Below are 69,433 nucleotides of genomic sequence, written 5' to 3' on the forward strand. Positions count from 1 at the left end.
GCCTCGAAGGCGCAGCGTTACAGTGAGTATCTCTGCCAGTACCCTGAGGATGCAGCAGCCATAGCCCCCCTCAGGGGTGTTTAGCTACCCCCTATTTATCATTCGGGGCCCATGGTAGATTATGCAGTGACAAGGAGTGCCAAAGTAGGTGGTAGCTTTCTAGAAAGCAGAGTAGTGTGTGATCTGGGTGCATTGGCAAGTAAGGGATTTACTGTTTTTGTTTTCCCCTTGGATCAAGTAGAACAAATGTAATGAGCCAGTTCTTAACTTCTTCCCAGTGGAGCAACAGTTGATGTGCTTACCCACGTTGTGCAAGACAGCTGAAGCCTTTCAGGAATAGTTGGACAAGGGAAATGCTTGTAATATTATTTTTTTCCAGTATTAGAATACAGGGTTAACGAGGTGCAGCAGAGCTTTTCTTTATTTTCTTTTTCCCTTCTGAGATTTTTCCTTTTGAGGGGAGATGGGACGACTTAGTCCTTCCGATGCTAACCGCACCTAGAGGAGAGAAAGCGCGAGCGCTACAAATTTGAAGCCTTTCGGTCTTTATTGACATGATCTTGGAAGGAAGACAGGTTCTCCCTGTGGTGCTTCATTAGAATAAGCATTTCCTATGCTTATCGGTACAGCAAGTAGCACTGTTTGACAGCAGTGAAGAGTCAAAACGTTGCCTTGGAGCCCTACACGCTTGTTTCCCCGCTTCCCAATCAGTCTGTACTTTGCACGCTGTGCATTCAAAAATGTTCCTTTCCGCTGACTTGAAAGAAGCTAAAATCCACTTTGTCATAGACACCTTTCCCGGCACGGTTCCGGGTGCGGATTTGAGACAGCTGAGTCCAGTCTGAGTTGCTGACAACCTCGTCCTGCTGGGCTTTGCTGGCGCCTGCTGGGTCCAGGGGTCAGTGGGTTCAGGGAGCTGACCTCTTTTGGGTTAATTTTCTCCTAGTTCAGCACCTTGAGGTGCTTCAGGTGAGAAATTGGACAGGAACCAGTGCTGATAAAGAGGAAGGTGTGAAAGGGCTGAGAGGAGGAGAAGAGGTGAGACCCCAGCACGGCAGGAATTACGGCGACCGAAACTGCTGTGAGGCTGCACAGTGTTTCGGAGCATCCGTGTGCTCCTTGCTGACGTGGATGCCCAAGTTCAAATTTATGTGGGAATCTTCAGATTTCAGGTAAATAAATGCTCCGTCTGGTGTTAGCCAGGGTACAGAGTATGGGTGGGAGCTTGGTGGAGCTTTGAGAAGGGCTGGAGTGAATTTGGTGGGGAAATGAGCCAAGGGCAATGGTAACGAGGTCCTGTTGCTTGGCCACCTCTGATTCCTGGTGCCTAGAAGTGGTATCAGCAGGTTTTGGTGTGTAAGCAGAGATGGGAAGCTCCCCACTGTTTATGCCAGCTGGAGCCCCTGGGACAGCTTTATTGCTTTTAGGTTGGGTAACACCAGATCTATGCAAAGTTAAACCTTTTGACCATCGAACAGAGGGGGAGCTGAGCACATGGGTTTCACAAGGCAAACGATGTCTGTGGTGGCTCCCATTGCCTCCTCCTGCAGTGAAAATGCCAAACTGCCGTTTAGCAGCACTCAGAGAATCCCATGGGATTGTAGTTACTAGCCTTTGCATCTCTTAACGCTTGTTAAGTTGGATATGGTGTCTTTACTAAATATGTGGTTTCATGTTCGGGTTTGTTGTCAGCTGCAGGTGGGTGGAAACACGATGTGAGGTCACTCTGAAACTCTTGGTAAGATAGCTTTTAGTTAAAACGTGTTTGTTTTCTCTTGTTTTGCGTAAGACTCTTCTATTAGATCAAGAAGTAAAACCTGTCTGGTGAACTTAGTGTTAAAAAGCAGTTCTTTAAGGTGTTTAGAAGAGGTAGATATTACACGAAGAACAGTTAAAAAGAAAGGATTGGGCTCCTGTAGGTGTCTGAGAGGCTGAGTATGAGGACCTGGTGTATCATCTCACTGTCCAACCTGGTCTGGGAGCTGCTGCGGATCGCTGGTTGTTCCCATGAAGTGTGAATGTTGGGACTGGGGAACGCTTTCTGCGAAAGCCTCTCAACTAGGAGAGTCTGGTGCTGTTATAGGTGTCGGGGGGGGTGGTGTTTGGGGATGGAGGGGGGGCTGGCTAGGCTGGGAAATGGCTGAGTTGCACGTCTGGTGAAATATGCTTTTAGAGATGAGTATCATGTGACGACCTGAACTTGAGCTGAGTGGTGGGGGAATGGATGTGCAGCCCTGTTCTTGCAAGAAAACAAGAACCCACATGGAGATCTCTATTATAAGGCCTCAGCACTGGCTTTTTTTTTTTTTTTTTTTAAGGATTACCCATCCCTTGTAATGACTGGTTTTGGTATTAACTGTCCTGAGTTTCTGTCTGAAATACTTGCCGTTGCTTTCTTCTGCATCCTGAGTGTGCTGATGCCGTTTGGCCAAGAACCAGCGCGATGGCCCTGCAGAGCACCCTAAAGCTAGCCCTGCGTGGCGGTGGGGTGGTCAAGTGTGTTTTTTACCAACGTGATTAGCGCTCAAAACCGGCCCTGAGGCCACGGCCTCCTTCCTAGAAAGCAAATCTGAAAGGATGGGCCCACCCTCTGAACTCCTTTGTTTATCAGTTACTGTTGCTACTGTTTAAAACACACTTGCTCTTGCGGTAAAGGTTTGGCGATGAAAACAGCAAAAGCTGTAGCCTGTTGCTGCACAGATGAAGAGGTTTTGACCCCCCCCCCCCGTCCACGCTAGCTGAGTTAATGCGTTGGTTTTCCTAAAGTGCAGCAGCGTTCGAAACCGATGGTAAGCCGGGGAGTTTCGTGGGACCCGTTCCTGCTGTCCGTTGCTGGGAGGAGGTGATGCTTACTGCTGCCAAAATCTGAGTCCTTCTCACATCTTATGCATCGAGGCATATGTTTGGGGGTGGTTGCAGAAAGGGAGAACAACATGATTAGGTTTTTAACTTCCTCTTCTGTTTTGTTTCTCTGTGCATCTGTATTTCAGTTTTTGGGCTGTACCCAAGTCTGTGCAAAACTAACAAATCGGCTGAAGCACCTACTGATAAGGATCAGCCTTGGTAAAGAAACACACTGGGGTAGTTAAAAGGCAGTAAGTATCTCTGTGCTAGCTTGGATGCTGATTTTTTTCTTTTTTTTTTTTTTTAATTCACAAGCACAGCTTTTTATTACTTACACAGAGGGAATTTGTCAGTAGCTTGCTGGCATTAATAGTCTATTTCAGCTCTTTTCTATAGCCCAGCAGCTAGAGGAGGGGAAAAAGCATGCTTTGTATGGAGCTGTGTTTGGATTTCTGCTGCAGTGCCCATCTGAACTTGCCTGTGTCTATTTTGTCAGCTTTTGCTTCCCTCTAGTAGGTGCTGGTTCCTTCTTAAACGCATGACAACCCACCCACCATACGATGCCTGTGCTTGGATCGGGGTTGTGGCTGCCCCTGATGTGAACCAGTTTGCTTGGTGGTTTTGCTTCTCGAGCTCTTTACTGCAAACAAGATGATCTTTCGGTTTCAACTTTCTTGTCTGGCTTTTTATCGTTTACTTCTCAAGTGATCTGCAAAGGAGTAGGACTAGGACAAAACGTCCGGTGTTCCTCACCAGGAATACAGGGAGAGAGTTTTAGCTGTTGAAAAAGTGGCTGGCATTCTTGAAATGGTATGGTTGCATTTATTTGGGTGTGGATATAATCATGTTTCTGTGATACAGTTCCTGCTGAGTCTGAAATGCTAGTGTCAGGGAAGCCAGAAGGGGAAGCCAGACAAAAGCTTGGATAAAAGTCAGAATTTCAGTGCCTCTCACTGATGGTTCATGGGAAAGTAATGATTTTGTGTTTAACTTCTGATTTTCCTGAAGCGCTAGGCATATGCTTTTTTTTCTCTGAATTACTGTTTGTGAATATATAGTTTACAGCCCACAGAACATCAGAAATGGACGATTTTTTTGGTGCCTAGGTTTCACTCTTGCAGGTAGATCCTTGTTATAGGCTCCAGGCAGTCTAATAAAAATGATGTTTAACTACAAAGCTTTGACTTCTGCCGCTGTTAACCACGGCAGCCTAACTCCTTGTCCTTCTGAGTTCATGGAGTAGAGGCCATACTCTCATCCTCCTGCTCTGCCAGTGCAATAGCTCCGTCTTCTCCATCCAACATGTTTCTTTGCCTTATGTAGAGCTCAGCAGAGATTTCTTCACGGGACGTGTTTGTATAATATTTTATATATTATTTTAGGCTCCTGCTTACCAAATGTAGGCAAATGACTAACCTCTCATTCACCATCACTAGAGGAATCGTGAAATTGCTGTAGCAGACATCAACTCAGCTGGATCTAAACCAGTTTCTGTTTTCCCTGCCTGGAAAGTCATCCTTCGTCATTTCTCTGGGCGAGTGTGGCTACCAAGTTAGGGCAGGCTTTCCAGGCCAGGAGCATTTAGTGGCAGGAGTGAGTTGTAAACCACACGGGTCGAGCACTGATTAACTGAGCCGTGTGTAGGTAGGCGCTCTTCTGCGTGGGAGTTTTTCCTCTGGCCCGTGTTGTGCAAGGGGGTGATGTGAGAGGCTCCATCTCTGCGAGAGCTGGGCTGCCGGCGAGCCCAAACCTGCAGCGAGTGCCTCTGCCAGGCTGCACCGTGGAAATGCCCCTGCAGGAACAGGGCAGCGGCAGGAGCGCTGGGCAAAGCCGCTGAAAAGGAGAGAACAACCTGTGCACTAAATCACAAATGCCCTGGGGACAGAGCTCTATAGTTAGCAGCTTCAAATGGGGTTCCTTTATTACGGCATCATTGTGCACAGTCCTCTAGAGAGGAAGGAAACGATCTTTAAAACAATCTGCTGGCAACTCAGGCTCGAATACTTGAGTTTTTCCAGGGCTCTTTTGCTGTGTCACTCTTTCCTTTTATGTTCCAGCTCGAAGGTTGTTGTTCTTTCACCATCAAAGTCCGTTAAAGCGCTGGTAACAGCGTCTGCTCCAAGGACAAGGCGTAGAAGGCACAACCTAGCGCGAAGGAGAGATACCGCAGAACAGTTTTGTTTTGGTGGAATCTGCTGCCTTATCTGTGTGTGATGCAAAGAAGGGGCAGTTTTCACACGGCTTGGAGGCTGCGTGGTGGCATGTTTTTTTTTGTCCTTTATGAAATCCGCCGCGTTATTTTGATTAGAGCGCGAACGTAACTCCTGGCAGCGCCCAGTCTTGCCGCGAGCAGTGATTTCCCGCCGAAGCTTGACGCGGTGCTAACAAGCAGGGAGATCTCGTGCGTCCTGTCTGCACGGAGCTTGGAGGACGGCGTGTTCCGCGGGAGGTGCCGAGGTAGTGCTGCAGTCGTATATAAGGTGAAGAAGTGTTGTATGTGCAGGCAGGCCGCTGTGGGGGTGTTCATTTGTGTTTTAATGGAGTTCAGAAACTCCAGCTGCAATAATGGCATGATGCTGTTAAGTTCTTTTATGTGTTTATATATATATCTTTTGTATATGTGAGTGTATATATATTTGTTTTCTGTCTCTTTGAGGAAGAGCCCTTGTCCTCATCACCTGTGCTTCAGCTGTGCTGTACTCAAACGTGATCTTCTTACGTACCTCTTGCTTGTTCAGTTTCTAGGTGGCAGAGACACGGTGAAGCTCTGTGTGGGGCAAGGAAAGCTGATGGGGGAGCCCTGTGCGTAACCCAGGATGGACTGGCTGTGACGGCGTGCCTTAGCTGGAGAGGTAGTTACGATGAAGAGTTCCTGCAGAGCTGGCCTCCACAGGGAACCGCTGAATTCCACATCCTCCACCTTCCACCAAGTCAAACGGTATGAACGGAGCAGCTGGTCTGCCTATGGTTAAGCATTTAGCACCGATTCAACCTTCTCCTTCCTTTGCTGTCATCTTGCGTGTCACTCACATGTTTGGTCTTAAGTGCTTACTTTTGGATAGTGTTTAAGTGAAATGTTGTCATGGCTTAAGGGCAGAGATGTTCTTTGACATTTTTATTTGATAGTGACAACTGCAGATTCGCTGCAGCTGCTACTGTACTTGGAGAAATCGTTTGGGTTTTTAGCAACAGCTGTAAATTAATTTGGGAACGGGGCTTTGAAGTAAAACTTGGAGAACGGCTTGTCGTAGTAGGCTTTAAAACATGCAGTCAGCTTAAAGCAAGTGGAAATGCTGGCAATCGTTGCTGCGGTTTGTCTTAGTAATTAGATTAGTTTAAGCTCAGATTTTGTATTGCTCACTCTCCTGTGTCTCTTATTAAGAAGAAATGCACGACTGATTTCAAACACTTGTGCTTATGTGACAATTAAGTGAACGCCTCTCACTGTGTCTTGTTATAGGAACGCCGTGCAGAACAACTTGTCCTTATGCAAATGCACGAACATGCCAGTTTGTTTGAGTTCCAGCTACTTGAAAATATATGGTGGTTGGTTGGGTTTTTTTTTTCTTTCTCTGAAACCAAGACTCTTAAACTTCCTCAATCTGGAGGAAAAGAGCCAGCTTTCTGGTTTCCCAAAGCTGTGTGGGTTTAAAGCAAACTTTTAACCTTTTGCTTTTTGTGGTTGTGTACAGAGCATATACTTGCTGTGTTAGTCTCCTGGTAATTTAGTGCTGGAAAGACATCCTGGGTCACCCAGCTCCATGCTTTCCCAAGCAGTATCTCATAATCCCTTTTGTAAATTTAGAATTCTTGCCTAAGAATAATTACATCTTTTTCTTCTTTCCTCCTGCAGATTAAGCCATTACTGAGGATGACAGATCTAGCTGTGCAATTAGGAACCTTCTCTTGATTCCCAGGCTGAACATTCATGCCAGCTTATATACTCAGTTGAGCTTGTGTTCCTTTCTTTTTTGGCGTAAAGACCACTTCTTATTTTCAGCCGTTTCCCTCTTTTGCTGTCTTTGGTAAAATACAGGAGTGTGCCCTCACCTGTAGTTCTGCTCTGCTACATGACCTTCTTGAATAACAACTGTCAATGATCTCAGTGTGGGTGAATCTCCTCCGAGTCATGTCAAAAAGCGTGTGCTGCCCTCCGGAGCAGGTCTGGCAGGAGGGCTTTTCACTGCTGCCTTCGGTGTATCGCAGAATCACCTCCACTTAACCTCTGTTTCATCGTTGTGTCTGTGGTGGCCAATGCAGCTTTCTCAGTTACCTCCAAAACTTCCTGGTATTCATCCAGAACTTCTTGGTATTCAGCTTGCTGGTGTGTCACCATCTGTATTTCAAAACTCTCCTCAGTTTCTGTTACTCGGTGCTTTGTGCCTCTGCTGTTTGGGAAATGCCTTCATTTCTGCGGGTGCACTCGGTAGTGTTCGTGCTGAGGTCATTCCTGACAAAATCAAATGATTCCAAGGCTGATTCTTGAGGCATGTCTTTGGTTTCCAGGCTGGTATTTTTGTATCCAGCATCACCTGGGGCTGTCTGCAGCTGTGCCAGCACCTTTGTCTGTTTTCTCATTCCCCTGCCAGTCTGTCTGAACCGGTCAATCTCACTGTGCCTTCTGAAGTCCTTGTGAATAAGACGTGTCGTACACTTGTCCAAAGAGGTCACTGTCCTCGGCACCTTCAAGTTAGTCTGGCACTTTGAACTATTCCCTCTTCCCCCTTTTTCTCTGTGTCGCCTTAATCCTCTTTGCTTGCCAAGCACCTTTATGTTGAAGTCAGACTACCAGGTCTGGAGAGGCTGTGATTTCTCTCCTTTCTCTTTCTCCCCCGCAGTGCCACCTCCAACGTGCCACATGTTTTATTAACTCGTATTGTTGCTTCTCAAGAGGTCTGTAAATCTTGCTGCTTGGCCTGCAGTTTGGGTCTGTTTTGGATTCTGAAACTGAGACGAGCCACTCCTCGCGGTTTTCCTGAAGCTTTTTAATCCTCCCCCTGCCAAAGTTCTTGTTCAGCTGAACCCCTGGGCTTTTGCCCTTGTGATCACCCTTATCACCCTTCTTTAAAAATGATGCAAAGTCAAATTTAGTATTTTGTGCTGCACCTAGAGTACTCCTAATCTCTGCCCTGACCTTGCTTGCAGCCCTGTTTCTCTCCCTGTCCTTTCTCACAAGCTGAAGAACCTTTTACTGTTTCTTTGTTTTTAAATATCTTTGCAGTGACTTAACGCTGCACCAGTTCTCACGTTTATTCCTAGACTTTTTGATCTCTAAGGTACAAGTTTCCAAGTAAATGTGACCTGGTGACTTGAAACCTGTGTCTGCTTCTTGTATCCTTCCCGAAGAAAGAACGTGTTCGGTTGGAGTTTCTTCTGTTCTTGTTCGGGATGTGTTCTTAGTCATGAAAACACCTTTTGACTCCTGGAGGCTGCCTGCTGGCTTGCGCTGTCTGCAGTGAAATCCTCCGCACCGCAGTGCAGCTGGCTTCAGGAACCAGTTCCTTTCGGTCTTGGGAGTTTGAAGAGAACAACCTGATGACTTGCCTTCAGATCTACTTTTGCTTATTCTTTCTTTTGAACTCGGAGTCTCTTAACAATAGTGCGATCCAAGGTTAATTTCTACAACCTTTCATGTGTTCTCATTGTGTATGCACAAAACCGGAGACTAAAGAGCGTCGCTTTCTGTTGGTTCGTTAACTGTTGGAACACATTTGTCGCGCCGTGATATTTAAGAAAGGTCTTGGTCCTCTTGCAGTTAATAAATTAGAAAAGAAAGGTTAAATCAAGAAAGATGAAACATTTCCAGAAGTAAACCTGTCACTGATCTGTGCTGCTCTGGGCAGCTTTCAGCAGAAGCCATATAAAACCACCACCTTTTTTTCTTTTTTTTTTTTTCTTGCTGTCTTTTTGTGCTTTCTTCTCTTCTTAGCCTGTTCCACCACAGGCGTGTGTGCTATCCCGTCGTCTTTGAGCTACCTGTTTCTGGAGCGCCTTATGACCTCGAATACCAAATCTTTCGGTTTATTTTCTTCGGCTTTATCATCCCTGTGTCATCTGTGTATGGTTGGGAAGCAGGGAACGTGGGTTTGAGCTTCCTCGGGCTCAACAGAGAATTGCTTCTACGTCACTTGCTTCACGGTAAGTGCTTTTATACAAAAGACTGGCAAAGCAGCGGCATTTCTTCCTGCGGAAAACTTAGAAAGTAGCCGAGTGCTTTGTGCTGAAGGGCATATATGTGAGTGCATTTACTTTAAAACACGTTCAAAACTGGTGAGTGAGGGGGAGCCCTCAAACTGGAGTAGTTTGCGTGTCGGGCTCGGGTGTGCAATCTGTCACCTGAAACCTCTGCTTGGTGAAGAAGGTGGATTTTGTGCGTGTGACGGATTTTATAGCCGCTCCTGGGTGCAGCTATTTTTGGGTGTCGTCTCCCTCAGGGTTGGGTGATTCCAACCCCTGGCGTGGGTGAACAAGCAGTGGGGGATCCAAGGTGAAGTTAGCCACCTGCTCTGCACTTAGCTCCTCAGCTCTTGTGGGCCAGCTCTGCCCCACGTGCTCGGCTTGCTCCCGCTCCCCCCCCCCCAGGCTGGCCGCTCGAGCCGAGAGCGCAGCTTCAGCAGGCAGATACCCTCCGGTTACCCTCAAAGCCTGCGATAATCCTCGCTCTCCGAGTGATTCAAGGGACAATTTCCCAGGCGTTGGGAGGCGGGTCAGGAGCAGTTGCTTTCGTACGAAGTTACTGCTGCAAGGGAGTGGGGTTTCTAGAAATCGGATGCCTCCGCAGCTGCTGTAGTCGAACCCACCCCTGGTGTGGAGCATCGTGCTTCCCAACCCGCCTTTCTCCGAGCTTGGACACTTGCCACGCGCCAGAACAAGCTCCAGTGAGAAGCAGAGCCTCTTCCATCCCGGCTGCTCGGCTGGGACTTTCCCGCCCCGGCAGAATCCGTGGAATGCCTTTGAAGCAGCTCTCCGTCTGCTTCGCCTTGCCCCAGTGCAGTGCAAAGGGGATGGAAATGGTGCTGGAGATCGAGCCCAAAGGACCCACCAAGTCCTTCCAGAAATAACAAGTGTGGTTGACCATAGTTTAACTTGCGCTCAGTACTCAGTCCTTCGTAATTGTCAGTGTCCTTTAGAGACGAGCTGAGCTCTACAGACAGAGAAATGGGATGCCAGGGAAGAGAAATGCCTTGCCAGAGGTTATGCTTGGTGTGGGTTTTTATTGTTGTTGGTTTTTTTTCATTTTTTCTTTTTTTTTTTTTTTTTTGCAGCTTCTGCCTTGTGTTAGTATGTCCTGAGGGTTTTTTCAGAGTTGTAGTTGGCACTGCTCGTGCAGTCAACAACGCTAGGAACTTTTGTCGACTGGAGTTAGTGTTTACAAAAAGAAATCCACAGGAAACTTTGGGGTTTTGATTGAAATTTTCACCTTAATAAAACCTTCCGGTGCTTTGCCCAGAAAACCTGCAGTGTGACTGTGCCGTTTGAGCAGATTGCACTTGTTGTTGTCGTTGTTCTTGCTGGCCAGAGGAAATCTTTTGGCTTCACAGGGCATCGTGAGAGTTCCTGACCCAGGTGCAGCAAGGGGCATCTAGGCTCTCTGTGGACCTTAGAAAGGAGTTGTGAAAATCGAGCCCTTTCTACCAGTTTTTCCTCCAACGCTGGAGCTTCCACTAAAGCAAATATATATATTTATTTTTCTTAGATTGCTGAGATTTAGAAGATATGTAAATAAAGATAGATTCTGGCCAGCTTGGCACAGTAGCTTATGGGCCCTCCCTTCAGTAGGGAGAGGAGGGGTGCGTGCCTGGCTGTGCTGTATAAAGGCATATATTTCTATATCAATCCTGTGTAGTAACTAACTTGATAAAACTGTAGTGGAAACAAGCTGTAGTTACGACTTGTAAAAACAGCAGTGTCATTCCAGCAGTGGAAGTATCCTGTTTTTCAGACATGGCTGATTAGAAATAGAAAACCTGGCCCTTTTATTTCATCAGCTTTAAGGGTGGAATAACAGTATAAAGGCAGGACTGCTAGTTGTTTTAGTGCTGATCGTTCCTGGCAGAATTACCTCTTATCAGCAATTCAAAACCACACGTTTGGGGTGGAAAACCTTTTGTGCTTACTCCATGAACTTCTGAAGAGTCGTTGTCTCTAAAGATAAAATTAGAAAGCTTGATAATCTAAAGGGTGGAGGAAAGCAAACAGAATTATTCTGGAGTTAAGTATCATAGGGCATTGCCAGTGACTTCACCTTTTAACAACTATTTTTGGTGTTTTTAAATATTTAAAAACTTACCTGCAGCTTCCACAGTTCTCTGCTTGCCAGCACTGAAATGTTCCAGGGATAAGGTAGTCTGTGGGTGGGGACTGGGCTCTGGTTCATCTTCAAAGCAATTTCTGCTGGGAAGCCTTGTTCTAATTCTAGGAGCTAGAAATGAAATGTGCTGCTGACGCGCAGGGAAGAAGCTGTGTTTGCCTCAACGTTCATTCTTCATGTTCACAGAAACCGTGCGGGGGGTCTGGGGGCTCGTTTTTTCCAAGTGACACTTTCAGGTAAGGTCCCTTTTAAAATGGAAGTCCTTTTCCCCGCTGCCTGAAAACTGGGAGGCAGGTGACACTGCGATTCAGCTGGTCAGGTGGGCTTAGAGCTGTCTGAAGTTCTTAAACGAAGGTTTTCTTTAAATCTGGATCCATTAAAACAGTGCAATGAACTGAATGCTGAATTCAAATGAGGCAGTTATTCTGGCAGTAAAACTTCTGACTAAGGCATAATTTTGTTATGTAAATTATAACTTTTCAACCTTAAATGGTAGCGTTGGCTGAGCCAGAGACTAACTGAAACACAGGAGGAAAGATAACCTTAAACGAGAAAACCGTAATAGGTGAGGCATAGCTCTCCCCATTGTCTTTCTCCATAGACCAGAAATAGCTGGGAGCAGCTGAACCAACTTTGCTGGCTAAACGTGTCCCCCGAGCATGCTGGGGTAACCAGTTTGGTCCTGTCTTCGTTCGTATAATACCTGGTCTCACCTTCGTTTGCAGCTTCTCTTCATGAAGGGTGTTGAACCGATTGTCCTGCTGGATTCCTGAAAGCTGCTTGAAGAAAGGCTTTTAAAAACACATTCAGCTCATCTTTCAAACGGCCTGGCATGAAAACTCATGAATGAAATCTGATCTTCTGCTCCTGGCTCAGGAGATTTCAACATGCAAAGCCGTGTATTTAATTGCATTCACCTCTTCTCCCCAGGGTACGGTGGCGGGCAGCCCTGGGAGCTTTTTCTCTCCCTAGTCTGAAAAGCACAGCTCCAAAATGCCCTCGTGGGTGGGGAAGGGAGGGCTGCAGGCACAGTGCTCTGCGGCGGCTCGCTGCAGTGCTTCGGCTGCTGCTCTTCTGGGCTGGGCTCTGGCCTGAGCGCGCTGGTGGCCTGACCCCGCTTAGCTATCCAGTGCCACCGAGAGGAGGCAGACCCTATGGAAAATGAGGCTGAAGCAAGCTGCAGCAGCCTTGATTTCCCGTTCTCTTTTACTCATGTATTTCAGCACCCTGAAGTTCTATTTTTATCAGGTTATTTTAGGTTTTAGCAGCCCACTGAGAAGGCAAACAAAATAGCTCGGTTGCATTTTGCAGAGGAGACTGAATTGGGAGGTGACCCAATTCCAGCAAGAGCTGGAATTAGCAGGCAGAAGGCATGGGGAGAGAATTAACCCAGGGACTGGGTAGGTGTGGCTGCAGTAGCGGGAGCTCTCTTACCCCCACAGTCTGTAGGTGAAGTGCAGGTGGTTTTAGCACTGTCTGGTTGCACTAGCGAGGTGATCATCTTCCTATAAAATCAGGAGAGGAGAGAACACAATCACAGACTGGTTTGGGTTGGAAGGGACCTCAAAGACCATCTGGTTCCAACCCCCCTGCCATGGGCAGGGACACCTCCCACCAGACCAGGTTGCTCCCAGCCCCATCCAGCCTGGCCTTGAGCACTGCCAGGGAGGGGGCAACCACAGCTTCCCTGGGCAGCCTGTGCAGGGCCTCACCACCCTCACAGGGAAGAATTTCTTCCCAATATCTCACCTAAATCTCCCTCTTTCAGTTTGAAACCGTTACCCCTCATCCCATCACCACCCTCCCTGATCAAGAGTCCCTTCCCACCTTTCCTGCAGCCCCCTTTCAGCACTGGAAGCCGCTGTAAGGTCTCCCCAGAGCCCTCTCTTCTCCAGGCTGAACACCCCCAACTCTCAGCCTGTCCTCACAGGGAGCTGCTCCAGCTCCCTGAGCATCTTCATGACCCTCCTCTGGACCCACTCGAGCAGGTCCGTGTCTTTCCTGTGCTGGTGCCCCCAGAGCTGGAGGCAGCCCTGCAGGGGGGGTCTCACCAGAGCGGAGCAGAGGGGCAGAACCCCCTCCCTCGCCCTGCTGGCCACGCTGCTCCTGCTGCAGCCCAGGATATGGTGGGCTCCTTTCCAGTGCCTGCCTCCTGGCCTTCAAAGCACTGCACAGGACCAAAGGGTTCCCCTAGGTTTTATGCACGTTTGTGGGAAGGCGAGCTGAGCCGTTCCTCTTGATGTACCTGTCCGAAACTTCTCTGCCTGCACTTGTCACCCATCCCCTCACAACTTTTCACTGGGGCCAGAAGGAGGAACCAAAACTCAGAGGAAAGCACCTTCCCGGTGTGCTGACCCCCCCGCCTCGGGTACCCTGCGTCGCATCAGCGAGGGTGTCTTGAGGGAGGTGCGTGTCCTCATCGCACGGTGGCACGGCAGGGGCGAGCCCGGCTGGGCTCTGGCTGCGTCTCTCCGACACAAACCTGTCGTGTGTTAACTGCCGGCGTTGCAGCTATAAATCCGTCTGATTTTATAGACGTTATGGCTTGAGGTTTTTAATGAAAAGCTGGTTTTAGGCTAGAAACACAATACCAAAGCAACTGTTTTGTTTTGGTGGTGGCTGTCAAGGGAGACATTCACTGCCTGAATGTGTCCATATCAGCTCATGATAAATGTGTCGCTGAACCTGCTGTTCTTAAACTAGCAAGCACAGATTATCCCTGTTTCAAAAAGGAGGCCTTTTAATGTAACAATTCAAAGATTACCATGGAAACGTTATCTATAGTTAGTTCTGTCATATGCTTATGCAATACTCCTGGGAGAAGAGCCTGAAGTCTCCTGGTAATTGCATCCTCTGTGGCAGCGCCCTGGGCTCTCGTGTTTTTAAGCTCTGAATTGAAGATTTCTGCGAAGGTGTAACGGAAAGGAGGAGCCGAGTGCCTGGGCCTGGCGCGGGACTGGTGCTGCTGCTGTAATGTCAGCTCTTCACAGCTCTTACCTTCCTAACCATAAAACCACCTACTTGCAAGGGGTTCTCTTCAGCAATCTGTGATGCTTCTGTCACTTTAGGGGGGGGACACACATCTGATGTGTAGCGTAAGGAGCCTTAAGGGAGCGTACACCGAATGTGCCATTATCGGTGTACTAAAGGGTAGGTTTCATTTTGGTTAGGTAACTGCTCAGATTGCTGATGAATGTAATTACACTTGCTAATTTCCCTTTTCAGCTTTAACTGTACTTTATCTACTGAAAAGAACATATCTATATCTCTCTATCTATATATATCTCTGGTAGCTAATGTCAATATAATCCCTTGGACCCACGTGTGCCTTACAACTGGCTTATGAAATGAACAGGCAGCAGGATGGCTCCAGCTCCTGGATGAACCTCTAGCTATGTTTGCACAACGGGTAGAACTTAAACGTTAGGATTTCTCCTTGCAACGCGCTGGAAACAGATTTCTCTAATGGGACGATCTCTGTTGTCTTTAAGGTTATAATCCTATTGCAAGAAGTTCTCCAAGGGTGGATTTTGCAGCCTGGTTGCCGCTTTTCCTTTCTCATGTGGTTCCTTTTGAGGTGTGGGCTGCTTGATGTAGAGTAGGAGGCATGCTGGTGCCTACTCTGGGCCACCTTGTCTAATTCCAGGCCAGGCATATTTTGCAACTACAACTTCTCCCCTTTCTGTTTTTGTAGGGTTTCTGGTATGCACTTAAAGCCATATCTCAAGTTACAGAAGAAAGAGCGATCTCCAGAAATAAGCCAGGATTCCCTGAGAGGCCCACCTATGAGCCATCAGCGATCAGCACAGGAAGAAAAATACACCAACTGCACCAAACTGAGCGTTTTCCCAAAACCCTCCTTTGTGACTCCATCTCAAAAGCTTCTGGGGATTATTTATCCAAATACGATGTGCAATATGAATGGGAAAGGTCCAGCAGATGGTCCAAGTGCAAGGGAAAAGAAGAACGCCCTGTCTGCAACGATCCACCAGGGAGAAGAAGGGGAAGGGCCTCTGGATGTCTGGGCTGTGGTGAAACCCGGCAATACCAAGGAGAAGATCGCCTTCTTCGCAGCCCAGCAGTGCAGCAGCAACAACCGCCTCGGCTCCATGAAAATTAAAAGCACGTGGGATATCGACGGCAGAACAGCTAAACGCAGGAAAAAATCGGTAGACCTTAAAAAAGCCAAAATTCAACTGGAAAGAATGAGGGAGGCGAACGCCAGGTGCTCCCAGCCGGAGCCTTTCGCCTGCGGCATCGAGCACTGTTCGGTGCATTACGTGAACGACAACGGTGAGGGCGTGTTCCCGGGCCGGTCCCTCTCGGTGATAGAGATGGTGGCCTTCCTGGAGCAACGAGCAAGTGCTTTACTGGTAGACTGTGCGAAAACCTGCACGCCGGCTCCTACCACGAGGCTGAGCGCTCAGCCGAAAGGCGCCCTTCCCACCTCGGACCCTTTCTCCTCCGCCGGGGCGTGTGAGGGCCCCGCGGAGAGGGGACCTTGCGGCGGCGGCGGCGGCAGCGAGCAGCAGCAGAGCGAGCCCGTGCGCGTGCTGGACATGGTGGCCAAGCTGGAGTCGGAGTGCCTGAGGCGTCAGAGCGAGCGGGAGGCCGCCGGGAGCCTGTCGCGGAACAACAGCTTCCGCAGGAACGTCGGGAGGGTGCTCCTGGCCACCGGCACCCAGCCCGAGGGGGAGGCGGGGAAGGGCTCCTCGGGGGTCCTGGCGCCGGGGGATGGCTTGGAGGAGGCAGGGGTGGTAGCAGAGGCCGGCTACAGGGGACGGTGCGGTCCTCGGGGTGACAGCGAGTTGTGGGATGGCGCTGCCTCCGCTCGGCCGCCTTTTCCTTCTGGGCTGGATACTCAGGTGGGGAATGTGAATTCGGGACTCGCTCACGCGGTGCTGGCGATAACCGCTGGCAGGGGCGATTCTGAAACGCGAATTGAGCCTCCCAGACCTCTGCCGTCTGCGTGTCCAGCCGCTGCCAGGTTGCCACCGGGTTCCTTGCAGAGCAAGAACGCGACTGTTGATTGTACGTTGAAAGAGCCTGTCATGTTCCCAAAGCAGAGCCTGCATCCTGCTAGGAAGGAGCCCTTATGCATCAGTATATTGGTCACCAAGACCGAGAAGGGGTGCAGGAAAGAGAAGCTCTCTAACTCCGGCTCTAGTGAAGATCCGCTCCCAGGGAGGCTGTTTTTTCTCCAGGCTGACCAGCCTGCTGCTCACGAGCAAGAGCCGCTACGGGAAAGTCCCCAAGAAAAGCCGGGAGAAGTAGCCCAAAATGAGGAGGAGGAGGAGGAGGATGCTTTGGCATCTGACAGATCATGCGTCAGAAACGGTGTCCCTACAGAGCCATCCGCCCTTTCTGTTCCTCCGACAGAAGGGGCTTTGCAAGTACTTGATGCTTCCTGCTTGAAAAGGCAGGTTTCGCATGACTTTCTGGAGACCAGGTTTAAAATCCAGCAGCTTTTGGAGCCTCAGCAGTATATGGCCTTCTTGCCTCACCACATCATAGTGAAGATCTTCGGATTGCTTCCTACTAGGAGTCTGGTTGCCCTAAAATGCACTTGCTACTACTTCAAATTCATCATCGAATACTACAACATCAGGCCAGCAGACTCCCGCTGGGTCCGCGATCCCCGCTACCGAGAAGACCCTTGCAAGCAGTGCAAGAAGAAGTACGTGAAAGGGGACGTATCGCTGTGCCGGTGGCATCCCAAACCATACTGTCAAGCTTTACCCTACGGGCCTGGCTACTGGATGTGCTGTCACCGGTCTCAGAAGGGCATCCCGGGCTGTAAGCTGGGCCTTCATGACAATCATTGGGTTCCCGCCTGCCACAGCTTTAACCGTGCTATCCACAAGAAAACCAGAGGAGCGGGAGCCGAAGTGGAGGAGGAATATTAGTGCACATACACTTTCCTGCGCGATTGTTTTGGGGTAGGAGGAGATTCTCATGCCTTGTGCTGTTTACAGTGTATATAATTGTCGTGGTTTTTTTTTTCACAGGGCTATGAAACTGCACATACTTAAACACAAGAGCCTTTACCTTTTAGATTAAAGATAGCTTTTAGTCCATCTATGTAAATAACACTATAAAAACTAATTGTACATACAGAGTCTACAGCTGGCTGAACAACGTAATCACTACAATGCAGCTATGATAGTGTTGCGGCTATAGTTGTGTGTGTTTTTAAGTGTCTTGTTCCAAAATCTGTATATCCTGTATAATATATGAATGTTTCTGAGAAGAAACTCTAAATAGGTAAAGGTCAACTTGTTTAAAGAATCTTCAGACAATTTAACTGGACAACCTTAAAATTAGACTAGAACAGATCCATTATAGTAGTGTGGCAGTGGATTAAAAAAAAAAAGAGGAATATTATTGTATAGTCAGAATATAAAAAGTTGTTGTCTTTTTTTTTTTTACTCAAATAAAATGTGCATTCTAGATCTGCCTTACCAGACTTTCTCTTGTAAGAGTTTTGCCCCAAAATAAAAATACTGTAAAACACTTGGCAGAAACGTGGTACTGTGACGTAGTTCAGCCCTGCGGTGTGCTTCCTGTAGCAAACTAGTCCTCCCACTAAAAAAGAAACTAAACCACCCCAAACGTGGCTTACTCGAAGAACTTCCTGCTGTAACGTTCACCAATTCCAGTTTTTCCTTTCTCTGTCATCAGCCGTGTGTGCAGCAGAGGTTTGACAGAGGTTCCTGGTGTCTGGAAAGCTGGGGCTGGGTGTGTAAAACTTGCAAAAACGGGGCCTTCCCCCGTTGGAGTCCTGCTTCTCTTCGTGTGTTGGCCTCTGGATGCTCCAGGGTGGCGCGTGGGGCCAGCAGGGTGAAAGCGGAGTGGCCTTGGCTCAGTGATGTCCTGGAAGCTTTGCCGTCCGCTGTAGATGGGATTTTTCCCGTGGAAGAGGAATCCTTGCGTTGCTTGGCTCTGCTCCGCTCCAGCTGCTGGCATCTTGATTCCGAGGTGCGAGTCGGTGCTTTCAAAGGGGAGTTGTGGATGTTCCTGTTGGAAGTGCAAAGGGCAATTCCTTGAACTCTGAGCGTGGTGTCCATCCGAGTACTTCCTCGAACACGTTCCTCTCCTGCAGTGCTGTGTTCCAGCCCTCCTCACGCCCAGCTCGCTGCCCAGCGGGGGACAGTTTGGAAGTCTGGGAACGTACCCTGGACAACCCAGCAGCCGCGTTCCATGCCCGGGAGCCGAGCAAGCGGAGCAGCAGCCGGTTTGCCGGGAGCCAAACGCGGAGCAGCCGTTGCGTGAGTCCCTCCTCTCCCCGTGCTCTGCCCCCTCTCAGGACGAGGATGGGCTGGAACACGTGAAATCTCTGACCTGGCGCAAGAAGAGCTGCTGCCACCTTCCCACGGCCTCACCCCGGGGCCCTCCTCTGCCCTGCGAACCCCAGGGGAGCACCTGCACCGGGGCGAGGGCTCTCCGCGGGAGCAGCGCCTGCACATCCCGCCTCGCCCCGCTGCCTCCCCCCCAGCCTTCGGCGCCCGGGTGGGGAAAGCTGCTGGCTGCGCTGGCCGGGCTGAACCACCCTCCTCCCTCCCTGCTTCGGCTGCGGGGGCCTGAAGCCGCGGTGGGATTGCAGGCAGCGACTCACCTTGTGCGTGGGAAGCCGGGGAGTTTTGAGGAGGATGCTTTTATCCTCTCCATTCAGTGAGAGAAAGAAAACGGAGCCCTTGCAGCCTGAAATGTGGGTGTCAAGCTCAGGGTGTTCATGGGAGATTTAAAAGCGCTGCTATTATTATTATTTTTTCCCCCCCAGTCCGTGCTTTACCTGCTGTCTGACACCCCGGGCGTCAGGCAGCCCTCCCTGGTGCTGCTGGGCTGTCTCTGCAACGCAGCAGACATGATGACAACCGGGAGGAATGAGATCAGAAATCTCCAAGAAGGGTGCGGCCGCCTTGTAATCGTCGGCTGCGAAGAGGGAGAGGGAAAGCAGGAGCCCTCGTGGAAGTCGTGACGTCGTGCTCTTAACGGGGCGCAGGCTTCACCCCAGCTTCGATCTGCTGCGCTGGGACGAGCAGCAAAACAACTTTCTGGCAGGAGTCGTCTCACCAAAGCCATCAGCATCCAAGGCCTTCAGCTTAATTTCAACTAAGGAAGAGGGGGAAGAAACTGCTTTCCTGCTCCCCCACCCAAGACTCTGGAAAACTTGAGATAACCCGCGCCAGGCTGACAGCAGCGAGGAAAGTCCCTGCGAGGCTGAAATAGAAGCAGCAGAGGAAAATATTTTCTAACCAGATAAGGGGCCAGTGAGGTCATTTTTTTTGGAACGGGGTGCGAGATTTTGGTCACCTTCGTTGACCAAGGGGAAAAGACCCGAGAATAAAATAACAGCCCTGGGCTGTTCTGTTCCTTGGAGTAGGTAAATGCGCAGAACAAGTTGCTCTCTACCCTACCCCATCCCCGCCCTCCTCCAAAGCTGGCTGAGGACCGTGGGCTGGTTTAGACATCATTTATTACGTTGTTTGCCGGAACTTTCCCTGTTGCACAGTGTCCCTGTTAAAAACAGTTCTACAGAACAAACTTTTGCATCCAGAAGTGAGGTGGTTGTGAACGTAGCCCTGCTGAGCTGCTGGCAAGGGTTTTTTTTCCCCAGACGGTAGTAAGATTGCTGTTTCCTTAAGGGTCAGTTCAGGGAGAAACCAGAGTCTGATGAACTTTTTTTTTTTTTTTTTTCCTAAGAGGCAATTAAAAAAAAAAAAAAAAATTTAAAAAAATCCAGTGTTAGATTTACAAAATTCAGTGTTCAGAAGACCTGAGGACTAAAAACCACGCTGGGTGCTCAACTTCCCTGCCGGGGAGGCTGCTGGAGTATCTGGACTGAATTTCCAGATATGCCAGTGAAGAAATTGTAGTAACATTTCCATTGTTTGGAAGCTTCCAGTTTTCATCAAGCTCTGGGGGGGGGGGTGGGTGTGTGTGTGTGTGTCTCCTGGCACGGACACCACTGCCAAAGGCTCGTGGGCAGGCTCTTGCTCCATCCTGCCTGTTCCTACAGCAGCTTTTCCCCTTTGCTCCCTCTCTGCTCCCTGTAGCGACGCTCTGGCGACGCTTTCCCAGCGTTCAGCTCTCTTGCCTTGGCCTCGAGTCACTTTCTGCAGCATCTGCCCTCCCCAGTGCCAGCCCCTGGACCCATCATTTCACAACGCGGCGCTGATGCAGCCGATCTCTGGCTGGAGCCCCACTCCTTGCAAGGCAGCGATGGTGCCAAAGCCTCCCCCTGGGCTGTTGCTTCTCCCCAGCCTGCCTTTGGCTGGGCCAAGCAGCGCTGGCGTTGGGACAGGACTCGGGGCGTTACGGGGTGCTCTCCCACCACAGACCAGCGTTGGCAGAGGACGAAACCTCCTGCTGAGGGCACTTCTTGAGCAAAAATGCCCCGTAGGCAGGCGCTGAGCTTGGAGCCAGGCTTGGCCGCTTTCCTGCACGACTCTGCTGTGACCGGGGCAGCAAACAGCGCCGGCGCTGCGGGCAGGAGCCCCAGGCTGCTGCTGCTCCTCCTCTTGAGTGCAGCAGACACAGGGCATCAGTCCTCCCCATCGGGTCGCTGCCACAAACAAAAAGATTTAAGTGGAATGGGTTGTTTCTCCTCCATCATCCAGCCAGCTCCCGCGGGCAGCGCTTGCCTCCTGCTGACACGTGTGGTCCTTTCCCGTCCCCATTGCTCAGACGCGCTCCGGTTCGCTTCAGTCGTGGCCTCCTTCACAAGCCAAGCGCTGGCGTCCTTCTGAAATGACCTTGGGTCAAGAGGAGCACCGTCGCTCGGGCTCGGCCCCTGCAGAAGCCAACGTCACGCAGCAGAGGAGCAGTTCGCAGCCAGGCTTACGGGCGAGGTTTATCCCTTCGCATGTGCCTCCAGGGAGGTGTGCATGTGTGTGTTCTGGGGGACTCCTCTACTTGCTCCCATGGAGATGCAGTTTATTTTAGGTCAGAGTATATTTTTAGAATGGGCATGGCTTATTCCACCGCTGTATGATTGCACCGCAACAGGTCTGGTCCCTGGGACGCTTGGAAGGCTGGAAATTCTTGTGTACTTCCCCAGCACGGTTAAAAACAAACCACACAAGAAGTAACAATTATAAATATACAACTTTAAAAAATTACTGTTAAAGATTTATTGCAATAATACAATAAAATTTAGAAAAAAAAAAAACAGAAAACAAAAACCAACAAAACCATTTGTGTTTAGTTACATCTAGTTCGGAAGTTGCAGACAGAAACCCCGAGTTTTTGCAGGTGACGAGCAACCCTTGGGTGGCCCACCCGGGACCCTTCGAAGGCTCCTGATTTTCAACGGAGGGCTGGGCTCTCGAAATGAGGCTCTCCCTCGGCAGCTCAGGTCGGCCACCCCAGATCGCTGGTCACGGACAAAAGCCCCACGGCCTGAACGGAAATTCCCGCATTCACGCTACGCAAAGTGTTCCGTAAACTCTCAGCTGGCTGCCTTCGACTGCCTGTAATTACAGATATTCCTGCCCTCCCTCCCCCGCCCCCAGAACAACCTGGAAAACTAATCCTGGCGATTGCACTCAAGGTTTGGACACACACAGTTCTTCCTTGGCTACACATGTGCAAAACACTTGACAGAAAAGCCCCCGCCACAGTCTGTGTTCTGTTACAAAACCGTCCCGTGAAAAGACCGATCCCGCTGCGTTTAACACCCTCGCGGTGCCGTTGTGCACTTCCAGAATATGACATGGTTGCAAATAAATTATTTGGAAAACACGATGAAGTATATGGCTTAAAAAGGGTTTTTTTTTTTTGTGTTGGTTTTTCTTTCCCTAAGTACGTACATGACAGCGCACGAAGCAGAATCGTGGCCTGACCTTTAGGGGTTCGAAGTAGCACAAAGGCAGCAATGAACGGGGGCCTGAAATGCACGTTAAAAACAACAACAAAAAAAAGAGGAAGATTTACGGCAGGGTCCAGTGCAAAACAAACGGGGAACAAGAAGGGGCTGCGCGATGCTGAGGGTCCCCCGTACAGTACTGGTGTGTGCTGGTTGCTCCGACCTGCAAAGGATCCGATAGCTGCGAGCGAGTAAAGTGCTGGGGACCGAGCAGCGACCAAACCCGCCCGGCCCCGGCCGGGGCAGCGCTCGCTGCCGGGGGGGGGCGCTGGGGGACACCGTCCCCGTTCAGGCTGCAGAAGTCAAGGGAGTCTTGGCTGTTCTCTTAAAACGAACCCGATTATTGGGTTTAGACCGAAAGAATGGCGGGACCGAGGGTGTCATCACCTAACAGCGCGTGTGCTGCTAGGGCAGAGTTAAGGGTCTTTGGTTTAAAAAAAAAAAAACTAGTGACAACAGACGCCCAACCCCAAGGCCAGAGAGAAAGAGCTGCCGCAGGAGAGGGGCGGGGGGCTGGGAGACACCATTCTCCGCCGGTACCCCCGGTGTGGAGCTCGCCGGGGCAGGCAGGCATCAGTACCCCAACTGCTTTTCTGCCTGCTCCTCGGTGGAGACGGGAGGCAGCGCTGGGTGGCCTGGAGAGGAAGAGAGCAAAACCCCCCAGCAAACACTCGGCGAGACGGCCGGGTAAGCCACCCCGGAGCTGGGACTTCAAACCCGCAGGAGGACGCTGGCCGGCGGCAGGGACGCGGCTCGTCCGTCGCTCCCTGCGGCCTCGCCGCGCCGGGCTGCGGCACCACCGGGAAGAACTCTTCCCTCGCGGAGGGCCGGGAGGACGCTTTTACACCAGTTGTTACCCCGTAGAGAAGTAGAATGTCCCAACTATAGAAAATGTAAACCATACGTGGGAAGCCTCGCTGAGCAAACCCATCTTGAAGTCATCCATCCCGCCAGGCAGAGGAAGCGGAGGAGCACTTGTTAACGAACGCATCTGTCGGCATCCCACCTCCTGGCGTTTTACAGGCGAGCCAGCTGCGCTGGGAGCATTTCTGCAGTGAAATGAAATCAACTCCTTGGCATTCAGTAAACAAGAAAAAGCTAAAAAAACAACCCCCAAACCCCCCGCCATAAACATAAAATAGAACAGGGCTGAAAACACGTGTAGTGTGGAGACGGCGTGACTTCCTTAAAACTAGCGTGAAATGAGGTTTTGCTAATATTAAAAAGTGGCAACGTGGTGTCGTAACTGATGAATATTATTGCAACAACGCAATCCTGTATCGGCATCAGATGTGGGTCTAGCGAAGAGAAGGTCCAGTGTTTCTTTGGTGTATGATATTGAGAGTGAAGAGCCTGTGTGCTTTGGCCAGCACAGCGCGGAACTTCTAGACTACCTACCAGTGGAAGCAGCACGAAACAAGCCAGTTTTCTATGGCAAAACTGGGTAAAGATTCACAACCCAATCTGAAAGAAGAGCAATTTGCTGTGTAAATTCCTGTCCATGCTGATTCTTTGTATTAAAAATATGGCAACAGAGATTAGAAAACATGTTAAAAATGCATAATTTTCATGTCCTGAATGAAAAAAATGTAGAAATACGCATTTTTGCATTATGCAAGACTGATTTAAAACGCACACAAACGAAAACCCTGTAAGGAGTTAAGAAAACGTGAACTGCATTTGCACCACCGTCCGGGCTGCACACTGAGCAGCCTTCCCTCCGCACTCATCCCGATCCAAACACTCCAAAATCTGTTTCTTCCTTAGAAAGTAGAGCTGGAGGCCGCCGGGTCCTTTTCCTTCGGTACTCAACGACGCGGACAGAACCAAGACACAAAGTGCCGTCACAGAATCCGTCAGGAGAACGTAGCTAGCTAATTTACAAAATGGTACCATCACAGTCATCTTGGGTAAATAAAAAGGTTTTTCCGGTTTACAAAACGAAAGTCTGACCTTTTCTTTGTTCCAGGCACTACTTAACTGAATACGTAAGGTTTACTACAGCGTTGTCGGGGAGGGATTCCTTCCACAAATCCTACGATCCTTTTCCCGGGCTCGTTAGCGATGTCCCGTGTACGCCTTCAGCCACGAGGTCACCGAGGCAGCGGCAGACGAGATCATTCCGCCGGCGCTGCTGCTGGCAATGGGCTGGGATACCTGCGTGCTCTGGCTCTGCAGCATCTCCACCTGCTGAGAGGGGATATCGCAGAACCTGGGGCTCGGCAGATTCTCCCAGTCTGTCCCCAGGTCTGTCTCTTCATCGCTGACGTGCTCGTCTCCGCTCTCATCCGTTTCGCCGGTGGCACTGGGATCCACAAATTCCATGGAGTCTTCAAGGTCAGCGCTGATTTCGAAAGGCCCAGACCTGCGAACGCGGACACGGTGCCGTCAGTACCATGTGGGAGCGGGACTGTCACTTTGCTGGCAGGGGGGGCCTAGGCAGGCCCAAGCACCCTGCTCTCTCACGCGTGCCGCAGAGCAGTTACACCACCTCTGCGTTTATCAGCCGGCAGAGAGAAGCTCGCTGGCTGCAGAGATAACCGGGTCCCGACAATGGTGAAGCAGAAACAGCCGGCCAAGGAAGCGGTAGCTGGGTTCCACTCCACCGAGCAGGAACGGCAGGAGAGCTGTTCTGCTTTGGCAGTGGACAGTGAAACACCTACACAGAAAAAAAAAACCCACTACTGATAGTAAAAAACCCACTACTGATAGTAAGTCACGGTTCCACTGGTGGAAATCGCCGCTTGATGTGGAACAGCTTTTATTTTTAACACTAGCCCTGGCCAGGCCAAGCTGGCTGCAGCCCCCCCAGCGAGGGGAAGGGTGTAGTTTACAGCTGACTGAACCGGCTTGGCACAACTCACTAGTGGAGACCTCCCATAGCAGCGCTTCCCCCTCAGCAACGTCTCAAGATCTTTTTGGGTTTTACTATGAGGCTGGAACAGGTTGCCCAGAGAGGCTGTGGAGTCTCCACAGGACTCAACCCCCCCCACTGGCCACTGGTCCTGAGTAACTTGCTCCAGTTGGCTCTGCTTTGGGTGGGGCGATGGGCTGGACCGCCAGAAGTCCTGGCCAACCCCACCTGCGTGGGACTCCCGAGATTCCTGCTGCCACTGCCTGGTGGGAGAAGCAATTGCATCCCGTCCCACCCCACCGCTTTGCGCTCCGGTACGGGCGGCCAAAATCTTCCCTGAGCCAAAGCGGGCAGTTTCAGGGGCCTGTGAGCCCCAGTCAGGGAGCACGAGGGTCTCCCGGGGGCGGTGAAAGGTGGGTTCCCCACAGCAGGCAGCGTCCCTGCCAAAGTTCACTCCAAAGCACAAAGTGAAATAGGAGCAAGAATTTAACACGGGGAAGAGGGTTTCTCCAGCCTTAGTGGGAGAACAAGCCTGAAGCGGGAATTCAGCATGGAAAACTGTAATCCAAAGAATTAAAGCTTTGGTCAAATTGTATTTATCTGAAAACAGTGGCTTATAAAGGAGACTATCGGGCAACTACAGGCCTAGGTACCTAAAGGAAAATAAAGAGAGCTGGTTGCTGCAAACTTTGCAGACAGCTGAGAAATTAAAGGGAAACGCTCTTCCTTCATAATCCGGGAAGGAATGGGAGCGCTGCCTTCTGGCAAAGCATTTTGCTTAACAAGGCGACAGAAGAAGAGAGTCACCAGGTTTAAGGCCAGAAGGGACCATTAGGTCATCTCGAGTGACCTCCTCTATCACAAAGGCCATTCCGTTCCACCCATCCCCCCCTGTCCTGAGCCCAGTAACGTCTGCCTGATGAAAGCATCCGTGCCAGAAACTCATCCAGCCTCGACAGGACAACGTAAGGAAACAAGAGAACCCCCACCTTCATTCTGGTGGGTCGTCAATCGCCGTGTTAAGCGCACGTGCCTCATTTCAGCCGCGCTCAGACTCTTTCCTTCTAACAGTTGACCACAAAGCCACTCCGTAGCCTGTACTTTCTCCCGGGGAAGGTGTGGAAATCAAGCCATCTCTAGCGAGCCACGACAGTTTTCCACAGACTAAACCCTGCCCCTCATGGGTAGGTATTTTCTCCCAACTCTTTCCCGTAACCTCTCCCTTGACTACGTGGAGCCGACCGATGCGTGGGGAGCTCTGTCACATCGGCGCAGAGAAGTGCGACCCGCTGTGGCACTTGGACCTTTTACAGCAGCTGCTTCCCAGGACGCAGTTCTTCATTCCCTGGGTGTTCCCTGCCCTCTCTCCTTGTTCCCCGGCAAGCAGCAGCAAGCGCATTCATTTTTTTTCCGAACTGAGCTTTCCAAACCGAGCCAAACCTTTCCAAACAAAAGTTTGGCTCCCCACATCTTTGGGCTGAAATCAGCAGGGCTATGCCCAGAGAACCTAAGGCAAGTGGTTCGAGGAATGCCTTCGGTTCCTCTTAGCGGCACTGCAGGAGTTCAAATAAAACTAGATGGGCACACGAGGACAAAGCGGAAAAGCAGATTTCAGGACGTTGCTGTGTTTAAGGGGGAATAAAGCACTAGTCAGCTTAAACAAATATTTGCAGACTGTCTCAGGCAGGAGTGACTTGGATTATCCCAACAGGAAATCAATGTGGTTGGCTTTCTTCTATTTAAGTTGTAAAAAAAAAAAAAAAAAAGAAAAAAATTATTAAACCTAGCGCGTGCAGCCCACAGGGACTGATGTTCTTTTCATCATGTACTAAGTTAACAGAAAAGATGTCTTTAATCTTAATTTACATATAAATTAATATTATTTGAAGTGTCAGCTTTGGTCTAGGGTGTTCATTGACTGGAAGTATTAAGGAAAACGTTCACCTAGTATGTGTTTTAGGGCTTATATTGCTGGATGCTCTTAGGTTTTTACATGGTGGCAAGGTGTGGGTAGGGTGGTATTTGGAGCACAGTGAGACTGCCTGGCGTATGTGCCGCTGTCCCCTGGAGGGAAGGGGTTCGTAGGGGAAATGAGTCCATAACCAGCGACAAAGCCTCCAGCTGAGCCCACCATATGCAGAAGCACAGCACATACACATCTCTGAAATCTCATTTCCGACTCAGGACCCCCTTTTTCTGTCCTCTCTCGTCTCCTCATTGTAACTACCCAGATTTCTGATGTGCTGAGGACTGATCTGTACGTACAGCAGAAGAATTTCCCTCATAAGTAACAAGGCAAATGCATAACTTCAAAAGGGATGTGGTCACGGGTGGGCTGAGGTACGGCTTTTCTTACCTGCCCAAGTTCTCAGTGTCTGGGCTGACCAGGTACATAAGGTTCCTGAGCGTATGCAGTGGGTGCAACAGATCTAAATTTACATGCTACCATGGGGAAGGTAAGAAAAAGACATGATCAGTTACTGGAGGAAACCTGAAGGCACAGTTGATCTTTTAAAAGCTATTTAAGGAGTCCAAATGTGCATTCCCCCTACCTGAGAGAAGCAAAGGTGAAGGATATTAGCATTCAGCTTCTTCACTGCCCGCGTGAACCTGTGTCTGCTGAGATTCTCTCCACAGAACTCGCTGTTGAAACACCACACGCACATATATACATACAGAAAGCAAAATGCTGTGAAGATAGACCCTCTGGAGACACCAGCATTCCGTGCCCTGGCTTCCGAACGAAGCCCAGACCAAATATCCTCGCAGTGAGCCCTTGTTTAAACTGTACAGCCGGTTTTGGAGTGCTCAGGAGATTCATTTTTCACCTAGCAAGGCTGCTGGCGTTTCACCAACAAGCACTGCTTGCCCTAGCCTCACCGGTTTCAACAGGACAGGTGATGTGAACCGTGTGAAACTCAAAGCTCCCCTGTAGCCAAGCCATTTCGGCTCTCCTTTTAGACCTTGCATCATTTCCTGTCCTCAAGCTTTTCTTTTGTGAAGACATAATAGCATAAAAAACTCTGCAGAGACCCTACGCAACTTTTGTGCCCTCACTCCGGCAACCACTATTTAAAAAAGAATCTCAGAAGCGTATTTGAGACCCCTGGAAGACTGACCAGGTCTAGGGCTCCCTCAGTACTTCTGCTGCACAGATCCCACCTGCTCCACGCAGACATTAAAAACCCAACAGTGCTTTTCATCACAAGTGGGGGGGTTACACAATAGACTCCCCGACATCTGGCAGCCAGGTAACGTTCCCCATTGGCGTTTCATCCCACAGAGAATTACAGTGCTGTCGTGCCACGTTATCAGGCCTTGTTCTACAGCGCTTCACGCAGTGGAGCTATTCAAGATGACTAAGAGTTGCCAAATTGGGCTGGGATTTTGTGAAGCACAGTAGGGTCTCATAAAATGAAAAGTGCTATTCGTGGCCCATCGTATTTCATTTCTAATTCGAGGATGCTGAAGACGTCAATTAGAAAGCTCTTATTTTCAACTGGGATGGTTGGTCTATGCTCTCAGGAGGTAAAAAAAGGAGGGAGGGACCGTTAACTGCGGTCTAATATCCTACAAGCCCTCCACCCAAAATTCAACAGCACAAAAATCCATGAGCCATTCAGCATTCGACATCAAAAGCTGTTCCAAGTAATGACTTGGTTCCCAGCCCCAAACCGAATCCAGATCAGCCAGAACCGGTCGCTGATTCACCTCCTCGGAGGCTTGCATTTACTTGCCTGTTGCAGAGCTTCTTGGGAAGATTGACATCAAGTATGAGAGACAAAGTGTTAACAAGCTGAGTTGCATAGCACAATGCAGCACTGATGGTATGAGCAGGGTTATTATGTTCCATATCTGAAAGAAATAAAAACATCGTGAAAGTCTCCTTTTAAATGAAGCCTCGGTGGGTGTGTTAATGTGTTACTGAAGTCTACTCTGGAAAATGTCACTTGTAAGTATTGAGAACAGCCTGAATCCAGCAATCATTTACAGTGAAATCTGTCAGAAGTTGGTAGAAAATAGTAATTCTTGGAATTCCTGTTAAAATGACGGCATGTGAACCGTGTCAAAACTGTGAATAATTAACTTTATCTATTACACTGCGCTGCGTCCCACTGAGCATTTCCTGCACCAGAGGATTTCAGTGGGCTAATCCCTATACTGGTATTTATTTCTGACTCGGGTTTGTCTGGGTGAGAACCAACGGACCGGGCTACTGCTCCTCAGTGCCTTCTGCTGGCACCCAAGGCTGCAAGTTCTGCGGCTTCTGGAGTATCCCAGATACCTCATCAGACCTTACCTGGTCCTTGTGTAGTCTTCTTCTCTTCCACCCAATTGTAATATGCTGAATAGTCTCCGTTATTAGGAAGGGTTATCCAAGGCCCTGTGATACTGATGCTGGTGTCCCCGTTATGATCATCACACACCCATCTCCCAGAGAGATAGGTGGTTCTCCTGGCTTCCGCGAGCTTGCTCACAGTGCTAGAGGTCATGGCATTGTCGCTCTCAGAAGACACATCTGCAGGATCTCTGTGGCACCCAAAGAGGAACAGAGTGTTTTCAAAGAAGTTTTAAAAATATAACCAGAGATGCACTTGGCAGACACTTAGGCAGGTTTCACAGAGAGGAAAATGCTTGTAGAAACGCTCCGGCAAAACTCCTTACTCCCAAAACGCCCTTCCTTTGTTCTGGGATTTTTAATTATCTATTTTAAGAGAGTTTAACGCTGGACGCACACCTCAGATCCCTCAGTGGGGAGAAGCTAGCGCCTCCAGATTCTCTGCTCTGGACCTCTGTCTTTGGGTCAGAAGCTTTGCCTTTGGGAAGCCCCTCCTTCTCCCCACAGATGCTAAGGGAGCCTGACTGTCTAGCTTAGGCTTACCTGACTCACTCCGGGGTGTCTAAAGCTAAGCAAAACAAGTCCAAAAGGACAAGCCTTCTGTACCTCATGCTGGTCTTTACTTCTTCAATGGGAAATATGACGGATGTTAGCTCCAGGATGTGCGTCCGACGAAGATTTGCCAGATGCTCATACTGGGTTTTCAAGTCGTAGGTTTTTTTCTCTACCAAGTCTCCCAGCTTGCGGTTATGCCGCTGGATCTTCTCTTTCTTTTCCTGATGCCGCTGAGCCCTGCGATAATGCTTCTGGTTCTCCTCTTTAATTCTCAGGAGCCCCTCTGCATCTGTGGGAACAGCAGCTGTGAGCCTTGGAGAAGGAGCTGTGAGGTACTTGCAGCAAGCTTGAGAAGAGCATTATTAATATTTATAGAAAACAAGATCTATAGCAGCTTAAAACAGAACACCCTGCTAAACTACTAATGTTTCCCAGCTGCTCAGTGGTACAACTTCTAAATCTTTTCTGAAGATCTCCAAAGAGACCAAAATTGGGATTAATCTTTCCCTATCTTTTACCCAGTTATTTCTGGATTTGGAGCAGCAAAGCCGAGATTTCACAGTTTAATTAAACTTCTGAGGTAATCATCATGACAGAAATAGCTTGACTGTACATGTTTGCAAGGAGCTGGCCAAAAAGGCGAGCATTGCTCGCAGCCAAAATCAAGTGCCGATAGCATCTTCGTTCACCACTTCTGGCACCGCCGCTGCTATCAGTGTATGGTATTTGGGCTTCTCTCTCGTGTACCTGGAGCTCAGCGGTGCAGACTTCTTGTGACCACAAGGGAACGCCACCTTTCTCCCTTTCTGGTCACAAAACGAGGAATGTGCTCATGTCCCGAAGGGCTGCAACTGCCTGAATTTACTCCATGTGTCAGGCACGCTGAGGCTTGGAAAGATATCCTTCAAGAGCATCTGCTGGTTCTCCTATAAAATAACTGGCTGCAGTAACGCTTCCACAAACATATGGTGCGAAAGGCAGCGAGTTAACCACCTCTGTCTTTCAAAGGCACAGGGAAGTTATTCCTTATTCACACTTCCCAAACAAGAAAACCCCAAAACTCTCAATGTACCCCACTTTGAATGAGAGCCCCCATCGCTCTCACTTTCCATGTTTATAGCTGAGAAGAAACAGTGCTGGTCAGGTCCTCTTTCCTGTGATCAAGTGGGATAACGGTCCCTTGCACAGAAGGAAGCACTAAGCCCTGATGTCATTTTACGGATACATTTTGACAGAAAGATGAGACCAGAGCTACAGCAGGAAAGCTCCGTGGCATCTGCTACTCAAAGAAGCTGCATTATATACTACTGAAACCAAGAAAACTTCTAAGCAGCTATAGTGGCCTCAAACAACGCATTCAGACTGTCACTCTTCTCAACAGGGGAGCACAAAAATTAAAGGCTCCATCCAAAGAATGGGACCCGAGACCAATTCCCATCTGCGGGTCTGTGCCCAGCCAGCACACGATCCCCTCCTGCTAATCCCGGTTTGCACCAGCAGAGCTGGAGCTGCACAGACCTCTGGCTGGTCCCTGGTCTGGCAGGGTGGGAGGCCAGCAGTGCTGGTACCCCTCAGAGCGTGCCTGCCCCTGCAGACACCGAGTGTGCTTCCTCTGAACGTCAGGAATTATTTCTAGTCATCTAACTGATCTGTTGTGGTCCACGATGTGTTTGGTAAGAAGGAAGATCCGATACAGGGGAGATGCAAAGTCCCAAATTAAAGAAGGTGAGAAGAGTTTCCCCATGCAGATAAGAACTAATAATCCTCAGGTCTACAAATTAAGTGACCCCCTGTTAGAGGAACTGTAGAAAAAACAACTCTTCTCTGAGCTATACCAAGAATCCCTACGTGTCAGCTAGTAACTCTGTTTCCTTCAAGCATTCCTGTAACATCAACAGAAAATCAATTAATGCTTGCAGGCATATTCCCAAACTCTCCCTTTGCATAAAGACTAAAAGACAGAGGAGGAGTAAAACATCCACCTGTTCCATTTCCACATTCACGTTGTACTTGAAAGGCTACTTTTCTCACAGAGTGAACTCCCTTTCCTGCAGGTCCAACAGCAATTATTTTTGAAGCAGCGTAGAACGCGGCACACGCGTCTCCTCTTCAGCAGTCCCGGTGCAGAAACAACTGTCCTTTATTTGGCACAGCACCTCTGCGTTATGAGCCAGTTTATGAGGTGATTAAAATTTGTCCCCAGAAGTATTTCAGGACACCACTATGTCCCACACATCTACGCTGCCCGATAAATGCAAGCAGAGGCACACCGATCTCTGCCCAACAGAGGGCTATGCCAGCTATTTGCGAGATTGTCTCCTTGCACTGTCCTTCACGGAAGGCAAACACACGTATTTTAAAACGTCATTTTAAGAAGCACCAATCACTGAGGTATCGAGAAGAGTCAACTCCAAAAGCAGGAGCCCAATGTTCCAGAAATTGTTCTTATCTCAGAAAACTAAACTATGCCGCATCCAAGAAAAGAGAAACAACCCATTTACATTTTCTAACGCGGTCCAAGAGTGAACCAAGTTGGGTTCTACTGTCACTCATGGCAAGAGTTCACTTTGGGTCTATCTGCGAGAGCGATTTTGGGGTAACTGAGCTAACAACAGGCCAGCCGGGCAACAGGTAGGTCAGTTTGTGGGTTAAATCTAATCAAGTTCACTGTGAGTCACAGAAGCTGCAAAAGCTGCAGATGATACACTTCACAGAAGAGCAGAAAAGTGGAGGAACTCCACTCCCCAGTGGGTCCTAACATTTCGCCACCTTCAGGGCTGCATTTTGAGAAAAGGTGACTAAGTTCCTCAAAGTCACATTGGCTTCCTCTTCTCCTTTCTTCACAGGCTACAGAGAAAAAGTAGTCATTGTCTCCTCCATAATGATCTTCCACCCACTGAAAAGCTTGCTTTTCTTCACCTCCCTCTAAATCAAACCAAACACCAAATTTCTTAGCCATTCCTTGTGTTTCATTCCTAACATTCTCTTCCAGACTTTCTCCAATTAATTTGTATCTTTCTTAAATTGCTCAAACTGGACACCAGGACTTCCACTGAGGCAACATCAACGCCGGGCACAGCAGGATAATTGCTTCCATCTTAAATACAATGCTTATATTAGTAGAAACCAGAATGAGGTCTGAACTTTTCTGGAGCAGCATTAGATTGGTAATTTTTATTTCATTTGCAATTCACCACATCCTTTCCCATCAAATCCCACCACTGTCCCCCACTTCAGGTTTATATGTTTCTCTTTCCTAAACAACGTGCACTTCACTTTGTCCTTTTCAGACGATATTGTCAATTTATCGGCACGATATTGAATTTGATCTCGTTCTCCACAGAAGTCACATCATCACCCACCTTGGCTTCCTCCATTCCACCTTCTAGTCTACCATGCAAACTACTCTGGAAAACACGGAACAAAACTGGGCCAGGAGCTGGCTCCTGCTGAGCTCCACCCGTCTCACCTCCTCGGTCTGACAAGTATCAAGCACGCTCTCCGAACGCAGCCTTTCTAGCCTTTTGTGTCCACCTGACCGCGATCACACCCAGAGCAAACGGCTTGGCTTGCTCGTCAGACAGTGTGGGGTGGTGCCCAAAGCCAAGGTACGGTGCATCTTCGGCTTCATCCTCCACCAGACCGCTGGATCCCCAGCAAGGGGTTGATTTGACACGGCCTATTCTTAACAGTGATGCCTCTTTTTAATTACCTTATCTTCTAACTACCTGCGGAGTGGCCAGAGGTTTGTAACAGGCTGAGTGTGTCCTCAGTTTAGGGTTCTCCCTTCCTCCACCCTTTGACACCAGTTTTCACTCTGTTTCCTGGGACATCCTCTCTCCTCAGGTGTTCTCCAGCGCTCCACAGACTACTTCAGCTTGTTCCTTAAGTTCCTTGAGATGAATCTCGTAAGGCCTTGCTGACATAATCAAATTAACACTTAGCTGTTTTCTCTCCTTAGCCTGCAGTCCTCTCATGACATACAATTTAACCTGGCTAAGCAGCTGATGGCATTTCCTTTGCGAGAAGACGAAGCAAAGGCGGCGCCGAGCGCTTCCGACTTCTCTGCGCTGTTATTTGCTCTCCTTGCTGTTAACCAACCGACTCGCCTACTCCTTCATGTTTTTCTTGTTAGACATTTCTTATTGTTCCTACCCATCCTCCTCATTCACTGAAAATCATTCTGCATCTCAGCCCTTTTGATGTTATCACCGCAAGCTTGTGCTATTCCTTTCTAACTATTCTCAGGTATATGCCTCTGCTTCCACTCTCCGTGTGGCTTTTCTTGAATTTCAAGTCATAAAACCATTCCTGATTCACTCAATATGCTTCCCCTCTTTCCTTTGCACGTAGGTTGCGAGGAGCGCTGCGTACTCTCTTCTGAAAAATGACCCTACAAATCTCTCTCGTGTAAAAAAATTCAGAGTTTCAAAACTGAAGCTGCTGAACGGTGGCAACTCTCCAGCCTATGCCATATTTCAGTGACTCTTGCTCAAGCAGGATTTTAGGATTCCTAGACAGGTGTGGGTTAAAATCTGTAACAGCTGCAGAGCTGTTTGCTGCTCTTTATCAAGGGGAAATGATCAGAAACAGTGCACTGAATAAAGCCACCTCTAGGGACAAAGCCAAAGTCACAGGCTGCTAAGCATTTACTTTTAAAGCTGTTGCAAAATGATCTCCATCCAGCTGAATAATGCCTCCTGTTTGCTAATTAAAACCCAAGCATAAAAAGGCTAAAATCCACTCACTGATTTGCCCTCAAGTTGATTTAAGAAGTGACGGTTTGGAAATCCACCATTTTAAAGCAACTAACACTCGAATTCACATCAATTGATTTTCTACTCTAAGGCACAGAGTTTCCCACATCACAAAAGCACAGGCATTACTCACGTCTTGTCATTTCATCATTTTCTTTGCAAATGGTCTGTTTCAGCTGCTCAATCCTCATCTTGCAAGACATTATTTTCCATCTCTGAAAAAGAACATTCAGCAACTCTAGGGCACAAACGACTTCAAACACACTGACTAACGATGAACAACAACGCCAGCAGCTTTAGTGCAAAAGTAGCAGGATGTTCTTAATTGGATCAGACGAACAAATAAATATTTCACGTACTGTTTTGTGCACAGAAGAATGTCACAAACAGACCGAATGCTCAGGATAAAGTCAATCGGTATAATAAGTTACCGAACAAGTATCTAGTACAAAATACGAAAAATACTGATGGTTTGGAGCGCTCTGCTTGCAGAGCCAATTTCGGTTTTGCTTATAACAGGCTTTTTGGGAAAGCAACACAATGCCCTCAAGGTAAATCGTAACTTTAAACTATGAGATCTAAGAATTCAGAGAGTTTAAAAACTATGGGACACTTTGAACAACTCACCAGCTGATCAGTTATCTCTTTCCCTTCCATGGCCTTCAAAACACTAGAGGAAAAAACATGATTGAAAGTTTTATGACTATCTGGACTACTTCTGTCTCCAGCAACAGCGCGTTAGAGAGACTGTTTTGTTTTTCTGAGAGTTCTTACAGTTTATTTTCATTTAATAACTACAACTTACTGTTTTTGGAATTCCCTTTGTTTGGTTTTGAGATGCATCAGCCTTTCTTTCTTGTCTGAAAACCTGGAAGAGATTAAATGTTTTTATTGACACTTTGCACAATACAGAATTTCAAGCTGTCTGAAAAGCCAAAAAGACTGAAGCTTGTGGGAGTCTCTAAACCTCAGCTATATGTCTTAATCTTGGGAAGTAACGGCTAAATGTATAAAGCCCTTGCAGAATTCTAAAGCGTGTCTCTGTCAGGAACTGCAACAGGACTTCTAAGCTGGGGGAACGTCAGCCTGTGGTATTACGGAACATGTAAGCAAATTACTTGCTATTTCTAGAAGATTTATAGCTCAGCAGTATCAATATTTTGCCTATTAAGAAAAACATACAGCATTCTAAAAACCTTTAGTCACTGGAGAAATTAACAGAGCTATCCCAGGTGCCGTAGTGAGTCTGCATTATTTCACAAGCTGCGATGGCACCAGCTGAGGCCACTCTGGTCGTGGGAAACGCAGGTTTTCATGCACTCTGCATCGCATTTTCTCCCTTCCCATGTGGAAGTGTCTCACGCTTTATTCATTAATGGGTCCAAACAGGACAGCACTCCCTCAAGACTTTTACATGATACCCCAATCTTTCCTGTGTTACTAACAGCAGTAAGTTGCATTGTCTTCTGTTTATTTCTACTGGGCACTTGTAGCCACCACAAGTCCACGACCCAAACGTCCGCTCGAGTTCAGCTTCACCAGATGTCCGAGGCACAGGAACTGCAAAGAACTGATCAGAAGGGAATTCTTTTTGGATTCATCACCCTGTGTTTTCACCCTTTGAATATGCAGCAGCCATGTTCTGCTCCCCTCCACGTTCCGCAGTGTATTGAGAAACACATTTAAAGAAAACAGCAGACGAATGACGTGTATTGAGAAATCACAGCGAACCATGAAGTGACAAAGCTACCAGGAAGAGCAAACAGCAAGAGAGACAGCCAGGAGATTTAGATGACATAAAAACCAGCAAATGTGCTTTGTCTTCCGGCAGCGTATGGCTTTCCAACTCTCCTTTGTGCTTCCCGTGTTACAGCACCATCCTGATCCATACCTTAAAAATGTCTCTCGGGTTAAGTCCACGCACGGAAAAATTATTCATTATATTTCCCTCTGGAACATGCAGAACTGACAATTCCATCCTAACAGAGGTCTAACATTTCATGTAAAACCCATCAAGTCCTTTATTTCAGGGATGTCTGAGCTTTATTTAGAAAGAATTATACAGTAAGCCTTGACAGGATGGCATCTTGGGCCTCTCTCTGCTCCACTCTGTGGGCTTGATTTCAAGTAAAACTTTAAAATGCTTCCCTTCTCTCCCTGAAGCGCTGCGATCTGCAAGCTCGGTGACTAACTCTGGGATCAGAAAGCGTGTAATCACCCTCCCAGATGACATCAGCATTAAAAACAACAACAAAACTACTGGCTGCTGCTTTCGTAGTCAAACCAAAAATATCTGTTTTCCTTCCAAAACAAATCAAAACCAAACCGTGGGTGCTTGGCATAAAAAAGCCGGAGGCCACGCGTGAGCTGGAGGAATGTGGTGCAACTGGAGCCCGGCTGCTCAACCCAGCACGTTCGTTCTTCCTGGGCGCCCTCACCCCACCAGTCACCACGGAAATTACAGCAGTACCAGACTCCTGTTTACCGCGGAGTAAAGCACACCTACTGTAGCCCTGACCTTTGGCTGCAACCAAAAATAACTTGGCCCAGAGACACCCCGCTCGGCAGTCACACAGGGAGAGAGAGCTGAATTCATCTGGCGACTCTTGTTTTCAAAGCTGGATTAATGGGCAGGGAGTCTGACTGAACAGAGTTACCCAAATGACGTCCATCACATCAGCGAAAAGTTGAATGATCTGTCAAGAATCTGGGACTAAATTAAGTTCTTACTGAGGAGGGAAGATAGAAATATTTGTGAAAGCCTGCAAAAATTACAGCTCACCACGCACTTCAGCAACTATGTCAAACAGCTCCTACAAACTTCTTTAGCAGGTTGCTCCTAAGCAAACATTTCCATTTCTTTATATAGCCCTAATTTTAATTGCATCGCATCATGCAACTGATTTTTCTCTCTATATCTACAGCCTTTTCATTTGGCAAAGAAACAAAACTTTGGGTGAACTATTATAGGAACTCCCATAAAATGTAAACTGAGAGAAGGAGAGAACTCAATGTCTCCAATTATCCATTAAATGTTTCTCTTTCTTCAAGTCTTATCACATCAAGCTGAGATTTTCTGCGGTTACCTGGCTTATTTCCACACGTTCATAATTAGAAAGAAGCAACCAGGAAGGAGGACTTCCTAACCTATAGGAAGCGATTCACGCTGAAGGAGCTGAGGACAGCAATAGGTGCACCCATTCCTGTACCTATTCACAACAACGAAACCCCATTGCTGCAAAAAGTCCCTATTCCTAATCATAACCCACAGCTTTGAGAAGTCAGACAGGCTTAGACATCGCAATTACATTGTCTTTGGCTTTTGCCATCTGCAGAGACATAAAGCAAAGCAATTCAGTACGCCTGCAAAATGCACTCTGAGAATTTATGCATATGAAAGGATGGGGTAAACTGCTGGGAGGAAGAAGAGTCTCCAAGCTGAAACCAACCTCAAGATGCTGGCTTAGCTGTTGAATACACAACACATTACTAATGAAAAGAAGAATGTCAGTGATTACTTTACCGGAGGACTTCCGGCCTACTCATCCTTAATTGTAGCTGTACTTCAATAATTAATCTCAACAGCTCCTCCATCTCTTCCCCCTCACAGATACAGGGTGTGATTTTTGCCAGACATATGAACAACTTCAGTCTTACTGGAGCTGTTCGAAAAATCAGCACGCAAAACAGTCCAATGAAAAGAAAGCTGAAGTAATTCTTACTGCTAGAACATGAAATCATCTATCTTCTTACCAGGGAAAAAATCACATGAAAAATCTAAAAATAAGACACCACTGGATGCCCAGAGTAACGCCTGCTTCTTTCCTTTTCCCCAGAGAGAGAACAATCCTTTTGCCCAACCTGTAACACTTCAACAAGACAAACGGGAGGCCCGAGCGACCCCGTACGCTTCCACATGCCGAGTGTCTCACACCGCGCTTGTAACCGAGTCACAGAGAAAAGCCCTTGCCGTGACCCCGTCCTCCAGCACCGGCCATAACGCTGATCTAAAATTAACCCACGCACTACTAGAAGGCATAAAATAAACAAATAAATAACGATGACAGCAAACACAACCTGAAGGCCAGCCAGCTACCCGCACCTGTCCCTGCGTGACTTTGCCACGGTGTGTGGTCACCCTTTAAGAAGTCGCTCCCTCTCTCTGCTCCCACACCGCAAGAAATTCAGACACACCCGCTCGCTGCTTACAAAGGGGAAACAAAGAAAACTGACCTCTGAAGCGACAGGCTCCTTCTCACTTTGGCATCAGTCATTCCAAGTATTAATTTTAAAACACAGACCAAATATTTCAAGCACAGGTTTAAAAAGAAGCGATTCCATCAGCATCGAAAGAACAAGAAGAAACCCAAGCTTCAGGGGGGCTTTGTCCCTACACCGAGCGTTCCTGCTGCGATCAAGCACGCTTATTTATTCACGTTGTGTTATTCGTATATATGTTATGCTGCTCCTTTACTTCCACAACACGAAGCTGCTGTTTCCAACAAACTGCGCTCCTGCTTGGGAAGGTTTCGAGCAGCAGGAGAAACAAAGACTAAGGAAATTGAGTGTATAGGGAGGCCCCCCAGAATGGAGGCTCTAGGAGAACAGAAAACAGCGGTGATCCCCACAGACGGAACCATGATGTCCAAAGAGGAGGAAAAGAAAAAAAATAAAAAGACACACACAGAAAAAAAGAGACTTCCCGCAGTTAAGAAACACAGTGTAAATACAGAGAACACTTTCTAGCCACAGATGAGTGGGACAGTTAAAGCATCTTTAGGAAGATGCAGTGAAAACTGTCAGACACAAAAGCTGATCTTGTCTCACGTGAGAATATACAAGGAAGACAAAGGGGTTTGGGGTTTGCGGTTTGGTTTGGTTTGTGGGGTTTTTTTCCCAACAAGCTGTTGCTGCTGGTACTTTGGCTAAGGCTGCTTCTTCCTGGTTTCATTTTTCTGACGGGTAGAGAAGCTTCTTAAGCCTTGGTTAATACAGAACGACAGTGGTTCCACTGTAACAAAGGATACAGTTGAATTTCTACAGTTAAGCAGCCTGATGTTTAGCCAAGATCTTACGGCTATAAAAGGCGCAAGAAAAAACTACTTGGTTTATATTCCAAACTACAAACCAAGTTTTTTCATGGAAGCTGCAGACTACCCTGAGCAGTCTCACACAAATACAAGCTTTCCCTCCATTTTAAAAAGACGAAATACACTTTGTGGTTCTATGACACAGTTTTTCATGTAAAAAAAAGCGAGACCATCCAGAGGCAGACGGGTCTCAATTCTGCAAGCTGATTCACGCCGGCTGACACCCTCTGCCCACTCCCACCGACGTTAACGGCAGACAGACACCGCCGTCCCCTGGGCTGTTCTGGTGTTTGGCACGCGAGGATGCGAGGAGCCGTTGGTGCGAGGACCCTCCTGCGCCACGCGCCTCTTACCGCCTTCCCAAAATAGTTCAAGAAATCACTCCCAACAGCTGCTAACGAAGCCACAAATGAAGGACCAAGAACACAGCGTCAGCCAAAAATCAGAGCTATTCCGGAGATGGTGCTGGGCAGACTTTTTAAGAATCTGGGATGGACGTGCTGCGAACGACAGCTACGGAGGGGCAATGTGCCTCTGAGTCATATAGTGGGAATATTTGCTTGTGGACGTAACGCTCATTCAGCCGCCCTCCTGTAGGACCAACACTGTGCAAAAAGGAGCAGGAAGGGGCGTGATGAACTCCAGCAGAGTGGTTTTTGCCACTCTAAAAGGAGGCCCGTGATTTGGACTATTTGTATAGGCAAGAAAATGAAAAAAGCTGCCGTTTTCTTGCACGCCTTCCTATTTTGTTGAACGATTTAATGCGCGCTGCCGAAAACAGACACACATTTCAAACACCCCAGCGCACGGCTCTCTTTTTGCCCTGAACTGTCCGGAGCTCCTGTTGGCTACATCAACATGGGCATGCCTGAGGACAGCTGCACCTAAGTGAAAGCCGAGGTGCTATATTATTTATTATTATTATTATTTATTATTATTATTATTTATTATTATTATTATTTATTATTATTATTATTTATTATTATTATTAAGCAGCAACACTCCGTGGGTCCTGCTCCACCTGCCCGCACAGGGCAGCCCCCCCCCAGCAGGCAACCCCGCGGTGGGCCCAGCAGCGGCAGGACCGTTCCCCGTCCCACTCCCACAGCCCCCCGCCCTCCGTTAACCAACCCCCCCCACCCCCTGGAAAGGCGGCTGAACGGCGGCGAAGGGGGACAAACCGCCCCCCCCCCCGGCCCTGAGGGGAGCGGGGGAGGGGCAGCGCAACAGCCACCGTGCGAGGCGCGGCGGGACGCTCCCCCCCCCCCCCCCCCCCCCCCCACCCCGGACGGTGGCGGGGCAGGGGAAGGCAAGGGAGCCCCGTTCCCCCCCCCCCCCCCCCGTCTCTTCAGGGCCGCCGGTACCTCTCGGAGTCGCGACCGTCGAAGAAGACGAAGTCGCCGCTCTGGACGCACTTGGCGCAGGTGAGGCGGCGGCGTGTGGTGTTGCAGAGCGGGCACCGCTCCACCGCCACGTACAACCCCTCGGCGTCCTCTTCGGCGCCCCGCAGAGCCGCCGGCCCGGCCCCGGCGCCACCGCCCTGCCCGCCGGGCTGCGGCCGGCAGCCGCTGGGAGACGCCATGATGGGCTCCCCGCGCCGCCGGTCACGTGGGACTTTGTTTTCGGGCAGGGGCATTGTGGGTAGCGGGGGCTGAGGCGGCGGGGGGAGGCCCCGGCCCTGCGGGAGGGCTCGGCCCGGGCCCAGCCCTGAGGGGGGGGGGACACCCCCCCCCACCACCACCCCTCCCGTCGGGAAGAGGCATCACAACCCCGGCCTTAAAAATAAAGATTTCGGTTTAACTAAACACACAGCCCGAGTCTGGCCGCCCGCAGCACCTGCTGAAGGGGGGGGGGGGGGGGGGGGGCTGCCCCTTCCCTGTGCCCGGGGGGGGGGGGGGGGGGGGGGGGCTGCCCCTTCCCTGTGCCCGGGGGGGGGAGGGGGCTGCCCCTTCCCTGTGCCCGGGGGGGGGGGGGGGGGGGGGCCTGCCCCTTCCCTGCGCCCGGCCAGGGGGCGATAATCGTAGCGTCGCCAAGGTTGGAAAAGACCTCCAAGATCATCCCGTCCAACCCTCAACCCAACACCACCATGCCCACTAAACCACATCCCCAAGTGCCACAGCTACACATTCTCTGAAGACCTCCAGGGATGGTGTCTCCACCACCTCCCTGGGCAGCCTGTGCCCTGTTTGACAGCTCTTTTGGTAAAGAAATTGTTCCTGATGTCCCATCTAAACCTCCCCTGGTGCAGCTTGAGGCCCTTTCTTGGTGGGCGAGCAGTGGTCAGGCAGCCCAGCTCCCCTGGGCTTAGTAAGGAAACTGGGCAATTTTCTTTGTGAAAGTAAAAAAACCCCACAAAAACATAAGCAGCATCCACTGCAGATCTGCCACGGTGCTTGCTGAAGTCCGTAGTAAGCAGCGTGGTTGTATTGTGCTTCCCAAGGTGCTGGGTGTTCAACACAGACCTCACCCAGGCACTGCTGGTGGGTAACCCAGGCGAGGCATTCGTTGGACTTGCCGGGTAGGACACCCTGACCAGCAGCAGGGCAGAGATGGGGCTCCAACTGCTGTGATCCTCATTGCAGTCCCAAGGGCACCAACTGCACCAGAGCCTGTCAATAACACTGCTGCACGGACTGTGTAATACCACAGTCAGTCCCTGTATTTACAATATCAAGAACAATTTGTGTAAGAGAAGTGGCAATTATTGATAAACAACCTTAAGAGTGACAGACTAGTTAGGTTTCCTCACACCCAGCTTCAAGGTCAGAGCCAGAATCAGGAGTTCGATATGATCTACTAGTACGTAGCAGCAGAGAGCCCGTACTCTGCCTCAAAATAGAGTGGGGAACATCAAACAATTAGAAGAGACAGAGTCCACAACAAGGCAAAATAACTTCAAGCAATAACCCCCTTCCAAAAAAATCCCACACCAAAACATGTCCCAGTTTAAAAAAAAAAAGAAGAGAATCCCAGCCTATATTGTTTCCCCTTCCTAGTGTGTTTAATTGCTACGAAACAGTAGCATGAACAGCACTACATAGGTGGAACCAGGATAGTTGTTTTGAAGACAAGAGTTACCGTAGAAAACATTAACTTAACTGGTAGCTCAGTCAAAAGGCACAGAGCCCATTTCTTATCTTTCAGCCTTCATCCATACTTTTAAAGAGCATTAACTTTGCTGGTGAAATTCTGTGGCAAGCTCTTAAATAAAATGCAATTTCTCAAAGAGGGCTCATCTTTGATAAACTTTTTCCAGCATCCCAGTAAGAGCAGGTCATTTTTCACTAGCAAAAGACAATTGTAACTCAAGCTTATCAGCTGTTATTACAGCTAAAGTGCAAATAAGAGTCCAGCCCATAGCTGTGGGAAGTCTGCAGTGTTAGAAAACAAACAGAAAAGTAAGCCTCTGTTTAGAATAGATTTGAGCGTGGAAATCCACAGTTTGACTGTGACAAAGAAACTGATAACATAGTTAAGACCAGTTTATCATAAGGAAGTGCATGAAGTTTTCCAAACTGCTTTTCCAGAGCAGCAAGGAGCTTCTTGTGAGCACTTGAGACATATTACAGACACAGAAGTTGCCATCACAGCCTCACTGAATCATAAACAAACTTGTGACAGCAAAGCCAAGCCCAGCAAGACTATGACACCCTGTTCTGTATTAAGCCATTGCCCATATTGTGTGTTTCCAGCAAGGACAGAGATAGCTTTTGGCCTGGGTTATGCTTAAGTCATCTAACAGCAACCTCTAGTGGCACAGGGAGTTTCTAGATTGATCTGTCCCATCTTCAGCAGGAAACAAGGGGAGGACACAAGACAAACCCCTGCAGCACTGAAGCCCTGTTCTGGAAAAAACCTCAACTTGCTCCCAGGGAATCATAGGAGGTACCAGAACAGTCAAGGGATGATCTTTACACTGTTCCTAGTCACGACACTACTCTGAGCATGACATCTTTTGCTAAGGAAGCCTTCAGTTCACTTGGAGATAAAGTACGAGAACCGCATCGTTTTAGCTGCAAAATTACCAAATTTGATGGTAGTGCCATTGGCTAAACTCTGGTTAAATAACCCAGATACAAAAAGCCTTGGGTGCTCAAGACTTAACTGTTTCCCTCAAGTCTGTTTTAAAGGCAGCTCCTAACCAACATGTTTTTGTCTGGGTGAAGCAACAAACTCCCATCATCTGAGGGGACTTCAGGAATACAGGTGGGTACCATTTCGTTAAAGTCTAATTTGCATAATGACAAACTAGACCATTTGCATAGTTACCCCTCCACCCACAGACTGTCAGAGGCCTTGAATGTCTTCTCTGTAAAAGGAGCACCAACACCATTGCACACAAGAGTTCACCCAACCGGTAGGGTCAGAGGGATTCAACAGATGTCCTCTGCAATCACTGTCTTCAAAACACTGAAATCAAGTCATGCTGGATTTTGTAAGATATATTGTAGGCAAAAAAATATATGTTTTGAGTTTAAACATGAAAATACTTCATCACAGGAGCTAGGTTTCAGTACATTTAAAGCTGAGGGTTTTGATAAAGCTAGTTTGAAGAGCAGTGTTGATTCACCTGTTCAACAGGGGAAAAGACACAGGGTTTCTATTACAAAATACTTTCAAGCACCACCTTAAATATGCATTCTATTAAAAGTACATTCATTTGGCAAATTTTTCAGCTTGCCAGGAGTTGTCAGAACTCAAGTGGATTACAGACAGCTAACCTGAAAGCTGAAAACCACAAACTAGGCATCAGCATTTGTAGCATTCAGAATAGCATCATTCACTTAATAATCCACAACTGGGTCCAGGAATACCCTCGCTTCTGTTCCATGCAGTAATACAAACCACTGTATTATTCTTAGTTGCTTTATAGACCATGTTATGCTGCTTTCTTGAAACCTTTTAGAATGGGGTAGATGTTCTCAAATGCCTCATAGATTTCAGAACGCTCTTTTGCTCCTAGAAAGAGATTTAGGAAAAAAAAAAACAAGAATTAACAGAGTGTTGAGAATAACTCAGTAACTCAGAATGCAACTCCAGCCTAATAACATCACAAACCATGAAGAAATGCAGGAGTTTAAAAGCAATTTATTGTTAGTTTAGGGCAGAATTTCTATCATACTTCTGCCACCTCACAAAGAGCAACTTCTAGCTTGCTTTGCTTTAACACTAGACTAGCTTTGTTTAATCTGGGGAACCAGAACAGGAGTTGGCTGTGCAAAACATTGGCTTTGGGTAAAAAAAAAAAAAAAAAAAAGCAGCTGAGACGAACCTTGGTGTTAGCTGCTTAACAGCAACAGCTCTGCCTGCTGGAAAGACAGAAATAAGAAATGAAGGGCATTTATTCCAGTATCAGAAGTTGAGCCACAGTTTGAGAACTCCCCTCGTCCAGTTCTGAGCAGCTTTTTTTATTTTTAAGCTTCGCTAGGGCACCTGCCATTTCAAAGCCAGGGTTTTTTTCCATTTTACTGCAAGCCTTTTTAATACCAGGTCCTGTACACCGACTGTATGGCAGCAGGCAGGAACATTCCTTGGCAGTGACACTCCTCTGCCATGCTAGTACAACAAACACGAGCTACAAGAAAACTGTGTTTAAGCGAACTAGCAGCTGGATTAAGCGCCACTCAGGATGAATGCGTAAACCTTTCCCTCAGAGAGCCCCACACTCAGACATGATTAATTCATCTGCATGACAACAACTTTCACTTTCAGAGGGAAAGTTACTTTCTTGATTGGGGAAAACCACCCTCACAGCTCAGCAAATTCAGCTTTGTCATTACAGTTGGGCCCAGCGTTCACAGAAGACTCACCTTGGTGCTTCTGGGCCTGCTGCACACTCAAGGGTGTTGCAGTGAGCGTACCCCAAAAATGGGAGCACCAGCAGAATGGAACTGGCCAGTATGATTTTACAGGACCCAAGAAGAAGGTGGGGGGACATTGGAGGGGGAAGCATTGAAGCTTGGTACCAGGTGCTCTGTTCTTCAGTTAGCTGAGCTCATTCGTGACTTAGGATTGCAAGAGTCTCTGGCTAAGGCAGGCGCTTCTCTTTTGTGGTTCCCACACCTCAGAGCTGCATTGTGAACATACATACAGCACCCAGCTCCTCTGGGAACAAGTACCATTTACCTTGCAGTACATCTGATTAAAAGTATTTTCATGAGCTTTACAAAAGACAGTGTTAGGAACATGCACTCGGGAATTCAACTTTTTTGGACACGGGATCTGAGGCAGAGATACCAGCTGAGCGCACTTACTCAGCAAGGCTTTTGCCTCAGGAGTGTTTTGCCAAACAGTCTGGAACAAGTTCTTACATCTCCACCCTTTCCTCTAATAATCCCTGCTAAATGTTGTCAGTGAAGTGTTTTAAGAAGTTTGCTTCCTGTCCAAGCAATTTTAAATTGCTTGTTGTGATATTCGTATTTAAGTGACTGAGTAGTTACTAGCCTGTCAGCATCCTGTTGGGATTCTGTACATGACACAAAGCATTATGCTTTGAACAGCATAAAGGCACTCAAGTTTAACAGAATGGAAATCTGCATGCACTAGGCATTAAAGAGATCACCAAGTGGCTCTACTGTGGCAAGATATTAGTTTAGCTAATGTTCAATTTAAATGGTTTCTCAGAAGATGTGGTAGCACTTGGTTACACAGAGGGAGACCACTCACCGGTCAGTACAACTTTTCCAGACACAAAGATAAGCAGCACTATCCTTGGTTTGACCATCCTATAAATAAGGCCAGGAAATAGTTCGGGTTCGTAGCTGTTTCAAAGCAAGCAAGTAAGATTAGTAAAATGCAAATACCATGTTGCATGCATCAAGTGCTCTTTTATTACACTAGCAGAGTAATTAAATCCACAGATTTTAGCTAGCTGCCCAGAGAAAGGCAGATCAGGTTTTAGACATCTTCAAGAGAAACCTGGTAATCCAAGCTGGGAGCAGTTCTTCATGCTTACTTTTATAGACTTCTAAGCCACTTCTGAGTGTGGTTTTCCATAGCATTGAAACCATTATTGTAATCTTCAAACAGTACTCAAATCCTTCTTAGTCTGCAAAGAGCCTTTATCAGGAAGCATCTTGTGCAGCTAAGATAAGATGAGAGATAAGTGAATCTTTAATATATATTTAGTCCCCAGATTAAATGCAAAATAGTAAAAGCAGTGCTAATAAGAGACACAATTAATTTAGATTTTGTCAGTGCCCAAATCTTCACCCTTTCCTGAGTGATGGCAATAACTAGTTCTGAACAAGCCCATCTTAAAGGCACAGCATGCCCATCACTCCGCTCCAGGTTTCCAGCAAATTGATGGCTAATAGACATCCAGACAGAAAGAACCAGAGCCATACCCCAGGAACACACTATATTTTCAGTTCTGTGTTTTGCAGCTGCAGCCCCACTTCATTCTGGAAGGTTAGAAACCTTATCCTTGCAGAAAGGCATCTGGCTTGACAGGAGTTAAGAGGCCCGCTTAGTATTAAAGCTTCACGGTGGAGCAAGGGCATAGACCAAGTTCAAGTAGCTTAAGAGCTGCTTCAATTAAACCTGAAGTATTTAATCAAGATTTGTTATTTTCCTATCAACATGGTCTACAGCAAAGAAAAATACCCACTAAGGTCTGATACTGCACTTGGCAGTAACAGGAGACTAGTGAAGTTGTGATCACCGACACTGCTCCGTTTGATGGAAATCTCTGGTGCACAGCAACACCAAAGATTGCGTGGACAGTACTCATGGCCAAAGAAAAGCTTTCACAAAAGAGACTCTCTTCATTAACCAACTAAGTGAAGAACCCAGGAGCTTCTTGCAGTTCTTCAGCCCTTCATCTTCACCAGATCTAACGTACCCCAGAAGTGGCTGAACACTTGCCTAGTATGCTCTCAGGTGCAAGGTTTCTAAAGCTGGCGTCTGTGGTGTCCCCGCAAGGAGAAAGCAGCGAACGCCACGCAGGAGGGCAATTTAGAAGAGCCCTTCACTGTTGAATTGTGTCAGTCACGGTTTCAGGCACTGGAAGTTTTATTGCTGGCTGCTGTACGTCAGCCTGGCAATTAAGCAGAGGGTCACAGTGGCCTGTGCCCTGCTCAGAACAGGAGTTATTGCAGAAGATAAACCTTACTATCTTTATTGTAACACACGGCGCCTACAGCCACTTCATGCTTGCTGAACCAGTGAGCATGTCTTTCGGCGAGCAAAAGGCACGCTTGATATTCGGTGTCTGGTTAATTATTACTCTTTTGCCAAGCTTGTACAGCCTCCGAATTTGAGTCTGTTTGCAGCTTACAAAGACACTGCTCCAAGTTGTAACTCTGCCTTCCACATACCTGCTGAACTGCTGGTGAGTGAGCACCAAGCCTTCCAGCCGGATGGGGAACCTCACATCACAGCTCCCAACCATGTTCTGTATCTTGAAGTCCAGGAACTTGGCAGGGAACCCAAGCTTCTGCACCACGCGTGCGTACTTCCTGGCTGCGAGCCGTGATTGCTCTTCGCTGAAGCAAGAGCAGAAGGGGAAAAGCAGCTTTGATTAGTGCTTTCTTCTCCTCTCAAGCTGGAAGTCAGTTTGGAGCCACCACCATGCTAATCTGTCCTCCAGAAAAAGATAGGCTTACTGCTTAGGATAGCCTCTACCCACAGAACCACTTCAGTGAGCTAAAAGGAAAAAGGCACTTTGTCATTCACTTCCCTGTGGTGTGTTTGAGCACACTGGAGCACGTTGCATCACCCAGAAGCTCCCCTCTTTAGAGGTTTCTTGGTTCCTTAAAACAGTTGCTCAGAGTTGATCCAAGAGGTAAACTATACAAGGCACCAGTACAATCACGTTGCTAGTTTGGGATGGTGGTAAGGGTTGGAGAAGGGGTATCCTAAGCTGTGAGTTAATGCATTATCTCACTGACAGTTTAGGAATATAAAAAGCAAAGGCAGCTGATGAACTTGAGGAAAAGAGCTTCCAAGCACAGAAATAATCTTTGCTTTTCTCCAATTCCCATTTTCTCTAGAGGCAGATGTGTTGACTAGTGAATACAGACAGCCGAAGAGAGACTTGGCAGACACAAGTTATGTCCTAACTCACTTTAAAGACAGTGAGACAGGCAAATAACCCCTTAACAATTCCTGGGCATTTTAGCAGCTTTTCTGCTAATGTCTGCTCAGCTCCATTTATATTCAGGGACAGAAACACACAATTCAGTAATTACTAAACTGCTGTCATGAAGAAAGCGAGACATTTTTCAATACTGGCACTTCATCTTTTCCTTGCAATTATGACAGCCCTTTGCTAGATAATTTAAATGAGGTTTGCTGTCATTTTTCATCAACATATGAACATAGCTGCAAGAGCCAGACCTTAGAGGGAAGAAAAAAAAATACCTTTTTGCTCCAGTGCAGACCATTTTTCCTGAACTGAAGATGAGGGCTGTTGTTCGCGGTTCCCTGATTCTCATGATCACAGCAGCAAACCTCTACAAATTCAAAGGAAGACCTCAGTCTGGATGAGAGACTTCGCTGGAACCATATTGCTGTTCATTCTTTCAAGAATTGTCACTTTCAAAGCTCAACACACCATGCATTTACTTTGTAAAAGCGTTTATTTACCCCCCTGAAGTTATTTTCCACCCCACTAGGACCAGGAGGCTCAAGACTAGAGTCACAGGACCACTGCCTTGTCCCTTACATTTTGTTGAGCAGTCTGGAGTCACATCTAGAATTACTCCTAGCGAGGTTTTTATGCTCTAGGCCACTTGCTAAAAGTATCATGCAATACCAGTTCAGCTCCAGTAATTCTCTTTCCTTCAGTCAGGAATTCCAGGGCAGATCTTTCCTCCCCCCTCCCAGTGAGCACTACTTGAGCCATTTCAGCTGGGGGTAGCTGGCCACAGGTGGGAGAGTTCATCTCCTTTCTTAAATAGCTTGGTAACATCTCATTGCTGGGGCTTTATTGAAAGAAAACAATCTCCATGTGGTCCCCTGGATTTCTTTTAATCTAACAGGCCCAAGTTACAGACTTACAACTTTCCCCCGTGGGTTAAGACAGCGCTATTAGAAAAAGTACAAAGCTTATGGTGAATTTGTACAGGAGAATCCATCAGCACTGAGAAGGGGAAGGGAGGGCAAAGCTTTGAGTCCTTAAGATTTACCTTTGGGTTATACTCCGCATTTCTGGCGTGCAGAGCTATGTTCTTCAGATCTAGTTTACAGGCCAAGTTTACAGTCGACACTATATTCCTGAGGAACGAGAGGGGAATTTTCTTATTGCAAAAGCAAGCCACTGCAGAGCCAACCCCCAGTATTATTAGCTTAATGTGAAGTCACACTCCAATTAATAACTGCCATCAACTAATTTCCTGCCCACCTCTTTCCCACTCTAGCATTAAGCTACTTTTGGCAAAGCTTAAGCAATTCAATCCCAAAATTACAGTTTCTGAGGTATGAAAGGTACGAAATTATTAGTCCCTGAATGCTAAGTTTGTCTTCCAATAACTACATCACTGAAGTCTTTTGCAGCTTTGGATTGAACCATTACTAAGTATTTACAGAGTTACTACAGCACCATTACTAGACAGGACACAATCAATGAGGCCAGAATTTCCCACACTTCTTTTGATGCCCCTTTTCCCTTGCTCAGCTTAGCCTGTTTCTGCTCTCAGAAAAGCAGACTGCCATCTTTAAACCCCTGGAGTCTGCTGTCATCCTTTATATCCTTTTTTTCTGTGAGAGATCCTCCTTTGCAAGTATTCCTGTCTTTTTATCCCTCAGACTGAAGTAAATAGCAATCCCTACTATAAATATATATGAATAATTTCTACCAAACACTTCTCCCTTTGAGCAACTTCGTCTCCTGTCTCATCTTCCCCCTTCACAAGCCAGAGGCATTTCAGATACTCACCCAGCATGTTTATCAAATCCACTCTCCCCTGTTTTGCTAAGCTGGGTGTTGTTCTGTGCCACTTCCATTTTTGTGTTGCGCTGATCAGCACAGCATCCAGTTGCCTTCCAATATTGTCGGTTCATTTGCTCCACCTCTCCTCAAAGAGAAATAACTGCCCCCCTAGTTTTTCGAGTGGGCTTATTTAAGACCAAACCACACTTGTTACGTTCTCTAAGTGAGAAGTCAGAGGAGTACCTTGCAGTTTAAGCAAAACCATGACTATTACATATGCTACATATACAATCCATACATAAACTTACTGTAACTGAGGAACTATGCCAGAGCTTTCTGATGCAGGTGTCATGGGGGTCATAGGAGTCATTGGTGTCAGAGGAAGACACGCACCAGATGCTTCAGGAGATGGTTGAGTCGCATCTGGGTAGGACAAGCTGCTTCCATCCACAAAGGCACCGCTGTCCTCATGTCTTGATATTGACCCATCAAGCTCTTTTTGCATTTCATGACCATCTTCAAATAGATACTGTTCTTTGTTATCTTGGGTAATATCTGGAAGAAAGCTGAGATCCACAGAGGAGAAGTCGGTAGGAAGCTCTTTGGGCTGATTAAATTGAGAACCAAACAACACATCTTCGGTTGTTTCAATTGGAAGGTCCACATCATAAGGGCTCATGGAAGTAAGGAGCTGAGGACTAGTTGAGAGGTCATCCTTGAATTAAGGAAAAGTGTCATTGTATTAAAAACATTTCCTTTAACTGGGAGACTAAATTAAGATTAATCTTCTATTCAATGAGGATGTCAAGATAATTTTTCCCCATACATATTACAGCAAAGAATAGTCTTAAGATTTGAAAGTGCATTGTTTGCTTGTCTGTCAGCATATCAACATCCAGGTAACTTCGGTACTGGAGATATGCATTTCCCCACCACACTTCAAAGGCAGCCTAGAACACTCCTGCAATACCACGGACTGAGAAGTGCTACAAACCTTCGGCAGTGACCGGAGGTACAACATTGGCACTTTGCCCTTCACAGCCATTTTCGTGCCTCAGTCATCCACATCACCAACATAATTGCTCATGAGTTTTTCCAAGGAAGACAGCTGGCATTTTCTGGCTGGCTTTAACTCCCAGTCGCTATATTACAATTTCCTCTCCCTGCTACCAGGGGACGGTGTCAGTGTTGTGTTGGATTTGTGCAACAGAGGGCAGCAGCTCACAGAATCACGAGCGGTTTGTTCTTTCAGCTGCAGGAGGTCACCAGGCTAATTTAAGTGAGACACAGTCAGCAAAGCCAGCATCGTTTCCCAGATCAAGCGTGCCACATACCTGCAAGCAAGCTCTTGCATACTAATGCCCTTCTTTATCAGATATTTATTATTAAAAGCTATTTAAAAGGCAGCATAATATCAAGGAGGTAAGAGTTTAAAGCATTTATTCCCTTCTCCATTAGAGCATAAGCCTGTAGTTAGTGAAAACCTTCTTCCAAGAAGGTGGTTTCTGCCAACACCCACAGCAGGTGACAGCTTGGACTAGAGGATCCACACAAGAGGCTGTGTGTTCATTTAGGCATTTTTGTCCTCGAGAGCCAAAAGGACTTGGAAAGTCCAAGCACATATCAGAGCAGGGAGCAGTGCAGCGGACCGAGGCCCTTGAGTTGGCAGCAACTGCCTGAGCTCCAGCGGGAGCAGGTTTTCCAGATCAGTGCTTTGCAGCCCTGAGCTAGTGCTGCTCCATGTCCTGTGCTAGTCAGCTCGCTTAGCAACGCAACCGTGCACACGGGGAGATCACGGCTCCTACTTTGCAGTATGTTTGCCTGTAGACACTTGGAAAACTCTTACTAAGTGACAAGTCCTCCCAGAGAACCCTGACTAGCTTGGGTATAGATGCGAGCAGGTCTAGCTCTGAAAACATGATGAGCACCTAGGTCCAAAACTGTTTTGAAAACTGACTTTTAGAAGCAGAGCCCCGTGTGAGATCAGTTGGGGCAGAGTGCTGCTGAATAAGACTAGGTACTCCTTAATCCCTTGGCTCTTTGGAAAACAGGATCCAAGGGCGCTATCTGAGACTTAAGAGGTCAGGTACAAACGTATTAACAGTTACAAGTCACAGTATACTATGGAATAGCTAAAATACTTCCATTTTAAATAGCTATTTTTCAAGTTAGCAGCAGGAGAAGGAAGGCACAGTCTCTGCAGGACCTCCAGTGGATTAAAGCTTAGCTGTACAGGAGCTAATTGGGAAAAGTTTTGTACAAACTGTGATGCAAAGACGATACCGAAAAAAGCCTCATCGCTGCAAGCCTGTAGGACCACTCACACATCATACTAAGGGGCATCAGCAAATGCAATAAATACAACAGTCAACCCCCCCCTCCACCCCCCCAGTTTATGACATCACTTAAAGAAATAAGCTGATGGAGAAATGAGTGTTATGTGAGGCTGGAAGTATTAAACAGCTGTAAAACAAATGGAAAAAAGTAACAGAAAGTAAACTGCGTAGAGTAGGTAGAAACAGAAAGCAAATATTCCTTTCTCATCAGGTTTCCATGTAACTGGTCTGGGAAAAAGCCCTTACAGGGTTAAGCGCTGGGGAAGATTGCCTTCGTGTCAGACAGATGCTCAGAGGCTGTGAAAGGGGGCACAAGACCATGTTTATATTGGGCTGGCTGCCAAGGGTTATTGCTATAGACTCTAGGTTAATTAACTTCACTGAAGGCCCCATCAACTGCATAGCTTTGGACATCTCCCAGCAGCTCCAGGAAGGAGATTTCACACATAGATCCTGTCTGAGATCACTAAGTTTGGGGCAGCTTGAGGGGAAACGGCCATTTTGACTTCCACTGCAGGAGTCCTGCAACCCAGGTAAATAAAATCCAGCTGCTCTAAGCCACAGACTTAGATTGTTTTGTTTTTTTTTTTTCTTTCTGCAGTGGTATCTCAGACATGTGCTATTATCAAGTCTCCCAACAAGCCTGAAATATAAAAAAGCTCAGTAGCATTTGTAAAATCCTGGTTATACCTCACCACATTATCATGCTTTGTAGGGCCATATTCAGAGGGCTTTACTGGCTGCCACTAGGAGGTCTCTGGATTTAAACACCCATTTTCTGAGCTGAAAAGTAGTTTATAACAGGATGCACATAAAGAATTGGTGTTCCCTGGGTGAAGATGATGCTCAGTTGCAGAGTCCAGCCCTCTCCTAGTCCCTCACCCTATTGCCTCTGCAGCCATCCGAGACCAGCAGGGCTGTTACAAATACCAAAAAAAAAAAATTTTTACAAGCATTTACGAACCAGCACGAAGAGATCAGACCCTCCTGCACCCTCAGTGCCCCCGTCCACAGGCAGGTCTCCCAAACCGCGCCCCATAGCACGGGGTTAAACGCAGCAGCGCCCCTTTTACAGCAGAGAGACCCTCCCGGGCTCCTCCATGCTCCCAGCAGCTCAGTGCTCCCCCATGCGAGGCAGGGCTGGAGGGGGCACCCCGGTATCCCCCCGTCTCCCCTGGGCGAAGCGCGGCGGGGCCGATGCAGTTCAGCCTCGGGGAGAAAAACTGCATCACCGCGGCGTTGGTGGTATAGTGGTGAGCATAGCTGCCTTCCAAGCAGTTGACCCGGGTTCGATTCCCGGCCAACGCAGTTAAATTTTCTCATTTCCCCTCCTTTTTTTTTTTTTTTTTCTTCTCCCCTTCATTATTTTCCCTCCCTACCTGCCCGTCGCAGTGCTCCAGGTACCGCTCCAGCGGCGACGCGCCGTCCATGGGCGCAGCCGCCCGCCCGGGCCCCCCAACACCGCCCCCGGGCCCGGCTTTAACCCCAGGGGGGCAGGTGCGGCTCGTCAGCGGGTGTTAAATCCCCGGGCGCCGCCGTCCCTCCCGGCTGGGGGATTGACCTCCATCAAAGGGCCTTTGGGCCTGTCACCTGCGGGCCAGAGAAATTGGGGTGCTCTCCCGGGCTTTACACAGACCTCCAACCTGTTCCTGAGCTCCCCTGAGCCCGCTCCCCTCTGTGGGGCTGGAGGTAAACGGGGAGTCGGAGCTGTGGCTTAGACCTTACAAAGAAAACGCTTCACTTCTAGCTTTTTAGCGAGCGTAAGGTGCCCTTAATTTCTCCCACCTGCCTCATTGTGACTGCAATAAGGCACATCTGGTGCTTTGAGAGGAGCCCCAGTCCAAAATTCTAAGCCAAACTTGCAATGAAATGGCCTGTTCACAGCTGGGCCAATGCTGCTTCGAAGGAGGAAGCCGTTAGCCCTCCCATTCACTGCTGTCCTCCCCTTGCAGACATCTTTCCCACCCGTGTCTCTGTTTCTGACCCTTCTGAGCGATGATTTAAGGCCATTCCCTTTTGAAAAGACTTGTGTGGGGAGTCTGGGTGGGAGGCAGCGTGTCCCCAGGAGGGAGTTTGTGTCGTTCCTCGCTGATCACCGCTGCGGGAGTCCCACGCTGCCGACGCAGCTCGGCTTGGGCGCTGCTTGACTTGACGCCAGCGGTTGCTGCCTGACTTGTTCCTTCTCTCCTGTCCTGTCGCTGCATGGTGATGGATGGTTGAATTTCTGTGAAGGCGCAGCTGGGAACACATCCCTGTCCCTGTGTGAGCTGGTGGATGCGCTGACTGCCATGATCAATGCGCTTACTGCTCTGCTCAATAGGACTTTGCTTTCTGCTGTGAGATTTGCTTGCAAACGGTTAGCTGAAGAAAACCTTTGGAAGAAGATGTCAAAAGCCAGGCATGCAGCGTTGCTTTGGGAGGTGCTGCCAGGCTCTTCTTGCTGCCTCAGAGGTGTGAACGATTAGATTTGTATCCTTTATCCGTGGGGCAGAGTGTACGTGGCTGACGAGCATCCTTACCTCCTCAGCACAGCCTGCTGGGCTGGTTTCATGGTATTTCTGGGACTCTCCTTGCCCTGCTGCTTTACAGGTGCCAAATCCCCCTGGCCCCAGAAAAATCCAGCCTCAAGCAGGTTGATTTACATCACACAGCCCGTCCTCGAGCACCCAGGAGGCAAGTCGAGCAGCAAAGTAAGGAGAGGACTCTCTGTGAGGTTGCACCTTGAATTACAGAGGGTGGTGGAGCTGGCTCAGACCAGTTCAGGATGGTTAAAGCAAAACCATCCTGTTTAGGGCTGGTGGGTGACTGGGATGGTGGCAGACAGCTCCATGGCCTCGGCAGCTTTTGCCAGCACAACGGGATGGGCTACCGAGGGCTGTGGTGGGGGGTCCTGCTCCCACCGGCTGAGGCAAGCCCAGCCCTCGCAGGCTCCTTCGTGGCAGCGTGGGCCCGCATTGCCCACAGGAGTCATTGAATTCAACACAGGGGTTGTGCTGAATTTGTTTAGTCCTTGCACGACAGCTCACGGAGACAGGAGGTTGGTGCTCTCCCAGTGTGTGAACACCATTGCTTGTGCTTAAGTTGGGAAGCTGGAGTATTGTGGTGGTCATGGTGTTTCCTGGTGTGGCCCTGTCTGTAGCATTACAGCTGTAGTGCTATGAGTTTCCTCAACTAATTAATCCTTCGTTGCACTGCGGAACCCCCTGGAGATGAGATACGATCATCCTGCAGCTCCTGGGGACTGATTTGTCTGCATTTCGTGAACCTGAGATGGAGAAGTCAAACCATGGTGTTTAACTGAGAGAGGCTACATCAGAGATTAACATAAATCTCTTAATTTTGGTGTTGCTTCTTGCCTTGGACAGGGGCATCCTGCAAATGGCATGGGCACCAGTGGGAAGTGGTGTGATTTTGGGTAAGTCCAGCGGTTTGGCGCCTCCTCTGTTAAATGGCTGTAAGGCTGTTTACCCATCTTGAGGCGGAGAAGAAGGGAAGATGTTTAGAAAGCTGAGAGATCATCAGAGGAGTCAGGAGTCACATTGTGTGGGTGATTTAAGCTCTCAGGGTTGCTTTGATGATCAGGAGGCTGGAGCAGCTCCCCTGTGAGGACAGGCTGAGAGAGTTGTGGTTGTTCAGCCTGGAGAAGAGAAGGCTCCGGGGAGACCTTAGAGCAGTTCCCAGTGCTGAAAGGGGGCTGCAGGAAAGGTGGGGAGGGACTCTTGATCAGGGAGGGTAGCGATGGGATGAGGGGTAACGGTTTCAAACTGAAAGAGGGAAGATTTAGCTTAGATGTTAGGAAGAAATTCTTCCCTGTGAGGGTGGTGAGGCACTGGCACAGGCTGCCCAGAGAAGTTGTAGATGCTCCATCCCTGGCAGTGCTCAAGGCCAGGCTGGATGGGGCTGGGAGCAACCTGGTCAGCTGTCCCTGCCCATGGCAGGGAGGTTGGAGCCAGATGATCTTTAAGGCCCCTTCCAACTCAAACCATTCTGTGATTTTATGATACGATTCTTTAGTGTAGGGGAAGGGTCTTCTGGATGCTGCCCAAGGGAGGGGAGACTTCACTGTGGCTCAGGAGGGCTCTGTGCTCCCAGGCTCCTCCTCAGGGCTCGGCGTCCACTCATGGTGCCCAACATGTGGGAGAGCTCAGCGAGTGCCCAGTGATGGAGAGCCCTGGTGAGTGGAGACCCAGGTAGTGGGAGGTCCAGAGAGCGGCCGTCCAGTGAGCAGGAGGCACCGAGTCCCTGGGCTTCCCCCTCCCTGATTCTTCCAGCCTCTGGGTCTCCCCTTCTTAGTCATCAGAGGCGTCACCCTCTCTCTGCTGTGAGGTAGTGGTCTCCCTTCCTTCTTCAGCAGGAGACTCTGACCCTGTCATCAGCTGGACAGATGTTAATTTAAAATATATCACTTGGAACTCCTGAGACTTACCTGCTCGGTGTCTGATCATGCAGGTCAAACAACATTAAAAAGGCTAACTATTTTTCCCATCCCAACTTAAAAAAGCTTATTTCTTTTTCTCCCCCCCCCCCCTTTTTTTTTTTACAATTTTTTTTTGTTCCCTTTGCAAAGCAGCAGCTGCCCAGAGCCCGGCCAAGGTGACTCATGAGCAGGACTGCTCCGAGCACGCTGGAGGCAGCCGTTACGCACATCCCCGAGCGGCGCGAGCCAGTTACAGGGTGATGAATCATCTGGAGTGCATAGTTACTGTAATGATGAATTGTCATGAGTCTTAATTAGCAAATTGGTTCATTTTACTTAGAAAGTTGATGATTAGTACAACAATAAGTGCTTTGTGCGTTCTTTGTAAGAGTCACTCAATATTGTTCTTCCTTGGATGACTAGTTGGAGAAGGCTACTTCACAGAGCTTCTGCTAACATTCCTGTATGGGTCTCTTAAACATTTCTGTAGCAGACATTCCTGCATTACCTGGATGCTGTAATCTGGTTATGGGACAGGACTAATCACAGGAGACTTCCAAAAACCTGGAAGGGACAAGGAGCAAGGCAGTAAGGAAGCTCTACCTGTTTTATTCATTAGTGCTCTCGACAGCTGCCTTCTGTTCTAGCATGCCGTTTGCTGCTTGCTTTGAAGTTGGTTAATCTCGTTTGGCTTTATCTTATCTTTTTCAGGAGCCAGTTTGAGAATTAAAAGCTCGTGACTGACAACGTTCTGCCTTCTGCTCTCCTGAGCTTTATGCTAAACTTTTATAGCTGTGGTTGTCTCAGAAGAGTATAGCTTGTCTCAGGCTTGCATCTCCTGGCGCCCTCGCTGCCAGCCGTGTTAAAGCTGTGCCTTCAGAGGAGGTAGAAGAGCAACTCAGAGCAGGATCGTGTTCCAAGAAAAGAGCAATATATTATGCACAAGATGGCTCCGAATGCAACATCCTCTGATTACCTCAGGAACCTACGCTTCTCTATCAACGGCATCATCCAAGTCCTGTTGTGAAGGCGATTCCTTCTGTTTGGTTTAGCCCTGTTTTGGTCCCTGTGCCTTGACTCCGTTCTTGCCAGGGATGTGAATAGAGTGACCTGCTGAGGAGGACCCCAGAGGGACTTCAGAGAGAGGAGCAGGCTCTATGGGAGCTGCAGCAAGGTTGGCAGGCTCTACGGGAGCAAAGGACCTTCATGGAGCTGGCAAGGCTCTTGAGAAGCAGCTGCAGCCCAAAAGGCAACTCGGAGGTAGAAGCTGGAGGGCCTTCAGTCTGACAAGTGTGACCATCACTCTTTCATCCTTATTTGTCCCACAATACGCCGTTCTAGACCTGATCAATGCAGTGTCAGTAGATACTGGATTTATTGCCAGGGAAGGAAAGAAGCCACCATGACTACTCACTGAGTAATAGTGCAGTAATTTGACTTTTAATTGTGAATTATTAAGTATGTCATCATTAGGTTATGCTGGTGTAAATACAAACAGAATTAGGACCATTAGATTTGATATTTGGTTCAAACTTGCCCCTGTGTGCATCAGGAGTAACCCCCTTACAGGGAGGGGTCACAGTTTAATTTTCCAGGTTTACTGGATGATGGGAAGAAGGGCTGTAACTTCCCACTCACCCTCTAGTGCCATCTGTCCCTCCCCGTTTCGGATGATGCAGCCCAGCTTACACAGTTGTAAGGCTGCCTCTTCTTTGTCCCAGTTAAACTGGGGCTCTCTTATTCCCTGAAAAGGACAGTAATGGGGGTTTTGGTATCCTTTGCGAACATCAGTAGACTCTCAGCATTTGTCTGCTAATGCATGTGCCTTCCATGCTTGCTGGCAGAGACCAGCGTGAGGTCAATGCTCAGCGTGCATTGCCTTCTGGTCCAGGAAAGAAAGTCACTTCTGTCAGATGGAAAAGGGGTAAACTGGATAGAAAAGAGCCATTTTCCTGTGGCTTCTACAGCACTATTATGTGCAACGAAGACACTGACTGCCCCCACGTCAAAGAATTGCTGAGAACCAGACCAAGAGAGGATTGCCAAATCCTCCACTGAATGCCAGAGGAAGCAGTGTAAGGAAAAGTTATCTGTCTCAACTGAAAGGCTGAATGGTGACTTTAAAACTATACAGTTAACTTCATTTAATTTTCCTGTCTATGCAAAGCCCCAAACTGATTAAATGAAGGCATTCTGTATGTTGCTTGCATAGAAATCCACTTGACCTGGCCCAGCCGCCCTCTTAAGCCTTGTATGGTGTGGGGGAGAGCACATAGGTCTATTTTTATTTTTCATTCTGTGTTGCATTTAAAATACAGCCAGAAAAGGGGGGAACGGGGGGGCTTTAAACATTGGCTGCCACCTTAATTGCAACCAAGCAATTAATGGCTACAGGCTTTCTTGGACAGCTCCTCCATGAATGTCACACGCAAATGTATCCGACACCTGGGTTCAGGAGTATTCCGTGCTTTTTGTTAAGTCATTTTCCTAATTTTTGTGCCAAATGGTCTGTCTAAATTGAATTGCATTTAAATGAGGTGAGTGTGCGATGGATCATCTGACTGCTGCTGTTGCCCTCCAAGTTTTGTGACAAGCTGCTCTAATGCAAACACCGTGTCTCAGACCTTGAACTTACTGCTGCAATTAAATACTGATCCTTTAAGCCTTATCTGGAAAAAAAAAAAAAAAAAAGATATAGTAAGAGCACTCGTGTTTGTTTGCGCAGAAAAGAGAGAGGTGTGCGTACAGCAGACGCTAACAGACCTCTCTTAATTTGGTTTGCAGGGGTCTCAGTAACACTGAAGACCTGAGTGATGACATTAGCATGTCTAGGACCTTCAGTGCAGGCTCCCCAGGAATTACAGCATCTACTGTGATGCCTTCACTGCTGTGTGAGCTGAGTTAAAGCCACCACTAGAGTTTTTACTAGCTTGTTGTCTAGGGGAGGATGACTAATACCATGCAAATACAATCAGCCAAGAAAGGGTGCTGACCAGCCACTGAAATCCCCATAAAACTTAGTCTTGTCTGAGTGATCAGCCAGATGTAATGACTGACACCAGAATGAGTCTGCAGGGTGCGCAGCTCGGCGATTAGCCAGTTCTGATTAACTCCTCCTCCGATTCACGGCAAGCAAATCAGTGCTCCTGAGTCAACGAGGAGAAACTAGACTTCCCCAAAATGCTGCCACATGTCAGCAGAAGCTCTGATCCCCCTGCCTTGACCTTTTGGTACTTTTCACGCACCTAATTAGCTGTTCACACAGTCCTATTTCTGTCGCTCTAGCCCTTCGCCCGTGGTCTGCCAAGCAGTTAGCTTAGCCGCGATGAAGGAGTCCGTGCCCAGCTCTGCTGTCGTGTGCTCCAGCGCTTCATCTCCTTTTTGTGCTGGTCCCAGCCATGCAGGAATCCAGCCTGAGATCCCTTTTGGTACAGCCTCATCCCTCCATTTGGATCTTCCTTGCTCCTCCTTGCTGCCTTTGCAGTTTCTGTCATTTTCCCTTCACAGGTTATGACATTAGACCATGTACATCGTGCTTTCTTATACCATAGGTTTTATGGTCAGTGTATAGAAGTAGAGTATGAGTTAATTTGACCTGGACATGCTGGAGAGCTGGGAGGAGAGGAACCTGATGAGGTTCAACAAGGGCAACTGTGGAGTCCTGCACCTGGGGAGGGACAACCCCACACACCAGTACAGGCTGGGGGTCAACCTGCTGGAGAGCAGCTCTGCAGAGAAGGACCTGGGAGTCCTGGTAGACAGGAGGTTACCCATGAGGCAGCAATGTGCCCTTGTGGCCAAGAAGGCCAATGGCATCCTGGGATGCATTGAGGAGAGTGTGGCCAGCAGGTCGAGGGAGGTCATTCTCCCCCTCTACTCTGCCCTGGCGAGGCCACATCTGGAGTGCTGTGTCCAGTTCTGGGCCCCCCAGTTCAAGAGGGACAGGGAGCTGCTGGAGAGAGTCCAGTGGAGGGCTATGAAGATGATGAGGGGACTGGAGCATCTCTCCTATGAGGAAATGCTGAGAGCCCTGGGGCTCTTTAGCCTGGAGAAGACTGAGAGGGGACCTTATCAACAGCCATATCTGAAGGGCAGGTGCCAAGAGGACGGGGCCAGGCTCTTGTCAGTGGTGCCCAGTGACAGGACAAGGGGCAATGGACACAAACTGGAGCACTGGAAGTTCCACCTGAACCTGAGGAGAAACTTCTTTACTCTGAGGGTGGCAGAGCACTGGAACAGGCTGCCCAGGGAGGCTGTGGGGTCTCCTTCCCTGGAGATGCTCAAAACCCGCCTGGATGTGATCCTGTGAGACCTGCTCTGGGTGACCCTGCTTTGGCAGGGGGGTGGGACCAGGTGATCTCCAGAGGTCCCTTCCAACCCCTGCCATCCTGTGACTCTGTGGTTTTTCCCATACAATACAAGATACTATTACAGAATATTTTAATGTATTTTTGGTGTCTGCAGGCTGTGGAAGAAGTTAACTTGTCACAGTGCCCTTCCTTATGAAGGTGTCATTTTTTCCCCTCTCTTTTTTTTCTTCAGTTCACCTATCTGCGACTTGTCAGAAATAATTAAATGCTGTGATTGCTTTGGCCTCCCTTCAGTGGGCATTTACCCAGCTCGTAAATCCAAGAATATCTCCCCTGAGCTCTGTTCCCACTCAGACCGTTTGACAGGGCTCAGGTAGAGCTGCTGAGGTATGCTCAGCAATGCTTTGAGGAAAATGAAGAACCCAGATGGGCATGTCCCTCCCAGATTGGGAGGGTCCTAAGTTGGCTGTTTTCTACAACCCAAATTGGGTTGCTCAGATCCATTAGGTTTTGCCTATTAACGTTAAAAATGTTCACGTTTATCCCCAGGTATTTTTACAATCCCCTTTACTCCCAAATTGGCATGGGCAATGCCGCTATCCAAAGTAAATGAAGTGTGTGAAGACAGACGTTTAAAGGCGCTGAGGAATGCAGCTGTTTCAGACCTCTCACATCTCACTCGACTCTCACCTAATTTGTTAATGGGTGTGTTTTTCCCTGTAGGACAATAAAGCTTTTCTCCCTGACATTTTATAAAGGACCTTCTAAACCTCCTTTTGTCCCTTTGGGTGAAATCAGTTGAATTAGCTTCTTTTCTGGTGCCTTTCTATTTTCCCTAGAGAATCTGAGTTGGTTCTTAACCCTTTCTGTCCTGCAGGCCTTACGAGCGGTGCGATAGAAACCCTTAGATGTCCTGCGAGTCTAGACAGAACGTGGGCAGGTGGTAGGTTCACTAGGGAGAGGCTTGTCACTGCCTAAAAACATTGGATGTGTAGGTGAAGAGAAGAATATTTGCGCCTTTTGAGAAGCTAAAATAGCAACTCGCAGAGGGATGCACAGTGAGTTCGTGACACCACCGCCGGATCTCCTGGGGCACCGGCGATCCCTACACTGTTTGCAGGACGTTTCCTCAGATCGAAGGATTTGCTAACCGATCCAAGGATTTGCAAACCTTTCCAGGTCTCTGGCCACCCTTGGGACAAAGGTACATGTCACCACCAGTGGTGGCAAACTGGGGACCGGAGAGGAAAGATCCCCTCTGGCGTGACACTCATTACACCAGGCAGGCGGCCGCATCCCTTGTGTAGCTGCAGACAAAATACTTCAATATTAAGTTACTCTGCGGTGGCATGAACAGCTGGGATGGTTCCTGTGCTTTTTGATTTATCCAGACAGGCTCCGAGCCTGTTTGCTGCACATTTCCTTAGAAGTTTGTCACAGCCTGACACACGCCGTTCCCGTGATGCCTCGCAGAGCTCAATCAATGTCCTTCCCCGGCTGCAAGAGGAAAACGTTCTGAGCCAGCCTTGCAGGCTGCTTCGGCGGTGGGGTACCTTATCCTCACCCTGAAAGAGCCCTTGGAGCAGAAGGGCTGTCTGACTTTCCATTTCTCCCGCCCGCCGCCGCCATCTCTCACTGCCTATTGTTTCTCCTTGCTCCCCATCCTGCTGCGTTTCAGGTGAGCTACAGCTCTGTGCTGAGGAGGGGCGTTGCGTTGGTGGTTTTTTGCAAAGGAAAATCTCTTCATTCTGTAGGTATTGATGAAGACGAGTATTAATTTAAAACCTGGTATGGATTAATTTAGACCAGCATAAATAACAACTGGGTACTATGAATGATGAATGGGAGAAAGGAGTTGAACTGTCACTGTGATACCACACAGGGAGTGTTTTACAGGAGACAAGGTATTTTCTGTGTCATTTCTTCGTTTGCTTTGCTTAATGATACCCATTCTATCTTAAAACATCGTCTTCTGCTAGGATGCTACCAAGAAAGAGGAAGAATATTTGAAACTTCCTTTGAAACAACAGTACTCCTAATGTGACTTCAAAGCATGGTTATTGTTGTGCTGGTCGGAAAGCTGCTTTTCTGCCCGGCTTCCCTGTGATCCCTTTAGCTATATCTGATACTGAAGCCTTGAAATCTCCAGATTAGAAATTAAATTCCACCTCTGTGGCCCAGACCTGTTGACCCACTGGAGTCACAGCAAATAGGTTTTCCTTTACAGTCGGCTCCTCCAGCTAAAGCAGCTGCTCTTCGGTCAGGATTGAATTCTTTTGGAAGAAAAGATCATTAAAGCCATGCAATACAGGCATAAGAACAATTAGTGATTGAAAATGAGCAGGGATTATTCACACGGATGGCAGGTGCTGATCTTGCAAGGATTTAGGTGCTTGTTTTATTCCGCTTGCATGTGTTGGAGCATGGGATGGTCTGAAGGGCTCCGTCTCGGGCTGACGGGGGATTTAGGGTGGCTGTGGCACGGCCAGAGGCGATGAGTTGGGTAGAAAGCGCAGCGTTTGGGGAGTGGACATGCGTGTGGCTTGGGTGTCTGGTAGGGGAACAACACCCTGGGGAGGGAAGGAAAGGGCTTCCCGCTGGGATTTCCCACGGGATTTCCGTTTTATTTTGCAAACGTGCAAGCCGAGAGCGACTAGTCCCAGGCCTGCGCCAGGAGGTGAGGACTGAAGAGCCTGAAGGGAACCTGTCAGAAGTCATGATTTAAGTCTGATCACTCTGAAAACGTCAGTCACTGAGATGGGTACTCAGTTGCCTGGGTGCTTTTCATGGTGCTGCTCACAGTTCGTCCTCTTTTGGACGTGACAGGATTGAACAGCACAGTCTTAAACCCCGTTTTGGGCTTTTCACTGCTCTAGCATAGTGGTGAAATCCAGAAATGGAAGGCGAACGTAGTTTATAAATTAACATTTTTTTTTCAGTGAGCTCTGAAACAGCTTCTAACAGTTCCCTTTATTAGCTGGGTTTTCAGCAGTACAAAATGTGACCATGATCATCTCAGCTTCATTAAAAACGTATATACATTGCGATAGCACGTGGATTACCCGAAGACTTGCATTAGCCTGAAGGATTTTCATACTGATCACATACAATGTCATGGCTTAGACCGTTGGGTTTTTATTATGAGCTTTTATTCTTCTCGCAAGAATTTCCAGCGTCATTTCTGCTGAGAGATGCTGCTTAGGACAGATCTATCTTTATTCTTTTACAGTTGGGTTGGATCAAACATGGTCTTTTTCCATGTAGCTCAAGTTTCCGCAGGGGAGTTACTCCGAGAAGAAAGTCGTTGTCATTTTTGTGACCTTCTTTAGCAGCAGTTGAAATCTTTTTTGGCACATGTGCGCGTTATCTATGAATTTCCACTTCCTACCAATTGTAGGAATTCATGCTTGTAAATAGTATAAAAAAAAAGAACACAAATAAAGAGAGACAGAGAGAAAATCCAGTGTTTGGTCATCTTTAGTTATTCCTAGCTGGAATCAGTGAGGCGTTGAACCTTGCAGGGTGTTTGTTTCTGGCATTGATAAGGATCTCTCCTGTTTTTATATAAAATGCTATATTAACAATAATCAGCTTCCACGGCTTCCAGCCCCACTAAGTGCATAGCTTGCCTTTCTCTCGGGCCTTCTCTGAGTCCACAGATCTGAAAGCTTTTTCCCTGTGATCTGAGAAAGCAAAATTCCTGACAAAACTAATGACTTAAGGCTCCTGCGGCACTTTAAAACCTTTTCTTTTTCCCCATGAGTGGCTGCCTAATGTGACTGGGATTTCAGTGACTGTTTGCATTATTTCCTCCCTGCAGTTGGGGATATTCAGTGTCATTAGCCGGGCTGGCTGATCTGCACAGCGGTAGCTCTCCAGTGAGTTTTTCCACCAGGTTTCTCAGTCCACATAATCTAGATAGTTTATTGCCTTACATACTGGGCAGTGGTACACAAGGTATGATTTAAAAGCATTTTCAGGTCTTTACATCATGCTTTATGCTGTGATGTTGTGGCAAATGTATAAGATACACGAAGGACCAAAAATTTTGGAGCTGGTAGTAAGTGGTATGTTCTCAGCTGAGACCCTTTCAGAGCAAGCAGTGACCAGACAGCGGAGCAATTACCTCTGAGTCCTGGAAGGTGGAGGAAAAGAAAGCTCTTCTGTAGCTGTAGCAGCTGGATTTGCACTCTCTGCTCTTCCATTCCTGCTCAGCTTCCCGCAGGAGGGGCAGCCCTGTCCCTCCTAAGTCCTTCCCTGGCTCTTGGCCCCAGGTTTTCTCTCCTTGTTGACAGGACCTCCCATCCTCTGCCCATGGGCTGGCAAATCTGTTCCCGCTCCTGGGAAGCGGTGATTTGGTTCTGATGCCAGCTGGAAAAACTCTGCTGTGGACAAAAGCAATTAAAGATCGGCAAACTCTGCTGCTGCCGAGCCCTCCACAACCACTACAGCCACCTAAATGGTTCACATAAGCAAGATTTGGCCTTAAATTTGCACCTTGCAAGCGTAGGGTGCGGATGCTGCCTTTGGCTGGCTCATGTGCTGCTCTCCGCAGCGCTGCTGCAAGAGCAGAGTGACCGGCCGGGATGTGCTGAGCCAGGGAAGCTCCGGGATGAAGCAGCAAAGCGCTGCCTCGCCAGCTGATGGCCAGTCCCGCGTTCAAAGTGGCCACGTCCTGCACATCCCCGTGGATGATGCCGCTGGCTTGGCCTTGCCTCCGGGCCCGCTTAGCCTCGCCTGCAAAGGCCTGCAGCCGAGTGACACACACGGCTGGTGAAGGGGGTCACGATGAGCTCTTAGCACAGCTCGATGCACATCCTCCTTTGATACCGAGCGCTGCGGAGCAGTTGATTTCTCAAAGATGCTTTGGGACTGATAAAAAAATTGTTTGCTCTGAGCGACAGGGCCTGGAAGTTACACCAGAGGTCTGTAAATACAACGGGAGGGTGTGTGCAAAGCCCTGGGGTGACGCCAGCCTTGCTTTACTGGGATAACTCCCTTTTGCCGACTGCCTCCTGGCTGCAGAGCGACCAGCCGCTCTGGGTACCACAGCCAGGCTCAGGGTGCTGGTCCTGAGCGGTGTTGGCACTGACCTGTGGCCACCGCTGGCTCAGTTGTCCTTGCCACTGCTCCTGCTGCCAAAAAAGATGAATTTTCTCGTGCACAGGAGTTTGCTTTTCCCCATCGATATTTGGGGCTCTGGGAAGCTGACAGTTAATGTCAGTCCCCCAGCGATGGAGCTGGGTGGGTGCTGTCCCATAGCCCTCGGTGGCTTTTTGCGCTGTTTCATCGTCCCCAAGTAACTAAGTGGCAGAGCATCAACTTTCATCCCTGTGGGTACCCCCAGATCCGTGGTCAGCCACTGATTTCATGCGCAAGCTGTTGCGATGTTTAAGGTAAAAGAAATCTGCCCCGTGAGCACTTTGGGAAGGGTCCATGTCAGAGGGAAGAAAAAGTCAGGGCTTTAAGAAGTCAGAGCTGTAAAAATCTGGTTAAGCTCCCCCTGATTGCAGACCCACAGGCTGTGATTGAACGAGCCCCTGGCACACCGTGTGCTGCGAGCAGGGCTGCTCCACGCTGCAGATCCAGGCAATTAAGGGAAATTTAGGGGCAACCCCTGTTTCTGGGCATGGGGAGGTGGCCTGGTGTCCCTTCGTGTCCTGGAGGAGGCCTTGGGGTGCACTGTGCCTGCCTGCCCTGGGGCCCATGGGGTCTGCACGCCCGCCCGCCCTGCCAGCTCCTGGAAAGGAGGCAGAGAGGGGTGCGGCGGGAGCCGGCTGGCACTGGGGGGGTTAATTACGGAGGGTGAGGGGTCTGAGTGGATGATCCCCGTGCGTGGGTGGGGGACCCCTGTGCATGGAGGGTCTAGGCAGTGGGATCCCTGCATGGGGCAGGTCTGGAGCGGGGGTGGTGGTCCCCACGCATGGGTGGGGAGATCCCTGCACGGGGGAGGTCTTAGGGGGGGGAGCGTGACTCCCACGCTTGGGTGGGGTCTGGGTGGATGTACCCGCACGGGTGGGAGGATCCCTGCGTCCGAGGGTCCGGGCGGGTGATCCCTGTCCGTGGGTGGGGAGATCCCTGGGGATACCCGCGTGGGGCAGGTCCCGGTGGGCGATCCCTACTTCTGGCGCTATCGCAGCGTGTGGGGCACCTGGGGGGGGCTCCCCACGCCTGGGTGGGCTCTGGCAGGGGTGACCCCGTACGTGGCACAAGGCGGGCGGGGAAAGGGACGGGATGGGACCCCCGCGGAGTGGGATCCCCCACGGGCGAGGCGTGGGCGCGGGGGGGGGGGGCGGGCGGGGACCCCTCCGGGCGGGGCGGTGGAAGGGGGGGGGGGGGGGGGGGAGGCAGCGCCGTCGCGGCCGCCGCCGCGCCTTTAACGGGCGGGGGGGGGGGGGGGGGGGGCCGGCAGACGCGGCGGACGTGCGGTGCCGCCTCCTCCCGCCCTCCCTCCCTTCCTGCCCGCCAGCGCCGCGCAGGCACCGGCTCGCCGCCGCTCCGTCCCCGCCGCTCCGCTCCGCTCTGCACGGCCTGGCCCCGGCTCGGCCCCGCCGCGCCTCACGGTGAGTTCCGCCCGGGGGAACGCGCGGCGCGGAGGGACGGGCTGGAGCCCGGGGCCTGCCCGCGGCCTGCCCGGCGAGGGGCGGCGGGCCTAGGCCTCGGCGTGGCCGGGCCGCGGGGCGCGGACGGGCGGTACCGGCAGGTGGGCGGCGGGGCGGGCCTCAGGGCTGCGGCCCGGCCGGTTCCGGCGGCGGTGACGGCCCGCGCTGCCCCCCCCCCCCCCCCCCGCCCGGGGCCGGTCCTGGCGGGGGGCTGAGGGCGGGGGGTGCGCCGCGGGCCGCGCTCGGGGGGGAGAAGCCGCTCCCACCCGCGGCCGGGGGGCGGCCGCTGCTGCCGGGGGCATCGCAGGGGTGGGGGGGTCGGTGCCTGCCGAGCGCAGCTCCCAGTAACCTTCCCGAAGCCAAGTTAACCGGTAAAAACAGGCAGAAAAACCGGTGTATCGGTCGTTTTCCGTAGGTCTGCGTCGTTACCTGCCCGCTGCCAGAGGCGCGAAGCTGCGGAGGGCGGCGAAGTAAAAAAAAATAATGACCCTCAAAATACGGTTTATGAGAATTTCCCGTGGTTTTCAGGCCCCTGGGTGAGGTTAGGCGTGAACCGAATGCTGCAGCGCCCGGGTGGGCTGGCAAACTTTAATGAAGCATTGCGCTTCGCCGGCTGAGATCGCCTGGCCCATTTGGTATTCCTGTGGCGGCGTTAGCTGCGCTCGGTCAAACCTGCTGCTCTTTCCCGAGTTCATAGGTGGCGTTTTTCAGGGGTATTTTAATTTTTAAAATTGCCTGGGCCCTTTGGTACAGCACGGGTGTGGGTTGCGTGCAGCTGTGTCCGTACCCACCCTGCCTCTCCTCCTCTACTCCCAGCTTGCTCCCTTGCTGGAAGCCTTCTTCCAGTGTGCAGCTCATTGGGGGGGGGGGGGAAGAAAAGTTAAGGTGGCAAGACTACAGTTTTTTTTGTCCCCAGCTGATTTTCAGTTGATCAAGTATTTTAAGGAGGTGGTTATTAAGAATAACATAGCGTAGCATCTTTTCTGCATTAGGCAATGCCACATGCTACTTTCTAGTGATGTGCATACACCTATGTGCTTCAGGTTTGTCAGTTTGTAACCTTATTTTTCTCTTCTGTGGGTTCTGCTGTGTATTTTGAGATCGCTGTTAGAAAAACTCAGGGGATGATTTCTTGATACCAGAGAAGATAATTTCCACTTTGTGGAAGTGAGTTGTGAAAGAGGAGCTGCACTGAAACTCTGCTGTAGTTCTTTTCTGGTTAAAATTATCTTTTTTTTCTTGGTGTTTCCATTGTTGCCTCTGTCCAACAACGCACAT

General features: G+C 48.9%; 3 protein-coding genes and 1 non-coding gene across 6 annotated transcripts in view; 2 read left to right on the forward strand and 2 right to left on the reverse strand.

Moving 5' to 3' along the window:
• Positions 1-17,605, forward strand: part of FBXO34 (F-box protein 34) — a 25,889-nt gene extending 8,284 nt beyond the window's left edge. The window contains exons 1-3 of one of the 3 annotated variants that reach the window (XM_086462382.1): positions 3,078-3,095; positions 5,583-5,782; positions 14,850-17,605. In XM_086462382.1, coding sequence (XP_086318508.1) covers positions 5,706-5,782; positions 14,850-17,061 — 2,289 coding nt within the window. In that variant the 5' untranslated portion in view covers positions 3,078-3,095; positions 5,583-5,705 and the 3' untranslated portion in view covers positions 17,062-17,605. Of the gene's footprint in view, positions 1-3,077; positions 3,096-5,029; positions 5,325-5,582; positions 5,783-14,849 lie in introns of those variants that run through there. The other 2 variants (XM_086462383.1, XM_086462385.1) reach the window with 2 other exon arrangements.
• A 5,148-nt stretch (positions 17,606-22,753) lies between these two features.
• On the reverse strand, positions 22,754-41,199 carry ATG14 (autophagy related 14). Its single transcript, XM_086463115.1, has 10 exons — positions 40,982-41,199; positions 35,333-35,395; positions 35,155-35,197; positions 34,661-34,742; positions 29,822-30,059; positions 29,177-29,406; positions 28,614-28,731; positions 27,429-27,519; positions 27,233-27,318; positions 22,754-24,387 (listed from the first exon to the last, which is right to left on the reverse strand). Exons 1-10 carry the CDS (start codon positions 41,197-41,199, stop codon positions 24,081-24,083), a joined length of 1,476 nt encoding a protein of 491 aa, XP_086319241.1. The 3' UTR covers positions 22,754-24,080.
• Positions 41,200-44,496: 3,297 nt separating this feature from the next.
• On the reverse strand, positions 44,497-54,256 carry TBPL2 (TATA-box binding protein like 2). The gene is made up of 7 exons (XM_086463108.1): positions 54,206-54,256; positions 50,799-51,205; positions 49,748-49,835; positions 48,981-49,072; positions 47,936-48,103; positions 46,284-46,378; positions 44,497-44,576 (listed from the first exon to the last, which is right to left on the reverse strand). The coding sequence occupies exons 1-7, from the start codon at positions 54,254-54,256 to the stop codon at positions 44,497-44,499; spliced, it is 981 nt and encodes a 326-aa protein (XP_086319234.1).
• TRNAG-UCC (transfer RNA glycine (anticodon UCC)) lies at positions 54,063-54,134 on the forward strand. Its single transcript has one exon. It is a non-coding gene; the product is annotated as a tRNA-Gly (tRNA).
• Positions 54,257-69,433: the final 15,177 nt, after the last annotated feature.

Source organism: Leptosomus discolor, chromosome 3 (assembly GCF_034619465.1).
Source record: "Leptosomus discolor isolate bLepDis1 chromosome 3, bLepDis1.hap2, whole genome shotgun sequence".
NCBI lineage: Eukaryota > Metazoa > Chordata > Aves > Leptosomiformes > Leptosomidae > Leptosomus > Leptosomus discolor.

Excerpts from the sequence above, each read along its gene's own strand:
- ATG14 (XM_086463115.1), bottom strand. The coding sequence starts at position 41,199 with ATGGCGTCTCCCAGCGGCTGCCGGCCGCAGCCCGGCGGGCAGGGCGGT. Across the intron at positions 35,198-35,332 it reads CAAAGGGAATTCCAAAAACA|TGTTTTGAAGGCCATGGAAG; the intron begins GTAAGTTGTAGT and ends TTTTTCCTCTAG. Across the intron at positions 27,319-27,428 it reads TTCACCTTTGCTTCTCTCAG|CATGTAAATTTAGATCTGTT; the intron begins GTAGGGGGAATG and ends TCCCCATGGTAG.
- TBPL2 (XM_086463108.1), bottom strand. The coding sequence starts at position 54,256 with ATGGACGGCGCGTCGCCGCTGGAGCGGTACCTGGAGCACTGCGACGGG. Across the intron at positions 49,073-49,747 it reads ATGCGGAGTATAACCCAAAG|AGGTTTGCTGCTGTGATCAT; the intron begins GTAAATCTTAAG and ends TTGAATTTGTAG. Across the intron at positions 44,577-46,283 it reads TGGAAAAGTTGTACTGACCG|GAGCAAAAGAGCGTTCTGAA; the intron begins GTGAGTGGTCTC and ends ATCTCTTTCTAG.